Source organism: Lethenteron reissneri, chromosome 23 (assembly GCF_015708825.2).
Source record: "Lethenteron reissneri isolate LAM-NWPU_2019-01 chromosome 23, ASM1570882v1, whole genome shotgun sequence".
NCBI lineage: Eukaryota > Metazoa > Chordata > Hyperoartia > Petromyzontiformes > Petromyzontidae > Lethenteron > Lethenteron reissneri.
In genome coordinates, this window is record NC_083801.1 from 7138015 (window position 1) to 7210103 (window position 72089).

At 45.5% G+C, this 72089-nt stretch overlaps 1 protein-coding gene across 1 annotated transcript; it reads left to right on the forward strand.

Moving 5' to 3' along the window:
* The first annotated feature begins 280 nt into the window (after positions 1–280).
* Positions 281–46090, forward strand: ITGA4 (integrin subunit alpha 4). Its single transcript, XM_061557768.1, has 28 exons — positions 281–471; positions 1337–1446; positions 2846–2955; positions 4090–4210; positions 5172–5248; positions 5491–5617; positions 5827–5912; positions 6606–6668; positions 7386–7523; positions 8162–8270; positions 8364–8458; positions 11061–11151; positions 12152–12197; positions 12374–12528; positions 13532–13689; positions 21499–21645; positions 23309–23385; positions 23926–24076; positions 26599–26682; positions 26833–26912; positions 36421–36510; positions 37117–37210; positions 37665–37772; positions 40082–40210; positions 40712–40828; positions 42223–42309; positions 44793–44912; positions 46031–46090. Exons 1-28 carry the CDS (start codon positions 281–283, stop codon positions 46088–46090), a joined length of 3021 nt encoding a protein of 1006 aa, XP_061413752.1.
* Positions 46091–72089: the final 25999 nt, after the last annotated feature.

The window sequence follows — 72089 nt, forward strand, 5'->3', positions numbered from 1 at the left end:
GGTGCGAAAGAAGTTCAACATACGGTACATACATGTCTGCTTCCCTACCACGTAATTCGGATAATCATACATAACCTACGTTCATTAATTAGTATAATAATTAATTACATAGTCATAGCGTGTGCAAAGCACATGATTCACTCCTAAGTTATGATAATAATTAATTATTAAAGTAGTTCCCATTCATTATTTTATTATTATTATTGATTAAGTACAGTCATCGCCTGTGCAAAGCACATGTTTCATTCGCCACCACGAGCACGCAGGCAGCTGCTGTGCCATGCTCCGTGCCTCTGGCCTCTGTGCCTTCAGCCGTCTGCTGCTGCTGCTTCTGGCTCACGTCACCTGCACGGCCTTGCCCGGTGCGCTGGCGTACAACCTGGACGTGGCAGGCGCGGCACTCATCCGGGGAGCCAAGGGCACTTTCTTTGGATTCTCGGTGTTGCAGCATGCCTATGAGAATGACACTTGGTAGGTGCATGCTCTTTCTGAACTTGTGATGTGCGTGTATATACTAGATTTAAGTAATGCACTATTAACAGGAGATGTAGCGACTGAGTTGCGTGCGATGTATTGTCGGCTCAATAGTTGGATATATTCTAGATTTGAAGCTTTCGTGACTGCAAGGATTCATATTCTTTGGTTTTTTCGGTAAAGTCACGTAGGTGACGGGCTGTGACGGTTCCACCTGAAGACGGAAGCTTGTGTTGCCTCCGAAACGTCGTGATTTTCATTTTATTTTACATTTATTAATTTTAATTTTTTACCTACGTGACTTTACCTAAAAAACCTAAGAATATAGTTGGATAAATGTTTGTGTGTATGTGTGTGTGTAAACTGGAGTCGTGCACAATGAGTGAGTGTATTGTATATGCAAAGCATGTGTATATATATGTCACAAAATGGTAAGTGAAACGTGCATTGGTATTTGTATACGTGATTGAAAAATAAAGGGGTTAAGATGCGTACAACTGTCTTCTTAACATCACCGACAGATATTGTTTGTGTCACTCCTGTATGTGGCAATTTAAAGTGAGTAAACTACAAATGCAATTTAAATTCGTTTACCGATTACATAACCACGCTTGGCATGGGAAATAAACCACGTAGCGGACGAAATTGTCTCCAGATGGTGACCCATGCATCAACATATTCATAAATATGAGGATTCTATCATCGAAAAAGGAATAGAGAAAAACACAGCACTGCAATTCTATGCATTTCCACGACTGACTTATGCAGACGCTTATGCGCGTGCATGCACACACACACACGCGCATGTGTTGCGTTAGGTGCCAGCGGAGAAAATCTGTACGGCTTGCGTTGTTTGTGCCAGGGTGTTGATTGGGGCTCCTCAAGCGCAGTCAGGCGCTGAACGCTCTGGGGCCGTGTTTAAATGCCACGAGGACGGCGCAGGAGGGTACAGCTGCAGCGAATTACCCATAGGTATGCTCACTGCCTGGCTGGCTTGCGTGCGTCTCGTTAACAAGTCTTCACAGTACCTGCTCACGCATATTTATGTATGTATGGGGTAGGGTGAGGAGGGGGGGGGATCAGTCAATAATCTTTTTACCACTCAGATAATAAAACGACCCGCATTGTTTTTTGGGTGTTTTTAATATCCACACCATGTTTTCACCAGATAAAACAAGCGAGATTCAGAGCAGGGGTTGATGGAGGTTTTTTGATGTACAAATTCGCTCAAGATCCACGATCTTGGATATTGGTAAATAAGCAAAATCTCTTTTGCAGAATGGAGCTAAGTACGAGGCGGGATTATGGGTCTGGTGACACTTGCCTTTACTCCATAATTTTGAAAGCATGAAGTTTTGGTGGATCACATTTATACGCTAAATTAAATTTTATGATGCCTAAATGGTAAAATAGATTTTTCCACAATAATTACCATCAGACTAAGTTTGTTAATTATCACATCAGTGACGGGAAGCCATTTAAATCATAGTCAAAGTTGTAAAGAGCAGATAAGCAATGTAATTTGTCACGACATCACACTGACACAGAATGGAAATAGGTTTGAATGCCCTGAAAAACACATCTATTGAGTCTAAGATGTGCTACAATTCAAGACATGCGTAATTATCAGAGACCAAAAATAGGCACCCTTGCAGAGTATAGCGATAGTAATCGTGCAATGATCACGGCGAATGTGGCACTTTAACTGAGACGAACTTTTAAAAGAAGCCTTAACACGTAGACTTTCGTGACCAATATCATCCATAATAGAGGTTTTTTGGGATTAGATCGTGTAAATGTGTCGTTAAACCCACCACCACCCGACACAGCTAATTAGTAAGGTTTGTCACGTAAATAAAACAGTGCCAATTCGCGACGAGTTCAGTGTGTTGGAGAGTAAACCCACAATATTTAAAGGTGCAGCCCCGACAATTGCTTGCTCACCCCACTGCCGGCAGAAGGGCCTCCACGAGAAAATGCTACAGACAACATCTCTCTAGGGTACATTGGCCTGCTCTTCCATGCTGACCAGACGTATTGGAAGAGGTGTGAACACCCACACTTTATCCCACCACACGCGACCTGTCGCTCGCCTAAGCGCGCCGTACCCATTTGTACTGCCGAGTTAAACAAAACAAATAGGCAGGTAGATGAGCAAAGCCAAAAACTCGCTCATTATTTCCACTGCCGCGCCAGGATATCAAACCAAACTGGCGACCCCCGGATTGCCAACCATTACCCTATGGCGGCATCTTTCCTATGTGTACTGTACATCAAATGTGCTTTTTAAATTCGTTGGAATTATCCACGTTAAGATGCAGCACAGTGTTTTTTTGTTTTGTTTGAAATAGCGCTTGCCGCATCTCCACAGATAAGCGGACTGGAAATGTGTGTGGGACCTTATGTCGGGAGACGCGTGCAGACCAGTGGCTGGGGGTGTCACTGGCGAGGGAGGCTGGTGGTGGCGACAGCAAGGTCATGGTGAGCGCTTTATGAACAGTGTGCACAAGCATTGAGGACCCCCAGACAAAGATCCCCCGTGTAGCCTTAACAGACTGTTGGGGCAAATGCTTTTAGCGAGCACTTATCAAGGCTGGCATGGCACACGAGGGGGTAGTTGGCCAGCACCACGCCCGGCCACCCTTTGTCTCCCTCGTGGCAATATTTACACACTGCATCAGGTACTAATTTGAGGCTGAGTCGACCTAGGGGAGGCCCAGGACCGGTTCGGATAACTGTCACTGGGTGTTGGCCGTAGCACTGCTGTTCCCCACCCTCCCCTCCACCCGCACAAGGGTTTTCATGAGAGTTGTAACCTCTAGAACCTAACCGTGAAAATAAGTCAAGTAAGCAATGGAAATGTTCTTCAAAGTTGGAAATCAAAAAATAGATTTATGAAGGAAAATCTTGGAAGAAAATCATATTTTATCAGACCGTGGTATCTGCATTAATCGATGATATATTTCTGGACCATTTTTATATATTTTTAGGACTACATTGTGAGAAATCCACGTGCCACACAAGATATATTGTTTAATGTTGCATTCTGAATGTATTGTTCTCAGATAACACATTGCATGGTGCAGAACTCACAATGATGGTTATAATGTAATCACAGCGTATATATTTCTGTGGCAGAGCTGTTATCTCACAAGCAGCAGATTATGAGTTAAAATTTCAGTCGGGGGCTGACTCAGCTTAAATCCATTATGGGTCAATAAAAGAAGTAATACTTTGTGAGAAGTCCACAGTGGTTGTCCTATAGAGAGACTTCCCTTGAATACAAGAATGTGGATTTCCTCTGCTGACTCAAGACTGCTAAAAGATGAATATTGCCCAGTGCTCTGTTGATATTGGTGACATTCTGACTTTAAAAAAATATCACATGATCACGTCGCACTCAATAAATAGCGGTACCATAATGCTTTGAGTTATGATAACTGTTTACACATAAAATCACAATGCATATAGAGGGACTGGGATCCTTTGAGCTCTGTTACCCGTTTTAAAATTAAAACACGTTTTGTTCAATGCATAGAGGCACCGTAATGCTCCGAGTTCTCTGAACTGTATTGTTAACCTTGATGCGTCATGCTTCGTTGTTTTGGTGCCCAGGCCTGTGCCCATCGCCGGGCCAACGTAAACCCAGACGACATCTTTCCTCACGGCATCTGTTTTCTCATTCCTCCTGACCTGAAGCCCGATGCAGTGACTCACACCAGCCCCTGCAGTATCGGTAACGGCCTGCATTGTTCAATATCCCTGCAATGCGAGTGACGGTTGGCAGGGCTCCATGGGTGTGTAGGCATGCACCATGCAGCACAATTAATGGAATAGCACAAGGGCATGCGAGGAAAATGGCTGTGGAGCAGTTTGGTTTATGAAATAATGAATCTACATTGGATATGTCCAGCACTGGGGATTGTTTCATTTGTACGGTCGCTCGTTACCTTCCCCACGGACATTTCAGAAAGTAACACAGCAATAATGTAACGGGGTCTTGCCACAAAGCTGCGCGTCTTTGGCTGTTCTGAACTCTAGTATATAGTAATTTATGATTTGTTATATATATGATGTTTATAATTTGAATTTTATTTGGAACGAATTCCGAGTTCATCAGCACGCAAGTGATAGTGAACGTGTATGAACTAACACTTGTTCAGTTCGAAGCAACATAATTTATCAGGTCGCCTTGGCTAGTGGCCTAAGCTGGTTGCTGTGGCATAATGTCTGTGGCCAGGCCCTGAAAATCACAAACTTGGGGGAAGAATGTGTTTTCCTTTGTCCCAGAAGGTATAACTGGACTGGACTTTTAGTTAATTTAAACACAAAATATATCCTTGGATTCCAATGTGGTCACAGCAATGTGTGCAAATTCGATGGTTGCGACTCAAAATCTGGATTTGACTCCTCTACTAAAAATAAAATCAGTATTACTTTGCGGGCAGCCACAGTGGTTGTCTTACACTGTGACTTGCCTCCGTCATAATGATGTAATTTGTTCATTATTGTAATGTGCACCTTCTTTCTAGCATTGGTTCAGGATATGAGCATTGCTCAGTACTAATTTAAGCTGAAAACCACTTTGAATTTTAAACGTGATATATAATTATCACCAGATTGGTTCTATAGCTTGAAAGAAACGTGGTCACGAGGGCCTTGGTGGTGTGAATGTGGTTGTTTCACCCTCCGTGCAGGTGCAGCCAACGCCCACGATGAGATGCGGCAACACGCCTCCTGCCAGGCTGGAATGGCTGCCTCCTCGGCCACACAGGTGGACATCTGTTGACAAAGCGCTTCATAGATCATCGAATTCCTCCAGTCTAAATACATGTTCTGATTCTGAGGTGGTACTACCCCCCCTTCCCCCCCAAATGAGATTAGGCAATTGTGTGTTTGTGGAGTTTGCAACAAATAAAAATATCTATTTTATGCGACGTAACAATTAGTTGACTTCACAGATGTATTCAATTGACATTCAGTTGCTGTAACGTTCGTTGGACGGTGTCGTCGTAGAACTTCATGGTGCTGGGTGGTCCTGGATCCTTTAACTGGGCAGGCACTGTGATGCTGCACAACGTGAGCTCCGGATTGACGCACTTCTCCACCCCTGACACCGTCGTCACGAAGGACAGTTACCTTGGTGAGCCTGAACGCATCGCAGTCACGCATCCACTGCGCATCTCTCCACACACGGCAACCAATTCATTCCCAACAAGGGAAAACAGTTTTACGTTGACGACAAATTGCCTAAACACCAAGCAATGTATATTGAAATACCGTGTTTGAAATCATGCTAAATTGTTCTGTTGACTTTTTGGTTTTTTTGTTGTGTTGACTTTTAACATGCAGGCTATTCGGTATCAGCTGGGATTTTTTATAATCGAACGAGCCTGGGTGTCGTAGCTGGAGCTCCGCGTCAAGACAACGTGGGAAAAGTAAGAACCAACATTCATGGCCCTGGGTTATTGAGTGAGAATAATGATCCCTGAAACTCTTTAATCAGCAGCTTTTCAACAGCCGCTGTGACAAAGAGGCAGTCGTGAGGAACAGTTGTAATTCTATGTTGAGACTGGGCTCTGCCATGGGAATGTGGAATTTCCACCACTAGCCCACGACTACTCCACGCTTGGTTGAGCGGTCAATGTATGGAATAAAAAAAACGTAATGTGCTTTACACATCCGTGGACAGTATTGTGCACGACAGGAAGAAAAATGGTGCGTAGAACCTCACTTGGAGGTTGGCAATACGTGAGCTGAGACCTCTTAGGAGACAAGATGGAGACCGGATGGCACGTGTGCTCTTCTGCGGCAGCATCACCGTGAGAAGTGTAGTTACGATGCGCAGAGGAATCTTACGATCAACCGCGAATGGTCGAACCACAGGGGCGCGATCGGCAAAGTGTACTAAATTTGAAGCGGATGGTCAAATCCGCGATGCTGTATACAAGTTGGAGTTTTGTGATTTGTTGGTCGTTGCTTTGTATTGCATATTTTCATTGTATTGATGATTATTGATGGTTGGTTTTACTTTTTGGGATTCATTGGGTTGTCCAAATGAGCGGGAAATAGCAATGTACGTTACGGCCATGCAATTTGGTAAGAAACGTTTGTGTTATATTGCACACCAGGTGTACCTGCTGACATTAGTGGAGGGTGAACTGCAAATAACATGGCAATCCTCGGGAAAGCAGGTATGTATGTGTGTGGATTTCACACCTGATGACGATTGCTTGTGTTGCACTCGAAACGTCGTGTGAATTTTTATTGTTTTATATTTTTATTATGTTATTTTTTCCCTTTGACGTGACTTTACCGAAAGAACCATAGTCATTTACTCGTTGTGAATACACCTTGGAGTATGCAGGATGTTGGAGAGCTATGTGATCGTCGGCACGCTGGCATTAAATCCGTTTGCATGGGGTTCGCAGTTCGAATTCCAAAGTGGCCAAATAATAATAATGCACAGGGTTAAGGAATTCTGTGATATTACTGACAACAGTTTGGCATTCATGGCGAGTGTCAAAGTCCAGCATCTAAAATGTAAAGTGGAATCACAATCACATAAACACATTCTGCCAGCTGTGTATTATTTATGCAGATGCGAGCATCCAATTGCTCGCTTCATTCAGTATGTATTGTGTCTACGTGGGCCCACACCTGCTTTGGCAAACGTCACTGAATGAAATGTATTACAAAAAAACAAAACCCGATGGAAAAGTCCGGTCGTTTTTTGTCGTTCCTCAACTTACCCGAGCATCCTTCGCATCGATGCATTTCATTCAGCCGCCCGCTAGCGATGAATGGTCCCAAAATAGAGAGTCGATAGAGTTAGCGGATCAGCGCCACTCGCCTCTGCGTCGGTCGCGCAGCCGGTGACCGTGGGGCATTCCCTGTGCTGTCGTCTGCAGCTCGGCTCGTATTTCGGCTCCGCCACATGCGCCGTGGACCTGGACGCTGACGGCCTGGCGGACCTGCTGGTTGGGGCGCCGCAGCACAGCGAGACGCGCGACGAGGGCAGGGTGCATGTGTTCATGAACGTCGGCCAGGTGTGCGAGGCTGGTCACGGGAGGGTGGCGGGGGGGGCAGCAGCTGTACCAAGCGAGGAAGAGAGAGGCAGCATGAGCCGCTGCAGTCTTCACGATTTGACCTTCGCTATGTTGATGCATGAATGTATGGCCACTGTTGCCCGTATGTCTGTGCAACTGGTGTTCGCTGATGTGTATGTGTGTGCAGTGTGTAAGTAATCTCTTTCGTATGGCTGATGTGGAAAAGAACAAAAACTGAAATTTCACACTCAGGTGGTTAAGGCAGATAAATGCGTCCGGAGCAGTTTGGCCCTTAAGAGGGCCGTTGGCGTGGCTTGTGTTGTTGCTCAAGAGACCGGGGAGATCGATGATCGATGTTCGGTACCCGCCCCGTCGATAAGTAATGCAAACTTTGGAATGTCCACCTGGTGCTCCAATGGTGCCATCAGCAATGAACACTGCTTATTGTTACGTTACTGCGACGCAGTGGGGATACGTTCTGTGCAGATGCAACGAAACCGTGATGCAGCATTCTGATTTTTACATTTCCATTGCTGTGTATGTGAGTAACGTTGCGTTAATCGATTCTAACAATGTATGACAGTCCGATTGCCTTCCTCCAGTCTAAATAAAGATACTGATTTTCTTATGCGTCACAGGGAAATTTGGTAGAACGGAAGTCTCTTCTCTCTGGAGCCAATGCATACAACGCTCACTTTGGACAAGTCATTGTGGCCCTGGGCGATATAAATGATGATAGATTTGAAGGTCAGTGACAAATCCGCCAGACGTCTCTACATCGGAACATCTCGTTGCTTGTAAAAAAAAAAAACTTATCCGCCTCTTTTCTTTGAGAACCAGATGTGGCAATTGGCGCTCCGCATGAAGATGATCTGCGTGGTGCTGTGTATATCTACAATGGGGGGCCGTCTGGAATGTCCCACTCTTTCTCACAGGTAGCAATGTGTTAACCACTTTGCCACCACACAACCTACTCAGTCAACCACACACAAAGACATTTATATTTCGATTTAAAGCTTTCGTGACTGCAGGGATTCATCTTCTTGGTTCTTTCGGTAAAGTCACGTAGAAGGGAAGTAATAAAATAATAAAAATAAAACATAATAAAATAAAATAATTATTTTATGTTCTTTTATGTTTTACTTTTATTATTTTATTACTTCCCTTCTACGTGACTTTACCGAAAGAACCAAGAAGATGAAAAAAGACATTTATCTCCAATTTAGTTGAAGGGACTTGGAAGCAAAGACTGATAGCGAGGACCTTTTAAGTCGCACACACACACAGGTGCCACGATAGCAATATGTCGAGTGCCTCGCCTGGGATACAGCTCGTGGGTTTGATACCGGCCCTGTCGCCTATATATTTGGAGTTTGCATGTTCTCACCGTGGTCGCGTGGATTTTTTTTCTACGGGTCCTCCGGTTTCCCCTCCACATTTATAAACATGCTTTTGCAGAGTATAGCCACTTCGTTGAGCTATAATTTGTGGCCAGGTCGCTTCTGAAAAGGAGCTATACAGCTCAGTGGGCCTTACCTGGTAAAATAAAAAAGTTTATAGTTGTAATAGTTGGTAGAAGACAAATGCAAAATAACTCTACTTTTGCTTTGGCTGCTATGGTACATGAGGATCAGGTGGTTTGGCCATCATTCTGCCAATCGACTTTTGTTTCCCCAATGCCGATGTTTACATATTCCTACTCCTTTAAAGCTGTGTTGACTCAGGGAAAATTCAATACCACTTGCCATTGATGTATGCATGTACGGAAATCTAAACCAGATCGCTCGAATATATTTTAGTTTAGTGTGTTAACCACTACACCGCCATGTCCATACAAATATCCTCCATATAGCCTTGAATATACTGTTAAAGCAAGTGCTGTTAGCGAGCACCTATGAAGGTACCCCAGAGGTCGCAACCGAGTTTTGATTCCTTACCCGTACCCGTACTCGGCCGCACCAGGGTCGCAAATGGGTACCTGTTCCCTACCCATACCCGTACCCTACCCGAAATGAGTGACAAACGGCTACTCACCAGTGACTCACGGCCTACCCGTACCCGTACCCGGCCGCACCAGGGTCGCAAACGGCTACCCGTACCCGGCCGGGTACGGGTAGCCGGGTATCGGGTAGGGTACAGGTATCGGGTACCCGGTTGCGACCTCTGAGGCACCCTAGGGGGTGGGTGGCCAGCGCCGCACCCGCCGCCTTTGTCTTCCCAGTGGCGATGTTAACATATCCCACTAGGCACTCCTTTGAGGCTGAGTCGACCTCGAAAAAGCCCATAACCGTTTTGGATAATTGAAACTTATAGGCAGTACACCGGGGTACCATAGTCTTCCTGTTCTCGCATAATGTCCGTGATGCAGTCATTTTTAGTCTGTTGATGGTCGGCGATGCGGCAATCGACTCATCTCGACGAGCTGTACACGATGCAGCACCACTACGGTGCGTACGAGCGTTCAGGATTGCAGCGCAATCGTCCTCGCTGCGTTTCGACATCGCGGAGGAGCACTGATTTCGGATTGATTGGTACCCCAGTCGCGGAGTTAAGTACACCCCTGGAAAAAATAGTGTCCCAGAAATAAAATATTTAATTGCCTCGGGCATTTTGTGTTATTTGGTACCGCCATGAGGATCAATTGTCACCCATCTTGGCCTTGAGCGGGAATTGATCTCGGGTCGGTGAGTTTGTAGCGCAGCACGCTAACCACACCCGCCACACACACATACACACGTGACGGCAAAGATAACCTGTTTAGCTTTCAATTCTTGGGGCGAGTCCTAATAAGTAAAAACAAAGTTTTTCACTATAAATCCTTTATATGCGTGGCGGCTAGAGTCCTCTCGTCCTCTGGCTTGAGATGGCTGCCGCCTATGGGTCAGATGATTGTCTGCCAGTATTAATCAATTGGTAATTAAATATTTAATTTGTTTTCCCTAAACAGTGTAAAATTTTGGAATTTTTTTCACGAATATTAATTGTCTCGCACAACGAGTCTGTGTGCAAAATATCAGCTCGATTGGATCACGGGAAGTGGGTTAAAAAACGAGCGAAAGATTTGCAAGGTCGTAAGCAAGCAAGCAATCACGCAAGCACGCAAGCAAGCAAGCGAACTTAATATAAATGATTTAAAAATGAGCACCCACATATCCACCAATAGTTTCGTTAAAGCAATTTGAGGTGTTTGTGAGCACCTATTAAGTCTGGCACAACTCACACGGAGGTGGAGTGGTAACCACCATGCCTGGATTCCTTTATCAGTCAAACACTGATGTTTACACACCGCATCAAGCACTCGTTTAATGACTGAATTGACCTTGCATAAGCTCTGGACAAGATAGGGGTGTACATGATGCTACGTGCATATTTCTTCCAATCGGTCTTGGAGATTATGGGATCAAGGTCTGTTAGTAACTGCCTATTAATAAGTATATTTACGCATGCATTATTTAATATCACTTACATGTAACTTTTTTCTCACTTATTTGTTTTTGTTATTTTATACCAATGTGCAATGACGTGGCTTTTGAGAAGAGGATCCTGGGTCGAAGAGTGAACGCAGAACTGAGCATGTTCGGACATTCCATATCAGGAGTCATCGACATGGACAGAAATGGCTACCCAGGTGAGAAATCGGACATGGACAGAAATGGTTACCCAGGTGAGGAGTCGGACAAGAACAGAAATGGTTACCCAGGTGAGTAGTCAACAAGAACAGAAATGGTTAACCAGGTGAGGAGTCGAACATGGAAATAAATGGTGACCCAGGTGAGGAGTCGGACAATAACAGAAATGGCTACCCAGATGAGGAGTCGGACAAGAACAGAAATGGTTACCCAGGTGAAGAGTCGGACAAGAACAGAAATGGTTACCCAGGTGAGGAGTCGGGCAAGAACAGAAATGGTTACCCAGGTGAGGAGTCGACAAGAACAGAAATGGTGACCCAGGTGAGGAGTTGGACATGGACAGAAATGGTTACCCAGGTGAGGAGTCGGACAAGAACAGAAATGGTTACCCAGGTGAGGAGTCGAACATGGACAGAAATGGTGACCCAGGTGAGGAGTCGGACATGGACAGAAATGGTTACCCAGGTGAGAAGTCAGACATGGACAGAAATGGTTACCCAGGTGAGGAGTCGGACATGGACAGAAATGGTTACCCAGGTGAGGAGTCGAACATGGACAGAAATGGTGACCCAGGTGAGGAGTCGGACATGGACAGAAATGGTTACCCAGGTGAGGAGTCGGACATGGACAGAAATTGTTACCCAGGTGATGCACGTTGTCCACAGTATGATTCAATATTTCGGATTCCAGGGCGCTTTACTGATGGGCGTTTCAGAACGAATTTATGATGATGATGATTTTGTAACCATTACACACTTAACAATTACAAACACAATGACACAACAAGTTGCTTAGCTGAGCTTATTGAGTAAATGTGTCTCGGTTTTGTGGTATCACAATAGTTGTCAACATCGAGTAAAACACATTGGTAACTTTGTATGGCGTGTGTACATTCATATGGTTCTCATCTCAAGGGTTCATACGTATATATATTTGAACGAGTAAATGCGTCATGAAAAAAACAACATTCAAACACGTGATGTTTTTTTGTCATTTCAGATGTGACAGTTGGTGCTTTTAACTCTGACGCTGCTGTGGTGTTCAGGTAGTCAAATAATAGTCACCCATTTCCAGGACACTAACATGCATACAATCGAATTGCTTGAGACACATTTTTGTTTCATTATGTGGCTGTATCGTGTGACGGCGGTTCAGTACTGGCAAGCACGTGTGCTAATTGCCCTGCGGTGACTCACATTTCACATCTCTCTGTGGCCGCAGAGCTAAGGCGGTGGTGACGGTGAGAGCCCGCGTGTCGCTCCCATCCACCGTTAACGCAAGCAGCTCGGTCTGTCCAGGCACTCATCAACAAGTGACTTGCATCATCATCAGGGTGTGCTTCACAGTCACCGGACGGAACCTACCCAGCGTAATAGGTGACTTGTTGGTGTATATGCCTGCGTATGCGTGTAAGGGGAGCGGTGGCGCAGCGAATAGCACCCCGCGCGACGAACGTGGCTACCCGAGTTCGATTCTCGCTCACGGCCAACACCAGTGATGATTATCTGAAGCGGTCCTGGGCCATTAGGGAGAAAAAGCCGGCCGGGCGTGGTGCTGGCCACCCACCCCCTCGTGTGCCGTGTCGACCTTCATAGATGCTCGCTAGTAGCACTTGCCCCAAATGTCCGTTTAAGCTATACGGGGAATCTTTGTCTTGTATTTGTCGTTGGTGGGAAAATGGGAGAAGGCAGAGTTGTCAAAAGTGTTTTGGTTTGTGTGAATATCGCTGCTATCCCGATGCACATGAGTGCCAAGGCCTGTATGTCCTGTCCTTAGCTTCTTTTAGGTCGATTCAGCATTAAATGAACACTTTGTTGCGATATGTAAACATCAACACTGGCCACACACCACCTAATGTGCCACAGCTGTCTTGATATGTACTAGCTAATGGCATTTGCCCCCGTGGTCTATGAAGATAAATGAGCAAGGGCTCTTATGACTCTGTGTGTGCGTACATTTACCAGCATGTGCTTAACTTCTGTTGATTACTCCCAATGATTAATTTCGCTCAATACAATCTTCCTTGAAAGCTAAAAGTCATCCCTTGATATTTCATGTAATGAAAGCCACGACAGCAGGGGGTGGCTACTCGTTGAAAACATAATAACAATCACAAAAAAAGTAAAAAAAAAGAAAAAAAAATCAACCTGGCGCCAATCCATTGCTGGATGAGGGTGTGCTCGTGCCCTTTCACGCACAGAGGTTGTTTGACCATACTTCACCACGCTGGTAGGTGTGTGTGTGGATGAAAGGGGGGTAACAAAAGACACGAGTTCATGGCTGGAATTTCACATTGGATCGCCAGGTTCACTTCAGGTGAGAAGACTGCAGTATCTCGCCACACACCTCCTGAGTTATTTGCGCGTGCTGGTCCACCAGGCTTGCAGTACAACCTCACTGCTGATATCAGAAGACGGGAGCTGGGGTTCCAGTCCCGAATGACAGTGGGATCGCTCAACAATTCTTCCAGCTTTGTATCCAGGCATATGGCTGTGCGACTTGGTGACAATTGCCAAGAGAGCCTAGGGATTATCAAGGTGAGCTAAAGATCACACTCCCTCATTTAGGCTGAGGTATAAATGTGGCAAATTAGATGCTGCATGTCATGATACATACCAAGAAGCTGCAATTGCGAGTATTTTTTTCGTAATTTTACTCGAAGGTTAGTGAATGCACTCCTTATAAACTATATAGACCAGTCCATACTAAAGTGTATACATAGAACAACTATTTACGTGTGTATGATTTTATAGATACAGTACATGCGTATGAAATAGCTTCATACACAATATAATTGTACGCATCTATTTTTAATGATGCACAGTATTCACAATGCCACTGTTATGTATCCATAAACACAAACATACTTGCATGCATGTGTAGTGGCGGTGCGCGCCGACAAGGTGGGGACGTGGGTGTGCGCGCGCCGGGCGTGGCTACATCGAGTGTGGGGCGTGTTGACGCACACTGACAGTGATGGATCACGGGGCGGCGCTGGGTGCGTGGTTGTGCACGCAGACACGATATGGGAAACAGGATCGTAGAGAGAGCGCTGGGTGATTGGTCAACTTGGGTGGGTGCTCTCAGCGACGTCCGCATGGAGGACTATAAAGGGGGACGCGCGAGAGCACTCGGGGAGTTATTACCAGCTGAAGATCGAAGACGGAGTTGAAGAGATAGGGCCCTGAGACCCCTAGCCCCGCTGTCCTTGTAAGGGCCGGGACCCTGTGCGGCTCAGAGGCTGTGGGACCCGGGGCCTGGGGTCCGTGTGGAACCAGGTTGTGGGCCCAGAGTCGAGACTAATAACCCAGCCGGGTGGGTTCCAAGAAGCTACGGGGCGTGAGAGCCCGTGTGGGTATAGCTCATGGGGAACCTCGTGGGTTATGTGGCAGTTGCCACCCGTGTAACAGTTTGGTGTTAATAAAAAGGTGTGCTACCCGTCAAGGTCGTCTCCCGCCAAGTGACTACTTTACACATGCATAGAGTTAGGCAAATGACAACACAATAGCTGCAAAAAAACCTTTCTATCAATGGCTTAATCTGACGCGGTCTTTGGAGTGTCTCTGCCCAAAACATTGCTGCCTCTCATATTCCTCAGCTTAACGTCTTCATTAGGTATGCCTCCTTGAACTTGGTAAGCTTAATTTCCAAGCATGGACTTAAATCATCTTCATGTACTGCACACAATTCGCTTGATGTTAATGAGGCACCAGGTTCCAGGTACTAAATTTCAGCTGCATCCTAAGAGAAGCCCACTTCTTTTAGGCCCAGTCAACTAAAGAGAGGCCCAGGCCTGATACTGAATATACATTACCACTGCAAATGGCTCAAGGATTAAACTTAGCTCACTGGGATGGAAGTGTAGAATATGAGCCATTACATCATTCCAGCTCAGAGGTCAAATCAAGACTCACACACAAATCTGTGTAAAGCCACAGGATTGATGAATAAATCAGAAACATTTCCATCACCCCTTAGATTCCATTAATGTAGATTTTGCAAAAACATGCGTGGACTGCAAGTCAGAGGTGCACAATTGAAATATTAGTTAATTCCTTAATTAATTTCATTCCCATCCTTGTACGCTCACCGAGGTAAAAAAAAGCATCTGTGCTGCGTCAAGAAGGTCCCCCTTGGAGAAACTGTCACAAAGCCAGTAATTGGCATGCACAAGACGAATCAATGAATAATTAATGTGTGAACTGTTATTTATTTAATTTATTTAATGAATTATGGATTATTTTTATTTTTTGTAATTATTCTTTATGATTATTTCATGGTGATGGTGATCACAATCGTGAAGGAAACATCATCATCATTAGAGTAATGGTGATGGCCATGGTCGTTAAAATATTTACTATTTCAATACCAAATACTAATCACGCAATGTCAATAATTCTTAAAATAATATTCAGCTATACGAACGCATCCCACAATGTGTTGTTTATGGGTTGTTGTTTTACCATAATTTACCATGCTGGCCAGTGTGAGTTGGTGAAGGTTGGGTGCCAAGACCAATTCAGATTACTGTTGGTAGCGGTGTCGAGGAATTTAATTCATGTCACTGGATTTACTGTGCCGTGGACTCACCGTTGCACAAAGGCTCCCCCCATCACAATCATACCCAGTGCTCCAAACCAATCTGGAACATCTGTGCACTTTCACAAATAACGGATCATATATCCATGGGTATGTATTTATCCTCAGCTGTCCTCTTCAGGACCACGTGTTTAACCTACACTGGAATGTTGAGTTAAAAATACGATCTGCCAGGTAAAGAAATGCCACAATCTCGATCATCAACATTGTGAGAGGTTGATGTTTCTGCATGAGTACACTGCCAGCAAGAATGTCACTTTAGTTGTTTTTTTTATTATATTAATATAAATATATGCCAGGATTATTTTTATCATTTGCATAATTATTTCCCTTCATCCATGTGTCAATCTCATCCTTTTCCCTACTTTCCCCAATTGGTAATATAGGTCACATCTAAATAACCATTGCTTGTTGCTACAACTTTCAAGAACCCTACGCTTTAAACTTTGGCCGCCTTGCAAAAAACAGGACCCCGGGCTCTTTGTGGCAGTCTCTCTGATGAGCCCTTATGAGGGTGAGATGTGTTGACGTCTCGCATGTGGTGATGTCTGCAGACTGTCTAGCCCTAATGAATCTCTGGGAGGTACGTTGCCTGCGGGATTCACTACATTTGCCATGAGTAAATTGCATCATTTTCTTGAAAGATGCTTTCGTTTAGAACTCTCAATGAAGCACCATTCATGTAATTTATATACACGATTCTACGTGGGTGAAACTGTCTCTTCTTGTTTATTCTCAATGCAATGCCCTCCATCCCTTCAATTGCCTCCAGCAAACACTGCATCGTGCCCTGCTGTTCCAATTCATCCCTGTTGAGTCAAGGACCAGATTATACTTTAATAACAATGCTGCACCATTGGAACCTCATTTGCCAGTAAAACATATGATAATTGATCATTGTTTTTATACCCTTTTATCTGGCAAACAAAACTAACACCTTTTTTACAAGGAGTCATGTTTGCATAGAGCACAATACCTGCAGTCATAATGCAAACAAAAAACATAACTCTGATAATGTATGCACTGTCCTTGAAGTTGATTGGTCCACACCTGAGACAGCTTTCCTTAGAGCCTAGTCTCACATGGTGTTGGACCAGATGACGCCAAAAGCTGTCTCGGGTGTGGACCAATCAACTTCAAGGACAGTGCATACATTATCAAAGTTGTGTTTTTTTTGCATTATGACTGCAGGTATTGTGGTCTATGCAAACATGACTTTTTGTAAATAAAAAAGGTGTCAGTTTTGTTGCCAGATAAAAGGGTAAAAACCCAATTATCATATTTTTTACTGGCAAATGGGGTTCCAATGGTGTAAATGCTTACCCCGAGCTCTCATACTCTGATGGTGCATTGTCTTTGAGTTGTGCGCCTTTTGGCGTCATCTGGTCCAACACCATGTGAGACTAGGCTCTAAGGAAAGCTGTCTTGAGTATGGACCAATCAACTTCAAGGACAGTGCATACATTATCAGAGTTATGTTTTTTGTTTGCATTATGACTGCAGGTATTGTGGTCTATGCAAATACGACTCCTTGTAAAAAAGGTGTCAGTTTTGTTGCCAGATAAAGGGGTAAAAAAACAATGATCAACAATGCTGCAGTCTAGAGGTGTAGCGATCCACCTCCCTACCAGTTCAATGAATTGTCATAATTGAAGGCCGTTTTTTAAAATCAAGAAACGATTATTTTGTTAACATTGTAGTCATACATGGTAGGGCTTCTAGTGACTGCATGAGTGATGTGAACCCGTTACATACAAGATAAACATATACTAAAGATGTAGGATTCTAACACGTTAATTCGATGCATGTATTACGTGCTTAGGAATCCGCATTAATTGATCAATAACTGCCAATGCATCACTCCTGTTGACATCTCACCCAATATAACCGATTCCAACAAAACAAGACATTTTACGGCTTCCAATGTGGCACATTTAAGCAGGCATTTAAAAGAGCGGTCAATTTTTCGCACTGATATTCCACAAAATAGTGCTCATTAAATTGATATCGGTACCACCACGCCTGGACATTTACTTGAGGTTCCGTACGTGGGCTATTTAAATGATCCATATTGCAGATAGGGAACACTGGGAGTTCACTCCCCTAGTCATATCATATGTCGCACGTTATACTGTCTACTCGTACGATAGAGTGTATAATAACTGCTGCTCAGTGCTTTACCTCGAGCAGTACTGAACTGCGGTGCAGTGTAATGGTGTCGTGCTTACAGCTCCTGTGCAGCGCTGGAATGAGTCCAGCACGGAGAGAGGCAATGTGATGATTGCCCTTATCGATTTTGCCAATATCTTGCACCTCCGATTAACACGGTTGGCTACATACGGTGTGTATGGTGTGAAAGAAGTTCAACATACATACAAGAAAGGCCATTGCCCAAAACATCACCGATTACATTTTTTGTTTTTTCCCCTTTCAGGGCAGTGTAACAGACAAATGTTGTTCATTTTTCTGTGATGCGTGCTTGTGCGCCACTGCCAACGCACAATCACGAAAAAAGTGTTAATCTTTCAAAGATATCATCTGCTTTCTCTGAGCTGTATGATAAGGTTTTGGGGAAAAAAAGGTCCATGTGTAATATCTCGGCTGTGGGTTTCAAGGGAGAGGTCTCCTCGGGTCTGGCTTTTCGTTAGTGCTGCGTTGGCGAATGCCTGTGTTAAAGAGTAAATGTCGCGACATCCCAGAGAGCCAAGCAGAGACTGCAATAATAGAGTACAGTGCACAACAGCTAAGCTGACCATCTTCATCAGTGGTGGCTGGCCTGGCCCCACTAGCAAGAAAGGATATTTTAGAGGAAAGCTAAACAAAACTTCCAGATTTTAAAGTTAACAACTTGTACATTACTTAATGTTGTACACTGCATTGAACAGAGTGTGGCAAAAATGGTTTATCATAAAAGCCAGTGCAGTACTACCTAGGCCAGGGGTCGGCAACCAAAACAACAAGAAGAGCCATTGCTTTCCAATTCGGTACAAAATTCAGTATTTCAAGAGCCGCAATGCATCTGAGTACATACGTACTCATCGTCAAGAAGCAGCCCGTAAAGAGCCGCATGCGGCTCCGGAGCCGTAGGTTGCCGACCCCTGACCTAGGCACATGAGAGTGAGTACACAAGTTGCTTGCTTTTTGGGCATCCCGACGACTTGCTGTGAAGGACATTGCATGGCGACTTAAATTAATACAGCAGGTAGGGATTTTTCTCATGAATGCACTTCCAGTATTTGTTTTTATCTGGCCAATGCGGTGACACACGATAGCCTCTCTCCCTGGCCTGTTCTCAAACAAATTAATATTTGACAGTACTATTTATATATTACCGCCTCCTAATGGGCTTTCTGTGTCCTGCCAATATTCATACCCACCGGCCGCCACTGATAGTTTTAGCATACATTAAATTACCGCAGCCCTATAGTATTATTATAATCATTATACAATCGTAAAATTAAAGCTAAACGTTTTATTTCACAACGCTGTTTATTTTAATGTCCTCGCACAGAGCAAATGCGTCATTTGTCAAGGCAACATACAGGGACTCATCTACTTACAAACGTTCGAATTACGAACTTTCAGAGATACTAACCTGTCCCAGAGTTCAACTGCCGCGCAATAGATGGCGGTGGTGGCATCTACATCAGCAGACCACTAAGAACCAGTGGCATCTACATCTACAGGAGATTATACAACTTTTAAAACCATTCCCCGTGTTAAGTGTACATGCCGAACAACATGTTTGGAATCAACAGGAGTAAAGTAGGACTAACGGGCAAATCGACGTACGAACAGACCACTGGAACCAACCCCGTTCGTAAGTAGAGGAGTCCCTGTATGTGTTTCAGATTAAATATTAGTGTTTCCATTGGGCACATGATGCAATGATGCACACGTATAGTTATTAAAATTGTTTGACAGTAGCATTCGAAATATCCCCTTCGGTTATAACGAGTACGGGAATAAGAGTCAATCTGTAGTTGTGGCACAAAGTGGGCCTTCATGTCGAGTGCAAGGAACTGACGACGTTTTTTTTTTTCTGGCATTGCCAATGAGGCTGGAAATGTGTGGAGCCAGTCCCCTTTTATCTGATGCTCAGTATTTTCCAACTCACACGCGCTGACACAGTTGAGCGCGCGTGCTCGCGGTCAGTCCTTCACAACTCTGGGGTTTTGTGTTTCACGAAATAAAACACACGCCCCCCCCACACACACATCAGCCCACGATAACCGACATGCCACGCGTGGCTTTCTGCATGGCACGTGGCACCGCGGTGGGGGAATTGAAGATATCCATCTCGCAGCCACACCCAGACCAGTGCGAGAGCGTGGCTGCATTGTCACCCGCTCTCGTGCGACCGCACACATTTTGGGAAATGGGCATTGGCATTTAGTCTACGATGACACATGCAGGGCGGTGAGGCGGGCCCCTTGTCTTGTGTTTGCCATCAATAACATGTGAGCACAAAATGTGGACTGTTGCACGCGGGATTCGTAAGTCAACAACCGACATTCTACATGTACAGCCGTTTGTCATTCCACTGCTCCATGAGGATCATCCCTCATCCAGCTGCATAAATAGCATGACCCATACTCTTTGGTTCTTTCGGTAAAGTCACGTAGGTAGAAAATAATAGATCACGACGTTTTCGATCGCAACACAAGCGATCGGCATCAGGTGAGACAATGACAGCAGGGAGACTGCTGCTGTGGTTGTCTCACCTGATGAGACTGCTGCTGTGGTTGTCTCACCTGATGAGACTGCTGCTGTGATTGTCTCACCTGATGACGGTTCGCTTGCGTTGCGATCGAAACGTCGTGATCTATTATTTTCTACCGACGTGACTTTACCGGAAGAACCAAAGGGTGTGGGATTCCTGCAGTCACGAAAACTTCAAATCTAGCATGAACCAGTCTGGTAATGACGGCTAAGTATAATTCTGGCCCTTTTAAAAGAAGCATTGCATTCGTACACATTGATTAGCAAGCCCCTGTTTATGGACGAAAAACGACTCAGGACAGCAAAACCACAAGACACACAAGCCTTACTTGTACGTTCATGTGCCCTCTGTTATGACTCTTGACTTGGGTTCAATAAAAACAAGAAAAAAAGCATTGCATTCTAACTTTGACCCTGTTTGGATACCCAGTAATCCATTCTTGTTCGTATTGTGATGCTGTACATTTCTAAACATTCTTCGGGCCTATTTTGTTAACCTAACATTAAGTAGGATTCTAAATATAAACCGCATTCTTCTTAATCACATAAAAGGTATAACAGTATGGAAACACGTTGTTTGTACAACACATTTCACAGTCTTACTGGAGCAGGAAACAATCACGAATGGAATGAAGCATTGGCAAAGCCATGCCGGCTGGCTCGTGCTGCACACTTACTCCGGCTCGTAGGGTATCTTCCCCTTGAGAGCCGGGGGCCACAGTTCCAGCAATGCGCCTGCTTATAGTCAGTTCTTTAACGGTGGGGCTGGCGGGTCGCTCTGAGATCATGCGCGTGGAACACCCGCCTGAAGGGGCAGCGAGATGCCAGTGAGAGGAAGGAAATAATATGTTTTGGACCTGGGTATCATTTCAGAATTCTTATTTGGGAAAACATAAAGTTAGGTGATTAATTTGTTGTCCTTCCTTAGTCGGTTATCTTCCCCCACACCTCGGATTCGCACGGTTGGCGACGTACGGTGCGAAAGAAGTTCAACATACATATTAAAACATTTTTCTTCTTTCCAGCGGGAAGTCGTCGATGTGTTCCAACCGGTGGTGGTGGAGGTGACCTATGGCCTCCTTGCGGTGGCTGCCGGGCCCAGTGATGTCCACCCACCACCCCTCCAGCCCATGCTGCGGCCAAGAGCAGAGGGACACGTGGCTTGGAGCCAGGTCAGCCAGACAGCAGAGACACCACGCGCCTCCGAGAGTCCACACTCGTTAACGCCCCCCCCCCCCCACCGCTCCGTGTCATCCTGTATGTGAATGAGCCAAGTAACACTCTCAACTCACAGAAAAGTCCTCTCATGTGCCACATGCTCAGTGATCTACACTGCCTGGAGAACTTGGGAGGGCCTATTTCAAGCAGGCTTTAGTAATCTGCTAAGAGTTTCAGCAGTGCTTGTAATTGTATTAATTAGCATTAGTTCCATTTTTGGGTATGCCATCCTTAAACCATCTGGAATGTAAACAGTAGATTTACTGCAATGCGAGCCCTGAGGCATAAATATTGACTAAAACTTAGTTATAATTAGGCATTTCTATAAAAGCAGAGTGACGTGTAATACTGATTTTTTTTTTTACATGAAAGCTTGCTTCGCTATCAATAGTAGGGTTTGTGTTGAATATATATAAATACAATAATGTTTTTTTTTCAGAAAAAGTCCTGATTTAATTACATCAATTATCGATTTCAACAATATATATTCACACGCATTTGTCAACTTCACATTCTAACAGATAACCTTGAGATTTACACGAGCAGAGTATGCATACATAAAAGTATTTTATTTTTATAAAACATTACAACAAACCTAGTATTCCCTGCAAAAACAGATTTTATATATATAATACACCTATTTAAATGTATACGTAAAAACACTGGAGCCAAACATTCTAGAGTGGTGACCTATCTAGATATATTTGTTGCTTAAGCGCCAGTGGTAGAAAGTAATACTGTCACGATAGATGTGGTGGAGGATACCACATTACCAATTATCTATGACCAAATCACCATTAATGCACCTGATCTCGTTGGATCTTTTGAAGCTAAACAGGTTCGGGCCTGGTTCGGGCTTGGTTGGGTGACCACCAAGGCGTGCCACGTGTTGCAGACGTGGAGCTTTGAGGTAGCCAGGAGACGGCGGTGTTGTGTGGCATATTTTTTCTGGCCCTTGCGGTTTCCGCACCACACACTCAAGTTCAAGTTAATTTATTAGGTATAGCCCTGTGAGCCATTCGGCTCTTGAATCGGGTGCAACCGCAACAAACAAACAAAACATGAACAAGAAAACATTTTAAAGTGAATATGTGCAAACAGAAAATCCAAGAAAATAGACAGCAAATTATTGCAGAAAAAGCACCGTACACCAACACTGTGTGAAAAAAAAGTCAAACAACAACAACAACAATAACCACAAGATAACTTAGATTAAGGCCATCAGTCTAACTCTGTACTACAACAAACAAACATGGCCAAACCGAAAAACTTTTCGAAAATCACAAAAATAAAGCCATAAAAGCAATGAAACAGTGATCATAGGAACTGTGACCGAATTTTCACAATAAACGACATAAACAACATGTATTACCAAACTCTGCAGCCATAGCTGGCTGCATGAGTCACTCCACAACAGCAGGAGCATCAGTCGGAGTCAATTCTTCCAAGCAGCTGCACCCATCTGAAAGATAGTCTCAAAACTCTGTGAGACTTTTCTCGGCAAAATGAATAACTCCGGCACAATTGTTATTCAACAATGGCGCGATATCCACGTAGATTGATTTGTTTTATGCATGCTTTGTACTATTTGCTTTCTCCTTTGCGAATGTGTTCCAGACTTTGCTCCAGTGCCACTCTGTGAACACAAACTGTACACCTGACCTCTGGGTGGAGGTGGTGTTTATTCATTCTGGGTATGCAATTTCGTCCATTTGTGTATTGCTGCATTAAGTTCGATGTCTGCTCGAGTGTGATCTCTCCTTTGGCTGCCACTCTTGTCAGTATGCTCAGCCACCAGTCATAATCCCTTCCAGACGACGTGTCCTGCCCAAGGCCACGTTACTTAAGAAGATCTCGAATCCATGTGTTCCTCTTCCCGTCACTCGGTCGAATTCCAGGCGTGCACTACTCCACGCTTCCTGCGAAACATATGGGCTTTCATTTTATGTCTACGTGGCATTCGTGATCCATATGTCATAGCAGGTCATAGCAGGACATATGCAATAATTACCTTGATTAAATGCTTTACGGTGCCCGGCCGCCTTTGGGAGACAAATGCTGCCGGGTGCGGTGCAGGCCACCCACCTCCTCGTGTGCCGCTTCTAGTTGCTCATTAACAGCACTTGCCCCAACAGTCTGTTCAGGCTACACGGGGGATCTTTGTGTGTACGATATGTGTTGAACGCCTTTCGCACCGTACAGAATCTTCGTCTTTGTGCTGTCATTCTGTGTAGCTCCGAGCATCCTGGGAACAACGTGGTGGCTGGATACACACGCACACTGCTGATGCACGTTCGCGTACACAACCGCGGAGACACTGCACACGGCCCCTCCCTCTCTGTGGCTTTCCCACGGCCGCTGCACTACATCAAGGCTCTCGTACAGGTCTGCCCACACGTGTACGCTTTGTACGTATGTATGTTGAACTTCTTTCACACCGTAAATAGCGTTACGTGCAAAACCGGAGGTGTTTTCAATCTAAGCAGCCCTGTCAGGACAACGTGCATTGATTTACTGACAGCAATTAAATGTAATCTTTTTATTTGGAGACTAATTCTGGATAGATCCATTGAGATGAATATACCTCATTTACAGGGACATTAAGCTCCCACAGGGAACACATTGGTTTTTAACAAATTTGCAAGATTATTTTTTCACCCTCCAATTTGGATATTATGTGCAGTAACTAATTTGCAGTGTAGCAACGAGTTACATGTGTTCTTTAATGTCCACAGGTTTAAAACGGACCTCAGTCTGAAGTCGATTTCCATAGCCCTTCTCTGCAGTGCCCCCTAGCACCAGCATGAGCTCTGCTGCATTGGAGAGGGGGATGCATGATCTTCCCCAAGCATACAACACCATGTAGACTAATAACCTGATTTTTTTTGTAGAATGGGTAGTGATTTTTTTTATGTAGCATTTAAACCATTGGCCTGGTGCTTCTGGGCCAAAGTATCCTCGTACATTTACCTTATTAAAACACAAATGTTGGACGAATTTTGGCTCCACTGTGTTCTTGACAAGGCATGATACTTGATATTCCGATATCACGGATGAGAGAGTCATTCAAGAAAATGCACTCAGTATTGAGTTGCGGCAATATGCTGTATAGTAAATGCTCAAAACGATTTAAACTCGTAGCTCACAGTTCCTTTTGTAAATTCACTGCTGGATGAAAGTCTCATCATACGCACCATTGGCCATGGGGATTGTTTGACCATACTTTACCACTTTGATAAATTCAGATGTCATGCACCACTGATGTGAATCACTGTTGGGAATCAAACGCCTGCCACTGGGTCCATATAGTTCAGTGCATGATTTGATAGTCCCGGCGATATACCGTAGTTTAATGAGTCTTGCCTTTATAAATATAACATCAGCTATTGGTTTGTAAGCAGTGATTTCTCGTCGTACCGAAGTGCAGTTTATCTCGAGTTGTTTGCTGCTGGTGATGATGTTTCTGGTCTGCGTGTGAACGGTTGTGCAAATGCACAGCAGTTGTGCAAATGCATCGTGCTGAGGTGCAAGCAGCACTTGTCACCGCAGGCACGAGGTGCTCAGCTAATTAATCGACCGTCTTGCATCTTTCGGGGAGTATTGGAGAAATGTTAACACTGATGGGTCTTCATACTCCACTAATAACTGTATCATAGCACAGTATATCTCATAGAGTCTGACTTATACTCTGTTTCCCCTTTCACTATGATTGAGTAGTTTAAGCATCAAAGTCATTTGTCAGCACCAAAGTAAACCACTCCATGTCACAAGTTCATATCCTATTATACGTTCGATAAAGAATGCGACGTTATGAGGTCTAACTTCAGAAAATGGGGGTCACTTTTTCAGGATATGAGGGTTTTGCCTTGCTATCTTAGCAGGAAGAGAGGACACGTCCGGTTATACTGGTAGGAATCTCCTGGTTACACCAGCCCACAGGGGATTGTTGTGTCCGTCGTGCAGGGAGGGGCTGGGTGGGGAGGGAGGGGCTGGGTGGGGAGGTGAGGGTGGGGAGGGGAGGTTGGGGAGGGGAGGGGCTGGGTGGGGAGGTTGGGGAGGGGCTGGGTGGGGAGGGTGGGGAGGGGCTGGGTTGCGGAGGGTGGAGCTGGGTGGGGGGTAGAAGGCGTGGAGCTGGGTGGGGAGTGGCTGGTCACCCCGTGATGCCCTTATAAAACTCAACGTTTAACCTACTCACGCCGGCTTGTGCCCGCCCTCACAGTCGGGCATATTTGCGGAATACATCACGCCGCCGTTGACCCTGGCCATTGACCGAGCAACCCAACGTTCCTACCAGCTCCCTCCGCAGGAATGTGTTCCAGTGCCATCGTGAGGATAGTTTTTCTTTAGCTTCAACGATCATGGTGCCACCCACATTTAGCGGCATGGAGAACGGAGCGCCACGAGCAGAGCAAACACACGCAGGGTCCAACTCCGGTGCTTGTAAGATACACACTCATGCTGCTGATAGCTATCGACTGAAAATTGGTAATCAGAAATCAGTATATAAGGTCGTGTCTCTTAGAGGTCTCTTCACGTGATACAGTAATTTTGCTGTGACGGTTCCACCTGCAGACGGAGGCTTGTGTTGTCTCCGAAACGTCGTGATTTAATTTATTTGTTTTCTTTTTAACCTACGTGACTTTACCGAAAAAACCAAAGAGTATGTAATCAGAAATTATTTTGAAAATGTTAATTCTCATCGGGCACCTTTAGTGTCAAGTGCAATCTCCAACTCGTATTGTCCTGTGGCCCATTCATGTGTATCATGGAGAAGAGCCATTACCCAAAACGGTACCGATTGTATACGTTTCATTTTTAGGCCACGGTGTTATTAATGATTGCGTTGAGTGCTGTTTTTGTTCCATAAATATATAAGCTGAGAATTGTTTTGCTCCCATATTTCGCAGGGCGATGAGCCTCATAGTTGTGCACCTAAAGCTTCGTCGCTGGTGTGCACCTTAGGACCCCAGTTGATTGAACACAACTCAACGGTTCGTACAACCTTGTCTGCTTGCACGTCACCATTAAAGCACATCTGCATTCATCAGAATGGTTCGATTAGCACGTGTGGCTATGTACTGTGAAAAAGAAGTTCGCCCTATATACATTAACCATGCATTTGTGTGCATTTTCCTTTGCAGAGGAAAGTCGGCATTATGTTTGACACCAGCATGCTTACCGGGGATGAGGGAGAGTTGCCGTTTAATATAACTGTGAAAAGGTGAGAATAAAATCCCATGCTCTTCGTCATTTTCAAACTTTTACAACAATTATTTGTTGTTTTAAATATTGATGTACAATTAAAATGTCCTAGACACGATTATTTGCGTTGCTTCGAGTATTCCTTGAGAGACACCCACCTCTATTACATGGTACGATCACTGAGACTTACAAATGTAAGTGCTCCAACCACTTCAGAGGCAAGCCTGGCACTATCCACGGGATGTTGAATTGGTGACCTTGCTAATACAATTTGACGAAGATATTTTCGGCCGACAGGTGATGCAAGCCATACATGAGACACCCACCTGCTGGGATATGAGCTGGCCTGAAGGCAGGACAGCGATGAGGCCGTTTACCTACTAGTGTGCATTTTGACGATTGTCTCCTCTTCGGCACACATTTTCTCGTGGTGCTGTGGATTCCTCGATCTCTTTTAGAATGAGCAGAATTCAGTGGTGCATTGGATTAGATAGCATGAATGGTGTTGATGAATCCTGTATCAAAGTGGAAAATTTCCTTATGGAAAAATCTGGAAGACCTATCAAATGTGACGCTAGAATAATTTAGTATTGACATTAAAGTCACTGAGCTACAGGACCTTCTTTTGCCAGTATCAAAATGATGCCGTAGAAATAACGCAGGTGTTGAGATGTTCAAACACTAAATAGATACCGATTGCAAGGCATAAATTCTGCGTTAACCACACATGCTTGTGGCATAAAAAGCAAACAAATATGCTCTGATTATAATATATGCATCGTCTTTGAAACGGATTGGCTTACACCAGAGACAGTCTTCTGTGTGGCCTTGTCTCACCAGACCAGAGAACAACAAAAGGCGAAGAGTACAAAGGAAATGGAAATATCGAAGCATTAATAGCTCGGCTTGAACAGTTACATCTAAGAGACCTTTAAATTCAATTATCAGAGAATATTGGTCTCCATGTTTTGCCACAAGTCTGTGTGGTGAACGCAGACTTTGTGCCTTGCAATGGGCGTGTCTATTTGGTGTTTAAACATCTTAACACCGTCAGTGTTATTGCCAGAAACGGTAAATAAAGCCCGTTCTTCTTAAGTCGATGAGCGTGAATCGTCACAGTTGTGCAGGCAGGGATTTATTTCTCATTGAATATTTAGCAGCGGGGAACCGCATGCCATCGAATCTTCTCAACATCATGGGGGGGGTTTTGACTTTAAACTTTCGTGACTGCAGGAATTCATATGCTTGGTTCTTTCGGTAAAGTCACGTAGATAGAACATAGAATAAAAATAAAAGAGAATAAAATTAGAGATCGCAACACAAGCGGTCTTCATCAGGCGATCGAAACGTCGTGGTTTTTTGCTTTGATTATTTTCAATTTAATTTTTGAAAATGTTTTTTAATAACATTTTTTATCTTTTATTTTATTTCTGTCTACGTGACTTTACCGAAAGAACCAAGAATATAGCAGGGTCGGGGTGCGAGGGAGGATATTTTCTGGAGCTTAGCCCCAGGGAGCTGTAACTGAACTGAAGCAGACAAATCTCCCGATTTGCTCTTTTATATATTACACGGACTTACCCAGGTTTACTGAGCATTGTGAAAGTTATGCAAACAGTAATTGCACTGAATATTAGACCCCCTCCAACAACAACATCTATATAGTAGATAAATTGAACCAAACTTGAGCTGTTTACCAAACATACAATTGATACCTTGGTAATTGCATTGTGTCTAATTTTATTGTAAGCATGGATATTTATAATAGTGTTATATTCAGGTCCTCTCTATTATCAGGATCGGTAGAAGGGAGTTGATTTATGGACGATACTGTTAATGTAACTTAATGATTCTCTCTTCAAAATAAATTAGACATTAGTGTAGTAAGTATATATGGAGGCTTGACGACAGGATCGGAGGCACACTTATTTATTACACCAACACAGTTGTACAGGTCACTTGGCTACAGGGATTCTCGACAGCTAACCCCTCTAACCTATACCAATTCCTCCACTACGGGACTAGGGGAGGCTATCTGTCCCAGCTTGGTTAAGCTGGGATCCCGGCTCCCTGAGTCACCAGACCAGCTTCGTCTGGGCTCTCGGGGCCACGCCACCGGCTTGCCCTGATCGGCCCTTATAAGGACAGCGAGCCAGGGGAGCTCTGGGGCCTACACTAGCTGGTCTTCCGTCTTCTCTGGTTAAAGCTGAGTCCCGACCTCGAGCCCTCGAGCTCATCACCTTTTATAGGACTCGCCCCCGAGGGGGGGCCCGTGGGGGATACACATGCGGACGTCGGTGCTAGCGCCACCCTTGTGTACGGCCGTAACCCCGCCCCTTGTGTTTGTTGGCCATCCGTGGCCATGCATAATCACACCTCAACATTCGTAGCCATGCGCAATTACACCTCTACATCACCCCCCCCTGTACAGCTCGCAGCCGTCCCTGGCTGCAAAAAAAAAAAAATCAGAATAAAGGTGCATCCCTCACAAAAACCCCGTGTGTGTGCCTCGCGTAATTTTTAACAAGAACAAGAGAACCTTAACAAGAACAACAACAGGAAGAGAGAGAGAGAGAGAGGAAAAAAAATAACCCGACGCACCCCCCCCGAATAAATACCCCAAAACCAACATATATACACACACTCCGGACGCCACCCCTCCCATTGTCCGCAAGGCCCCCCAACGGCCGACCTCACAATAGTCTGCGCGTTTTGGCGCGCGTCCGCGCGGCGGGCCCGTCACAAGGGCCCGTCCTGGCACGCTCAGTGACGGTTGTTGACGGTCCGGGTGCAAGAGAGTCAGGCGTCGCTGCCGAGTGACCCCCGACCCCTCCGGGAGGGGTTGGTGGGTGTGGACCCGTCACTCCTGTTTCACCTGGGGACGGAACAGTTGGCGTCAGGTTAGGCGAGTGCAGCGACGACGGGGAGTCGGCGACACCCTCACACGTTTGGCCATGCGTGTGTGTGTGTGAACCACGGGGCGGCGCGACAAATGGTTTTAACCTTGAGGGGTGCACATACCACCGGCGCCTCCCCCATTTGACGCGAACACATTGCGGCCGCAAAACCTGCACGACCTCCACTGGCCCCCGCCACGGCCGTACCAATTTCGACGAGGTTGCCAGCGGCACCTGAGGACAGTGCAACCACGCCCTGTCCCCTGGTTCCCATTTGACCACCTGCACCCGCCCCAACCGAAGCCTCTCGTTCGCCTTCTGGCGGAGTTCAGAATTTTGCACGGCCGCTTCCCGCGCCTCAGACAATTTAGCGATGTTAAATTTAATGTGTTCGGACAAATTAGACTTCGCCGGGAGCGCCGAGAGCTTCAGCTGGGTCGCCACAGGGGGGTTAACTTCGCGCCCATACATTAAAAAGAAAGGGGAAAATCCGGTGGCCGCATGAGGAGCCATTCTGTAGGCCTGCAACACACCGGCTATGCGGAGGTCCCAATCCGTCTGGGATACCGACACCTGCTGGGACAGCATGGACGTGATGGTCCGATGCAGCCGTTCCACCATCCCGTCAGTTTGTGGGTGATACGGAGAGGTCCGAACCTTCTCCGTACCCAAGAGGTCGCACACCTCACGTAGGAGTTTACCAGAAAAATTCCTACCCTGGTCAGTAAGCAGCCGTTCCGGAGCACCTTTGTCGAGGACATAGCCCTGGACAAAGGCCTCCGCGATGGCTGCTGCCGACTGGTTCGCCAGGGGCCAGGCCATAGGCCATCTCGTGAAGTATTCAACCCCCGTTAGTAAATACCTATTGCCCCTGGGCGTAGCGGGAAATGGCCCAAGTATGTCCAGAGCGACGAGCTCGTTAACCCGGGAAACTTTTATGGACTGCAGCGGAGGGTTGGACCCCCTCGCAGGCGGCTTCCTCTGCGCGCATTGCGTGCATGACCCCAAGAGATCCCCCACGTCCTTTTCCATGCCCGGCCAGAAGAAATCCAGCTGGAGCATGGCAAATGTCTTGTGAACCCCCAAGTGCAGAAGCCGCTCATGAACAGCCCATACCACCTTACCCCTTAAAGCAGCAGGCACCACAAGCCGCTGGCGCCGGGTTTTTCCATCCCAGTGCATCAAAAGACCCTGGAACAACCCCCACGAGTCAACGTTTTCCACCCCCTGACCAGCCCCCCCGACGCGACGGCGCAAAGCGAGGAGGGAGGTGTCCTCCATTTGGAGGCGTCCCCATTCCGCGACCGGCAACCCCAGCAACGAATCCCTCCCTTCTTGCTCGATAGGACCCGAAGCCGAAGGTGCATCGGTAGCGGCCACGAGGACCGAATCGGTGGTGACGTTCGGGGGCCTACAACGCCCCGAACCCAACAGGCACGCGCACTCCGAAGTGGGTGGCAATCGTGACAGGGCGTCAGCGTTCGTGTGGCGGACACCCTTACGATATGTGGTGACAAAGTCATAGTCTTGGAGGATCTCCAACCATCGAGACAACTGGCCCGATGGTTGTTGAACCCGCAGGGCGTACTGTAGGGCCGCATGATCTGTACGGACGGTGAACCGCCGACCGTACAGATACGGGCGGTACTGCTGAATGAAATAAACAATGGCCAATAATTCCCGACGGGTAACGCAGTACCGCTGTTCGGCTGGAGACAGTACCCGACTACCGTAAGCCACCACATGCTCTACGCCCCCGATGAGCTGGGACAGCACACCCCCGATGCCCGTGTTACTTGCGTCAGTATCGAGCAAGAAGGGTTGTGAAAAATCCGGGTAATTCAACGGCGGAGCTCCCACCAAAGCATTTCTGAGGGCGCGAAAAGCAGCCTCCTCCTCCAGCCCCCAATGAAACCTGACTCCCTTGGACGTCAAGGCATGCAATGGTTTCGCAATCGTAGCGAAGTCAGCCACAAATCGCCGATAATACGACGCGAACCCAATGAAACTCCTGACCTCTCCCACAGAGGTGGGAGTCGGCCAGGAGCTGACGCATTCCGTTTTGGCGGGATCAGTGGATATCCCCGAGCGCCCAACAATGTGACCCAAATATCGCACCGATTCGCGGAGTAAATGGCACTTCTGTGGTTTAAATTTCAAATTGGCAGCCCGCATTTTGAGAAAAACAGCACGCAACCTCTGGAGGTGTTCCTCGAAGGATTTGCTAAAGACGATGACATCGTCTAAGTAAATCAAACACGAATCCCATTGCAAACCTGCCAAGACCAATTCCATTAACCGCTGAAAAGTTGCCGGCGCAGAATGTAAACCCATCGGCAAACGGTTAAATTGGAAGAGGCCCTGCGGTGTACGAAAAGCAGTCTTAGGTTTCGATTCGTCATCCAGAGGAAGCTGCCAGAATCCAGATAGCAAATCAAGGGTGGAAAAGAATCGCGCACCGGCCAAGGCGTCGAGCGACTCATCCATCCGAGGAAGCGGGTACGCATCTGCCACAGAGATTTTGTTGAGACGCCGAAAGTCAACACAAAATCTCAGTGAGCCGTCGTGTTTTTTCACCAAAACGATCGGCGCGCCCCACGGGCTGGTGGAAGGGGAAATGATATTGGCGGCTAGCATGTCATCAACAGCCGATTTGACATGATCCTTTTCGGCGGGACTCAACCGAAAGGGATTTTGGCGGATCGGCGCGCTGTCACCCGTGTCAATATGGTGTCGCAGCAATTTTGTACAACCAATATCAAATTTGTGTTGACTAAAAACGTCAGCAAATTCGCTCAGGAGAACTCGCAGCTGCGCGCGCTGCGAGTCAGACAGGTCCACTGAACCCGCGCAAAGCGCATCCAGCCATCCGTCATCAGAGTCCGAATGCGGTCGCGACGGAGGATCGGTGGATACCTGACCCACGAGTGGTTCCTCATAGGGCACCGGCGTTGCGTGTGCAAGCACGGTCCCTTGAGGAACCACGGCCGTTCGCGATTCCACATTAAGGACTGCAATGAAGGGGTCCCCATCCCCTCTCACCATAGTCTGAGCCGCGAGCAAATCGGGTCCATTGACCCCGGCCCGAGATGGACCCAACAAGACCCCCCGATCCGCAACCCCTGCATCAAACGACCGACGCAACCTAAGAGGGACGAGCATCTGAGCCCCCGGAGGCACGCGCACAGTTTTTGTGACGAGCGCCTGCACGGTGGCAAACGCCCGACGCTCCGTGGTGGGGGAAGACAGAAATGTAACGCGTCGGCCCGATGGGAGCTCAATGCACCCTTGGTCAATAAGGATACGGATGGGCATTTTGGCCAGAAAATCCGTCCCCAACAGGCACGGAACCGCGAGTGAGGAGGAAACCAAAACAGGGCCGGATAATTTAATGTCCCCAATGCAGATAGTGGCGCGGATTTGGCCAATAATGCCCAGAGAGCCTCCGTTAGCGGCATAGCACGGCACGTCAACAGGGAGCAAGGGACGACTTTGAACGGGAAGGATGTTATAAATTAAATCAGATATAATGGTCGCCGATGCCCCTGTGTCAATTAAAATCCGCACCTCTACCCCATCAATGTGACCGACCACGACTGATGATCCCGCCGACGCAGCAACGACACGATGGGCGAGCTCCGACCACTGACCCGGTTGGAGCGCTCGCCGCATTACCGAACAATCGCGCGCGACGGACGGGGAATTTGGAGCCCTGTTTAGTTGAGCGCGTGAGTGTGTGTCGGATGTGTGCGTGGGCCAAACGTGTGAGGTGCCGCGACTCGCCGTATTTCTCTGCTGGAGCTTGGGAGGAGACGGCGTGGCGTCCTGACGAGGTGTCGCCCCGCGCTGACGGGGAGCCCGGCATCCAGACGCAACGTGGCCTTGCAGGCCACAGTTGTAGCAGCGTGTGAGCGCCCCAGATGACCTGGGCTGCTCCTGGCGGCTCGGTCCATTCCGAGCCTGCGGTGCCGCCGATCTCCATTCCCCTCGCCGCTCCACCCCGCAGACCTCCTCCGATGGGAGGGCGGTGGTCGCCATGGCATGGCCGGCCGCCCCCTTTGCCGCCTTCCGACGCAGGGACCGCAAGCCCCCGTGAATGTGGCGCGCGACCAGCAGGGACGACATCTCCGCGTCGTCCTGAGCCAGGACGTTGACGTCCAGCTCGTCAGCGAGTAGCAGCAGCTTCTCAGCCACCATGGCATCCACTCCTTCCTCGTCCATCCTTGGGAAAGCAGCCTTTGCCAGAGCCAGGAGAGCCGTCCGGAAGGCCAGGGGTGACTCGTTGGCGCCCCGACTCCGATCGTGGAACAGCTGCCTGCAGTCCGAAGGCGGCCCATAGACGGCTGACAGCAGCTGCAACGCCAGGTGTAGAGTGGCGCGCTTTTCCCTCGGCGCCGAGGTGAGGGTAGCCAGGGCGTCGTTGTCCAGCATCGCTGGCAGCGCGCGTAGAGCCTCGGCGTCCGACCAGTTCGCCATCTCTTGATGAGCGATGAACCGCCTCTTGAAGCCGCCCCAGTCTCCGTCAGCGCCGACAAATTCTTTAAGAGGCGGCAGACGCTGTTGTAAGGCGGCGTCCGTGGCCGCAGAACGCTCTCCGTCGCTCCCCGCCGATGATACAGTGTGGGCGGGCCGTGCACATGGCATCGCCGGTCGCTCTGATGTTGACGCGCCGGCCGGCGTTGATGATGTCACGGCTTGTGCTTGGCGCTCAGCAGACACGTGACGCGGGCCGGCCCCGCCCTCCGCTCGTACTGTAGAGATGGCGGGAAATTTGACCGCGAGCCGCGTCGGGGTGGCGGGAAACGTCGCCCCGCGCCGGCTGCCGTCGTCGACCCGCGCTGCTCCTCCAGCCCCCAGCCGCGTGATCTCCTCCAACGCGGCGGCCGCGGCGTAGAGCAGGTCCGCCAGGCGGGAGTGGGCCAGCCGGAGTCCCTCGGCCGACGCATCCCCCTCCTCCTGTCGTAGCGGCGCGGGCGTACTCGGCCCCGGCTGCTCCGATTCGACCCCGGCCATCACTGGTGGAGAATCGGCCGCGGCGTCTTCCATCTCCGACTCCCTGGTACGTGTCGTCCCTCGTGTGTCCATCGTTGGACGTTTACTTCTGACCCCAGATGTAGTAAGTATATATGGAGGCTTGACGACAGGATCGGAGGCACACTTATTTATTACACCAACACAGTTGTACAGGTCACTTGGCTACAGGGATTCTCGACAGCTAACCCCTCTAACCTATACCAATTCCTCCACTACGGGACTAGGGGAGGCTATCTGTCCCAGCTTGGTTAAGCTGGGATCCCGGCTCCCTGAGTCACCAGACCAGCTTCGTCTGGGCTCTCGGGGCCACGCCACCGGCTTGCCCTGGTCGGCCCTTATAAGGACAGCGAGCCAGGGGAGCTCTGGGGCCTACACTAGCTGGTCTTCCGTCTTCTCTGGTTAAAGCTGAGTCCCGACCTCGAGCCCTCGAGCTCATCACCTTTTATAGGACTCGCCCCCGAGGGGGGGCCCGTGGGGGATACACATGCGGACGTCGGTGCTAGCGCCACCCTTGTGTACGGCCGTAACCCCGCCCCTTGTGTTTGTTGGCCATCCGTGGCCATGCATAATCACACCTCAACATTCGTAGCCATGCACAATTACACCTCTACATTAGCAAAAGTACGACGGTTAATGATCTGGCACAATAAATTGTTTTTGTCCTGCATCAGGGTGACACACAAACATACTTACCGCTCTCCTGCCTACGGGAATGAATAATGAGGGCATAAATAAACGTAATATATCATATTATATTTAAATACTAATATTTAACACATTATATCAATAGAATTTGGATTTATGGAGCATGTACATGCAAGTGCATGTTAAGACACTAGAAACAAAGCAGGATTTGTGTTTACGTTTTTGAAGTAATGTCCGGTTGTAGTCACTTTACAGATGTCATGCAGTCCGTTATAGGCAGAAGAAGGTCTGACTTGAACAGTAACAGGGAGCTGGTGGCACGGATGGTTGGGGGGTGAGAATACTAAACTTCGAGGGTAGCAGCAGGGAATTAGTGACTTCCCATTGAGCGTAGGATGGTTGAGAGCTGTTCCCAACAGCGCTTGTTTGCTGCTGCAGAGAGCACATTGAGGCGAGTAGAGTAAGGTGAGAGGGCAAACGTAGGGAGGGGACGAGTCCATGGAGTTCATCTTCTTGGTTCTTTCGGTAAAGTCACGTAGAAGGGAAATAATAAAATAATAAAAAGTAAAACATAATACAATAATTCTCACGACGTTTTATTTTATTATGTTTTATTTTTATTCGTTTTATTCTACGTGACTTTACCGAAAGAACCAAGAAGATGAATCCGTGCAGTCACGAAAGCTTTACATCGAAAAGAGTCCATGGAGGTTAATTGACCATACTTCGCCAGTGATCGGCTGGTGAGAAAAGGGCCCAGGGCCAATTCAGAAATCGCTCTTGACTCATGTGAGCTTTGGTCAGGTATGAAACTCAGGTCGATTATGACTTCTAACTATTACTGACCATGCTCAACTTGAGATCTAAGGGTTTTTTTTCGTCCTAGTCCTGTTTTATAAGAAACTGAGATGTGGCAATTAATGGGCTGTGGTTGTTCTGCTTTGAACGCAGTGAGACTCCTGAAGCAGAGTCCACCCTAGAGGACAACTACAAGAAGGCTGTGGTCCACGTCACCAATGCAGCTACAGCGATCATCAATGGGTAAGAATTATAACCTTTGAAGAAATGCCCTGCGACTAATCCACGTCACTTACCATTAGCACAGAACTCTAATGCCCTAAGAACTGAAAAATGAATGCAAAAAATTTGTACCATAAATTTTGGATATCAACAGTGGTTATGCTTTGGATAGACCATAGCAATGGGAATATTTAATTTTCAGCACTGCTGTATGGCTGCAATTAAACATGAGCTATGCCCAACAATAAGGATATTCCAAAATGTCTATTCTCTAAATTGTGGGAGATGTTAACTACCCCGACCCTGACACCTGTATATTAGGAGTTTACATGTTTTTTTCCCGTGGTCGCATGGAGTTTTCTCCAAGTCCTCCGGTTTGTCCTTCCATATTTAGAAGCAACGTGCGTTTAGAGTATTTGTCTACGATACATTGACCCATGATAAGCCACTTACTTGAGCTATCACTTGTGGCCAGGTCGCTGCAGAAAGATAACTATAGAGCTCAGTGGACCTTACCTGGTAAAACAAAGTTAAGTTCTAGATTTATTTTTAGCGAATGAAAATACTCGACATCATTTATTCCAAACACATTGTGGATCTCATGACTTTGTGTTTGTTTGTTTGTAGAACGGTGTCTCCAGCGTTATTTTACTTTGGCAAAGCTGCCAAAGGGGACCAAACCTCAGAGTGCTTGCAACAGACGGTCATCTTTTCAATAAAGGTGAGTTTCCTCTAAACCCTGATAGCAGGTATCCCAATCCACACGCCTGTCTGCTGACCGTCCATCAATGCGCGCATTCCTTCTTATTAGTGAATGTTATAATTCTGTCCGCTTCATGTTATCTTCCCAAGCCTTTACCCAAGTGTATTCAATTTTAAAGTGGCCATTGCTTGCGCAGGAAGACATCGACTTTTTATTTTGACTTTCATCAACGTCTCTTCTTCCCACCACTTCTCCTCTCTCCCTTGTTCCTCTTTGTCATCTCTCACACTTCAACCAAGTCAGCATCTCCCCCCTCCCCCAAAGCCTGTCGGATAGGGTGAAAAAAAAAAGTCTCACTGATTTTCGCGCATCCCTCGTTCATATTATCCTCATTATGTCCATGACCCTGGCTGCGTTTGCCCCAGCTGGTGTTTCACTATCGTCAACAAACTGATGTTTTCCCCCGTGTGAGGTGACGAATATGGGTCCCAGCAGAGTGCGTGCGGCCTGGGTGCAGCTCCTGATCCCTGGGCAAGTGTCGAGCAACACTCCCAAGCTGTTCTCTGTACTGGAGACCAAGGTGCACACGAAATACACCACTTCCCCTCACCTTCTCCTCTGCCCAATAATACACGTATATGAAATGCCTTGCCTCTCTAGATATGAAGAACACCTGTTGATTCGATCATTTGCCGATGAGTGCTAAAATCGCCGAGCCAGCATGGACGAATGGGCCAATATAGCCTCTTGGGTTACTCTCTAAAGTGCCCTATAGCAGAGGCCCTTTCTGGCAGCAGTGGCGTGAGGAATACATTGCGGGGTGGCATCTTTACTTTGGGCAATTCTCAGTCAGATAGCACGGATGACTGAGGTTTATTCTGGGATATTATTGTATAACGGCGGGTGAGATATCCTGGTGAATGCATAAAGAGTATCGCGATGATGTACTATACTATACAAAGCGACACTGTTGACATTATTACATTGGATTATGCATTGCTCGAATGAAGCATTGGATGCGACAAAAGTCACCATTGTCAAACATCCCATGCACAAGTATCCATTTGTATGTATTCATGTTGAACTGTTTTCGCATCATATGTAGCCAAGCGTGCGAATCGGAGGTGCAGGTAAATGAATGTACATTATACTTGGCTATTTCTACTCATTATTGTTGTCACCCGTTGTGATCTTAAGCTCGACTTCACAAAAAAATGTAGCAACAACACGTTATTATAACTTGTGCAATGCATGCCATCGTTGGCCCCGTTAATATTCTCACTGATTTACATTTACATTTACATGCACACTTGCGAAGGGTACCAGAGCCACTGGGATGTATAAGTGAATGAATAATGGAGAGGCAGCGTTCGCGTGATTGTGTTCCCTTTCTGGACGGGCCATACACGTGTCAGAGCTGCGGGTTAAAGGCATTGACTGCGCAAAATTAGCGCAAGTCATTCTCACAATTATTTAATAAATGTTTCATTTCTTGGGGATTAAAGGTGAAGGGATTAATATCACACTCATTTAATATTAAAATATGTGCTCTTGTAAAATCTTGCAGATAAGCTAATTTGATAAGGAGAAAGAATTATCGCTGGCGAATATGCTCTTGGGATAATATATAACCTGTTTAATTCGATGCAAATGAGAATGTTTATCTACTCTTAACATTCACTGATGGGTGTGCTGAACTGTCTCTTGACATTTATATATTATGGTAAAAATAGCTTCATTGTTGAAAAGAAGGGGAAATAGACAATTTTGTGGACTGAGAGCCGTCCATGGGAAGATTTCCCAAGACATTTGTTTCAACAAGGTAAACATGGAGGGTGGCATTTACTTATGTGAAATGCATTTGCATGGCATATCTATTTATAAAAATAATATCAGAGTACAGTGGAGTTATATATTACACTGCCACTTTAATACCGATATCTTCCTCCACGTGACACAATCGTTCATTAAAATCAACCAACATCACGTGTCAGTGAAGCTTGTTGTATAGTTGATGAGACCTGTTTTAAATGTCGTGTTTTTGTTGTGGAACTTTAAACTTTTTAAATAAACATTCCTAGAAACTTGTGTCATTACAATAATAACACTGTGTAACAAAAATAAATTATTCCTGGGTAGTAAGTGTTATTTCCTCATTGTTTATGCCTCAAAATTACAGAAAATGGCTATTATTATCCACAAACTTGGCTTTTGTGACCAGGACAGTGATATTTTTAAATGTACCTATTTTCAATGAGAAAACGTGTGCATTTGTGTCATTGCTTCATATAAAATCCTGGTCACAAAAGCACAGTTTGTGGGGAATAATAGCCATTTTTTTAACTTTTTAGGCATAACCAATGAAAAAAGAACACTTACTATCCAGGGAAAAAATCGTGTTACATAGTATAATTTACTAAGCAGAACAAAAAGTCTTGCTTAGAACTAGAAAGACATATCTGGGAGCGATCGCTAACGAGTAGTAAGTCATACTAATACTATCCAGTTTCCTCCTACAATACTAACCACTCGATAATCAATACTGCACAGTTCTAGTAAAAGAGGAGTAACACACACACAAACATACAATGGGGGTAACACACAAAGCTTCTAACAGAGAGATGCAAGGATCCATTTCTGTACTCCCATTATCTGTCCACCTCACAGCCCAAGCCGACAACACCTCTGTCATTCTCAGGCAGCCTCCCATCCAGTCGCTAACCAGGGTTAGCCATGCATAGCGTCTGAGCAACGATCCAATCGCGTGCATTCGTGGTGATTTGGTTGTCGGCTTGTGGAGTGGAAAACGACTGTTTCAGTGTTAAAAATAAAATACCTCGGATCCAAGTGTTTTATTCTAAGTAAACAACCTGTGCTTTCTCTTTGCAGGTAGGAGGCCAGGCAGCCGATTGTGTAATTGACGGTTCAGCTGAAAATTGTCACCGCCCGGATGTGAAAAGCAACCCTGGATTTTTTCAAAACTTGTTCAACATCATCAATTCAAAGCACCTGAAAGTGGTGAGTAAAATGACCATCAAATAGTGGTCCAGGGCAAACAAAACTCCTCTTTAAAAATAGTCCGAGTCTGCAGCCTGCTGTAATGGAATGCTAAAGATCATGTCACATTGTTTTGAAGGCGATGCTGTGGCAGAGCATGCAACTCACACGTGGAAACTTGAGAATGAAAATTTGTTGATTGACCCGTTATCCTTCCAGGGTTCATAAAACGAGTGCGGTCCCGTGTCAAGTTAAGAGTGGGTTTGCTTAGGAATGGCAGAATTTCTACCAATGGCTTATGGCCACCGTCATAGAGGAACATCGCCCCTTTGCTCTTTTGAACGTGGAGGCACATTGAATTGACTTTTCCTAATTTATGTTATCCTGGTTCTCCTTTGCAAATTTGAATATCAATGATAGATAGATAAAATATAATATGATTGATTGATGCGCAATAAATGGAAAAGGATTTTGAAATGTACGTGCTGTATAAAGTGTGCTCCTGCGTGACTTGTCTTGTAGACATGCGGTGGCATGGCCAGGTGTGTGAACATCACCTGCCCGCTCGGCAGCTTGCACAAGGGGAGCGTTCGTGATGTGGACATCAGGACCTTGCTGGACACACGCGTGCTGGAAATGGTGAGAAATGGACTCAATATAAACATGAATTTATTGTGGTTATCCAGGCTCATTTCAGCACTTTCAATGTCCATTATTTTGGTTGAGCTTAAGTGCCATTAATTTAAGGTTTTTTACGTGTTTTTAAAGCTTTCTTTATGAAACTAAAGCAACGTTTTTTTAGAAAGACCTAAGTGTGAGCTAATACGTTTATTTCTATATCAACACAAGTTGCTCAGCTTTGAAATTCCTTGTTTTAGATAGGAAACTGAACAGTGTTATACCTCAACATAATGCCAGATCCTCATCGAATGTTTCGTGTCATTAAATGAAGTTTTCGTGGAAGACCTTGATTTCCAGTTAGCCCTCCTTTTCCGTCCAAGAATGAACTCTAACCAGAACACCAACTAGACACAGGGAAGCACTCATCATCATTGATGGCCATCAATGCATTCAGGGTGATTTGGTTGTCGGCTTGTGGAGTGCAAAGATGCGTTTAGAAGATTTGGCTTCTGTACATTTACACACGATAAGCCACTTCGTGGAGCTATCAATTGCGGCCAGGTCGCTAATTAAAAATATAGCCCAGTGGGCTTTATCTAATTCTAGATTAGAAGCTTTCGTGACTGCAAGGATTCATACTCTTAGGTTATTTCGGTAAAGTCACGTAGGTAAAAAATAAAATTAAAAGTTAATAAAAGTAATAATGGAAATAAAATAATAAATCACGACGTTTCGGAGGCAACACAAGTCTCCGTCATCAGGTGGGACCGTCACAGCAAAAATTACTGCATCAAGTGATGCAGTAATTTAGTTGAGATGGAAATTCCACGCAGTGAATGATGAAGTTCAGCCTCTCCATAGAGAGACCACGGCTGTCTCCCTTTAATCGACCACGGGGGGGGGGGGGGGTGGTGGCCGCGTTGACCACGAACTGAGAATCAAATTCACTACCTCGTGGGCAGCGAGTGATATTTTTTTTTTACAACAGAACCTCCCCCTACTGTAATTTTAATCCCATCCTTAACTCTAACCGTAACCTAAATCTCACTCCAAACCCTCATCATAATTCTAACACCAAATCTATCGGTGTTTTTTTTCCACCCCCCCCGCCACCTTCATCATTAATGACCATCAATCGCAAACATTTACTTTGCAGCAAAACATTTATAATAAAAAAAAACATTCCCAGAGGGCCCGGCATTAGTTTCGATGTCCGGCAGTATTTTGTTTGTGACAACCCCTGGGTCCCGTCGTAGCCGGGGGGAACCTTTCTGCCGTTATTGAGCGCCTGTCCCTTGAGCCGCCGCTGCCTCTGCCACCGCCGCTGCCGCGGCTGCTACTGCTGCTCCTGCAGCTGCGGCTGCTGCTGCTGTGGCTGTCCGTGATGGCCCCCTGTGCGCGCGTGCTGTCAGGACCGTGCGGCGTGGGTGCAGCTCGACGCAGAGGCGAGCGTCACGCTGCACGGAGTCGTCCCAGACGGCGGGCCCGCACGCACCACGGTCAGCACGCGCGCGCTCCGCGCTGCTTAATTGGATTTGCTCCGTCAATCTCCGCACTAAATTACCCCGCGATGCAATAAAGTGCCGCGAAATGTCCTGGTGGCGCGGCGTTGCGTGTTTGCGCGTGATTGCATGTATGCACGGTGGTGGAGAGCACCTGTTAAAGCCAGCGTGACTCTTGGTCTAATAGTCTCCCCCTTGCATCCTACTGAAAAAGGGGGGAGGGCGGGCTGGGATATGTCTTGTGTTTCTGAGTGTGCGCACGTCTGGATGTCCGAACACCTACGCAGTTTTACCATTATTCCGAGGAGGGAAAATTGTGAATCGATTTCCTCTGATAGAGTCACACATCACAATTTGTCATGCTCATGAGAAGTGTTTTGAAACTATATTAATTTAAGATCATCATTTCAGAATTAAACATCATCGGCAGTTGTGACAGAATATACGGCTAAGCCCAGGCAGGTGCTGTCTCTACATTTTTGGAGCCAGGATACCGTCCCCCCCCGGAATAAAACTGCCTCATTCAAATGGTGCCCAGACAATGTATAACCTAATCACTCATGAGTGCTTCCACAGCACGAAGTAAATACAATTACATCTGCCCCATGGATAATTCAATTTCTGGCACAAATTTACATTTTGGTACAAAGGCCAGTTTTTTTCTGTAGAAAAGGCTGTAATTCTGTTAGTCATTGTGCATGTAAATGTAACGCACGGCTTGTATTTTTTGTATTAGAAAGTTCAGTACCCATTTTAAAAAAAGGTAAACATATTTTTCCTTTGCCAACTTTATGTTTACCATGTAGGCTTTCGCGACCAATATCATCCATAAGAGGTTTTTGGGTTAGATCGCGTAAATATATAAATGTGTCGTTAAAACCCGCCTCCACCCGACACAGCCAACTCTATGTTTTAGCGTTCATTACTCAACAATGACAATTGTTATGGCAAGTGTTGTATTGTCATAAACGAAACTCTATCTCCAAACATGTGTCGTCGATAGGTTTAATCTGGAAATTCATGCGGGTAATGTTCCTAATTTTCCTGTGATCAGCGCACGGCTCACCTCGCTGTCAATGCCGTGTGCTCCTTTGCTCCAAACAAATTGGAAAACGGTGTCAGTTTTCCACAAAATAAGAATATCACATTATCAGGAAATTATTATCAGGGGGCTAAGATAGTATTTGTGGAGCTGAGGTTGGTTTCAAACCCACAAGGCCTGAACCCAGAAGAAATCGTGCTAATCACTGTATCACACATCTACCCCCATGATAGTATAATTTATAATAGCAGTATATTTTAGGTTTTGCAATATATTACACTGATTAGCATAGAGAAACTTAAGAAAATCTAGCCTGATTGTTATAGAAAATCCAAAACACCTACTAGCAAAACATTTACAAAGTTATTTTAAGAAGTAGAGAAACTTTTAATAATGATATTATCTATGTATTTTTTATTTTCTTAGACCTGCAGTGAATGGGGCATGACCGTGGTACTCATGTGAACTATTGTTTATACAGTCCCATTTTTAGCTGGCGGGCAGGTGTTATTACTAACTACGGCAGCTGCGTACAATATGCCGTTCATTGACTCTTGCTACAATGTACGATTATTGCACACTCGTGATTATAGGAGTTGCGCGTTTATAAATGTACTTACATATATGTGGTGAATATGGTCGCAACCTTTCGCAACTCTACATGATAAAACAACGTATAATGTTCCCTGAGATCGCAAAGACAATTCAAATTGACCTAATAATGAACCCGCAGAACATTTAGAAACGAGTGGAACAGCTGCAATGAGGATGTGAGCACGCTTACGATGATGAGAGGAGGAGTGGTGGGCCATTTGATAATGCTTTAACTCAAGGCAACTCTACATACTCACCATCAGGGTATTGTGGGACAAGTTTGGATTTAATGTTCTGACACACCCAACGTAGATCCCAGAACTAACCACTTCAAGTTTCTATCTTTGCAAAACCGCCTAATGAAACTTAAGGTGGAAGATTGTTTGACGGTCTTGGTACAGTCTTGGGTTAAGGACCAACCAAAAGAATGAGGGTAACTTTTTCAGAAGAGGCAATGTTGTTTCATATGTCTCAATGGGTTTATGTCATTTACTGGTGAAAAAAAAAGGTTACACACATTCAATCTGCTTCTTAGCAGGAAAAAGTCATCTGTTTGTCCTGTTGGCACTCGCTGTTATCTAAAAATGGACTTTCATCTCTTTCTGTAGTTATTCAAACACCCCCATAATTAGTAATGTTTGCATTGTCTGTGTGCAACTCGATCATTAATTTACAGAAACAAAGATTTAACGATTTTGAAAAGGAAAATACTTTAAGGAGCATTCCTGCAATTGGAGTAAGTCAGTGCTTGAATGCTTAAGCAGAGCACTTGATGATGCGCACCACTTAGAGGTAAATGACCCTCCTTGGTTGGACATTCGCGTGGACTTGGTTGGTTCTGCAGGTCACCGCGGACGCCAAGTACGAGCTGCGAGAAGCGGTCGACGTTGTGACGTGGAGCGTTGTGCTCAGCTCTCTGGCAGGGGTGCTCGTGCTCAGCGCCATCACGTTCGTTCTCTGGAAGGTACGCTCGCAGCTCGCAGCACCACCTGTCACACGTCATACAGAGCGCAAGGTGCACGCCAGAGGTCGCAACCGGGTACCCGATACCCGTATCCTACCCTATACCCTGCTACCTGTACTCGGCCGGGTACGGGTACGGGTAGCCGTTTGCGACCCTGGTGCGGCCGGGTACGGGTACGGGTAGGCCGTGAGTCACTGGTGAGTAACCGTTTGTCACTCATTTCGGGTAGGGTACGGGTACGGGTAGGGAACAGGTACCCGTACCCGGCCGGGTACGGGTACTCATTTGCGACCCTGGTGCGGCCGGGTACGGGTACGGGTAAGGAATCAAAACCCGTTTGCGACCTCTGATGCACGCCCACGCTGAACCCACAAAGGTGCCAACCTCGCGTCCGCTCGCAGACTCATCGGAGCCAGCAAAGTTACGACGCACCGGCTGCAAAATCACCCGCTTTGAATCGTCTCCATAATTCTAACATACTATTGTCCCGAGCGAAGAAGGTGTTCAACCAGTGCACATTACAGAAGCATGGGAAGGTACATGATGGGATATATACTGAGAAACTGAAAGAAGAACATCTGGACCAGGGAACGAATAAGAATTATATTGTTTGCTAAGAAAAGTAAGTGGACCTAGGCAGGCCTTGTCGCAGGTTGGAATAATGACAGTGATCACGAATAATGACAGAATGGGAGTGAAGTGAAGGATCACATCGGAAGAGGATAACCACGGCAGATATGGAGTAAGTAATGAGATCAGCTCATGTGCAGGAAAGATATGGATTGTGGGACTTTGAGACCATGACAGATGGTGATGGTATGGTTATCCTTTATCCAGCAGTTGATAGAACATGTTTAATGATTATGCCTTGGTCCACAGATTTGATGGTATTACAAGTGACATTGAAATTTAAATACTGTATTTGTGTTCAGTTTTCATGTTCGAAGAATGTTTCTGCTTCTGCACTCATCCAGTCATGAATGCATCTTTGATAAATCCATAGATACTGTCACTTTCGGCACTTATGAAGAAGACTCGTACATATTTGCACAGTGTACGGTGTAAGAAATATTGCTCACTTGGTAGAGTTGCTGACTCTCCTGTGTCTGTCCCTGTAGGTTGGCTTCTGCAAACGAACGATTCCAGTGGGAAAGCCTCGCCGGAGAAACGCCTACTGAGTGGGAGAATTGTGAATCCATCACACTGCAGGAGACGCCGAAGGCGAGGTGTTAACTACCTCGCCTGGTATGCAGGATGGTCGTGGGTTCGATCCCGACCGTCACACCCGTATATTTGGAGTTTGCATGTCTCTCTCCCTGTGGTCGCGTGGATTTCTTCTCTGGGTCCTCCGGTTTTTCCCTCCACATTTCGAATCAATATGAGTTTAGAGTATTTGGCTGCTATAAATGTCCATGTAATAAGTCACTTTGTTGCGCTGTCATTTGTGGCCAGGTCGCTTTTGAAAGAGAGCTAGAAAACTCAGTGGGCCTTACCTGGTAAAGAAAAAAAAGTTTAGTTTATAGTTTATACACCAGAGCTGTCAAGTATGGAGATGGTCAATGCATGACATTGGCAAGCGGGGGGTGGAGGGAGAGCATTAGATTTACCAGCCTTACAGACGGCTGGGTAGCATAGAGGTGACCGAGCAAAATCTGGCACCGCTGGAATCCTGGGCGTTAAAATTTGACCAGATGCCCGTGATTAAACCCGGTTTTGAAGTGCAGCGAGTTGATGGGCTCTGTCCAGTCTCCAATGGCTGTGCAAAAAAAAATCATAAATCCATTAACTTTATACCTACGTGCCTTTACCGAAAGAACCAAAGAGTATGGATTCCTGCAGTCACGAAAGCTTCAAATCAAGATTTATACACGAGTTGAGACTTAATTTGGTTAGATTTCAGTCGTAATAATAAAACAAATATCAACCTCACCGTCATACGACGAACATTTGTCTCTGTCGAAAGGCGGGTGGAAAAGTGTTGCCTGCTTGTGCGGATACGAGGTCACTTTAATACATTTCAGAAGCAGTTCTGTGGTCCGTCCTTCCGCTGACTGTTCTCTCACGTGGTGTGACTCCCTGCCCTGCCATGCGAAATTTCTGAATGCATTCTTATTTATCTCGTGACGTTGATAGGACAATCTGGATCAAACAGTGGGAAGAGACAAAAAAGATTGGCTTGTCTCCACGTGACTGCCAGTTTAAATGACACAAACAACGAGGAGGAAGAGTGATGCCATCATAGTTTCGCAAACTTAATTGGTCAGTTGTTGCCACCAGCTTAGGGGTAGGGGTCGAGAGAGGATGCTGTCACAGCATTGCAAGCAAACATAAAATTCGGTCGTTCCTTCTGCAATTTCATCTCAGGAATGTGCGAGCTATGGTGTCAGCGTGAGAATGTGAGGAAGCCTCCCAATATTGTACACGAGTGTCATACCAAGGCACGATATTTGAGTGCTCTGATGCATACACACACACATGTACATACATCAAGCAAGTATTGATTCGCCCCTCTCCGCCGAGACCCAATTAATTTTCACTAACTAATCCGGCCCAAAATTCTATTAAAGAATAGATTTATGTTTGTCTCCTTTTTTGCAATTCCATTTTGTATTGATTTAGTTCTTTCTACCTGGTGTATACAGTTGTATCCTCTTCATTAGTCTCAGTAGTGTTGACATATACTTTGCATGCGTTGTAAATAGTCGATTTTCACATGCATGATTCGATACGTGTATAATGAACAGATGAATCGATTTCAATTAAAGAAGAACTGATTAATCAATTCATCATTACATGCCTAGCATACACACTCTAAACATCTACACACACGTATTTCATACATATTAATTACAAATGCATATATCAGTTTAAACCAAGAATTCCATACTCGGGTTATCATTACAACCAATGGACCTACCACCACATTTGTATTTGCAAAAATCTGATGGAAATGCGAAATGTTGTTGGTTTAGTCTCAAAACGTATTACAAAACACGTTTTACAAGGGATCTGCTCGTACAAATAACTAGCGGCATATTTTTCCATGAGATAATATTTACGCTACACCTTCATTGTTATTTCACGTGCCTTCTTCTCTGACATTCCAGCTGGGGAAACACTTTTAATAAATGATATTACAGTGATTTTTTATATTACAAAAAAAGTGTAGACGTCCATTTTGGAATCCTGCCGTGATGTAATACAATGCTGTTGTTAGTTATTGTTACTGGTTACATGCTGAATATACGTCATTTGAAGGCTGGTATGAAAATGTTTGTATCTGTCTAGCACGTTCATCGTTGTAAATCATACCGGGTGGGTGGGTGGGTGTGTTCCAGAGTCCTCCGCACGCAATTAATTGGAAGGCTGCAATTTCAATTCCAGTTCAGGGGTTTGTCCAGCCCATCATTGTTGCGGGGTTGATAACAAAAATCAGTACCACTTTGTATGGTGTCAAAAGTGTCTGCCCCGTGCAGAAGCTGGCCACTGTAGTGGGAAATTTGAATCTACATCGGATAACTCGGGGCAAAAAAACGAGGAGATAAGCACTATCCTTACTTTTTATTTGTTGTATCTATGGATAAACTCTGTGATTGTGAATATTAAACCTGTGTCGCTTCTGAATAGTGTTTTATGAACAGACACTGTCAGTGGTAATAAAACAACAACAGTCGTTGGCCATTACCGTAGAATGTCTTGCTCACCCTTCAGAAAGACGCAAGGTGGCTTGTTGTTTTCTGTATAAATACATATATATGAATTTTTCAGTAACACTTTATTCACTAGTTATTTTATGGTTCAACATTTCAATGCAGCAAACAAACGAAACAAACATATTTTATCATGTGCGCAGTAACATGCATTAACCACGCATGTATGTATTACTTCAGTACGTATAAAAACCAGCTCCAGGTGCTGTTAATTACTTGAGAAAGTATGTTAGGCTGCATATCAACCAGGTAATTGTTTGGGTTGTTTGTTCAGACATGCAGGGAGGTGTTGGCGATACTCTGAATGGCTTGGTGAGGTGGGAGTTATTTACGTGTTTATACTTAATTCAGTCTGATTACATGAGGGTTAATACGTGAAACGTGTAGTATTTGTCGTTGCATAATATTTTGCTTGGATTGCACGTGGCAGAGGCTGCAAGCAGATAGTAAAAATTGTGTTCTCAGTGTCGGGAATACGAAGCGATTGTGTAAGAGGAAGCAGTTTTTTTTAATCCAGCAAAACAAAATGAATGTATAATTTCCCACAATACAGCCTTACATGTAGCTAGTATTACAAACAACGGATGGTTCGTATTTAGTGCCGACTGGGCTATATATATCTGGGTTGACAAAGCTTCTGGCTTGAAAGCTTCTTTCATGAGATTAGCCCATCCGAAACAAATCTTCGTGTCCAGCCTGAGTAAGTGCATGATTGCAGGTTAAGCTTTTTTGTTGTTGCAAACAGTCGATTGTGCTTCTTAGCGGATTTACGCAGCAAAGCGCGTGCCATGGCCTCGGGGAACGGTGAGACGACAACAGCAGTGGCAGCAGCTGTGTTTGTTGATGTTGTGCAACGCAGTAGGGCGTCTCTGAGAGATCCACGGAGTTCTTATTTCGCAATGCCTCTCAGCGCACGCATTCGATGTGTCCCCCTATGTGTTATAGTCCGAGTAGCTATTCACTCTCAGAACACACGTGCGTACGTGCACACCTTAAGCTGCATAAAAACACATTAATTTGATTACATTGTCAAGGCGGGGTTTGTTTGTATCACATACTATCCAGTAGAGGTCATACACAATTCGCAGACTCGGCTTGCTATATTGTTGAGTTGAGATTGGCTGTACGTGCAATGTGTGCATTTTGAACTTCTTTCGCACCGTACGTGGCCAACCAAGCGAATCGGAGGTGCGAAAATATGATTCGATGGGCTACACTCGTGGTACTGTACATCAGTTACTCTACGTGAGATAGAAAATAACGCTCTAGTAAAATTGCTACAGCAGGTCATCGATTATCCGGCGGCTTCGGGAGGAGGTGTTGTTATGTGATTTTTTTTGTCTTTTAAATTTGTCTACCATATGAAGTTGCCATAAATGAACACACAAATAGATAAAAATAAATATCCTGTAATAAAAAGTTACTGCAATTACTGTACCGTATTTACCACTCCAATTTCGACGACTCTGCATGGGGTGATGTGTATAGTGCAGTATTTTCATTGTTTACGTTGTATGTAGTGTATAATGTGCTGTATACATGTGTAGAGACAGTGCATGTGTGATGTGTAGACAGTGCGGGTGCAGGGACAGTGCGTGGCCTAGCGGTCACGAGTAGTAATTACAGGGGTTGATGTTAATAGAGGGCGAGTTGTGACAAGGGGGGAACCATCTGGGAAGTTCGGGAACGGGCCAGATAGTTTGAGAAAGGGGGCGTGGCCCGGGGGCGGAGTGAGGGCCACGCCGGGGATAAAAGGAAGCGAGAGGCAAGGTTCGGGGCTGTCGTGCGATCGGGGTCGACTGCGGGCCGTTGCTGTCTTTGCGTTGTCGTTGTCATTGCTGTCTTCCTGTCGTCGCTGCCTTCGCATCATCGCCACTTGCGTGCCATCCCTGGCCAAGTTATCTGCATGAACCGCGCTAAATAATAAATAAAGCAACCGTCTACAGTTCGTGTTCTCCGAGAGACATTATACATGTAATACTGAAATCAAGCATAGCTACTTTTTTTTGTCACGCACATGGTGCCAAACGCTGGACTGGTTACAGCATTTGGAGCGGTTTTACCGCTGGATAATGTTGGAAGCCGGATTATTGATGATCAACTGTAGTTAAGCAACTGCAAAAACAAAAATTGCTCCATGGAGGTGGCCAGGTGGCTCAATTCAGGGTTTAGCACGCTGAGCTGGCACTGCTGAAATCTTGGGATCTAATTGCTAAATTCGGTTGTGAGAATTCAACTTACTGGTGAGCAAAAATAAAAATTGTGGCATCAAATGCTTGTGCACGTGACAATGTAATTTGTTTAGCTATGTTGGGTGGTGGAGGGTCTTTATGACACTAATTTGTCCAGACCATTACGTGGCCTCACCCAAAATCAAGTGTGAATTGTGATTTAACCGGGTTCTAAAATGTAATGAGTTGATGGTCTCTATAAGGTCGCCAATGACTACAGAAAAAAAAACATCAAATAAATTTTGGTTCTGTACTTAAATTGACTACATTGCAGCTTTGAGAATTTAAAATATAATTTTACTGTCACGTGTATGGGAAAAGTGCTGCCTCCTACTGCGTGGATCAGAGGTCACTTGAAGTGATCTCAGAAGTAGTTCTATGATATCTGCTTCCACGGGCCGCGGACCGGTACCGGTCCGTGGCCTGTTAGGAACCGGGCCGCACAGCAGGAGGTGAGTGGTGAGTCCGCGCATGGCCAGCCCATTATTTTATTATTTAGCACTTCCGTCCATACCTCTTTCGCGCACTGCGCACTTGTCTCAGTCACAGTTTTTGTAAGCCCACAAGCTAACCCGAGCCAAAATGAGTAAAAAACAAACGTCGCTGGAGAGCTTCTTTGAAAAGGGAAAAAGACCCAATGATGACCCCCACCGGACCGTGAAAAAATTGTGTTCCACGAAAACGGTCCCTGGTGCCAAAAAGTTTGGGGACCGCAGTATTTGGCTGCTATAACTTTCCATATTTCGTTGAGCTATAATTTTTGGCCAGGTAATTTCTCAAAAAAAGCTATATAGCTCAGTGGGCCTTACCTGGGAAAAATGGTTTAGTTTTAGTTTCCCAACACAAAGGGTTTCACTTATCTGCAAGAGTTCTGCATCAAGTTTCCCTTTTTGCGCGATGACACCGCCGGATAATATGTATGTGTAGTGAGTCCAATTGAGTCGCAGACGTTGTTTCTTTTAGAGGCAACACATTTATTGTAACACCGTAACACAAAGGGGTAACTGCCCCTTTACCAGATACAACCTAGGGTGGTCACCACCCAGCTAACTACACCTTACAGAGGAGTTACTGCTACCAAGGGACCACGTGGTTGCCTCATAAGACCAAGAGCTTCCAGCTTGAGATCCCGAGCTTCCAGCTTTTCAAATGAAGAGACCCCGGTCCCTCTCGGGGACCCACCTTATATCCCTCTACGTACGGTCGGGGCCACTCCGCCCTCGGCCCCGCCCGCCTTCTCGAGCATTCTCGTTCCCTCTCGATCCTTCTCAAGGGCTCTCCCCGGACACGTGATCACCCACTAGCCCCCCCACCTGGGGCCCCCTGTGTGGACACTCCGGATCACGTGTCTACAGGGTCAACCAGAGTGCCATGGCCTGGGGCAACCCTGCCCCTGGGCTGACGCTCACCCACTCCCCCTCGTGGGAGCCCCCACCACACGCTGTGCGTGGTGCCTGCACTATCCCAGTGCTCACCAAGCCCTGCTAGGGCTGGTATTACACACAGCCACCCACACGGTGCTGTTCACGCTAGGGCTGTGTCACACACAGCCACCCACACGGTGCTGTCCACGCTAGGGCTGTGTCACACACAGCCACCCACACGGTGCTGTCCACGCTAGGGCTGGTGTTACACACAGCCACCCACACGGTGCTGTCCACGCTATGGCTGGTGTTACACACAGCCACCCACACGGTGCTGTCCACGATGTAGGAGCATCGAACAGCACCGTCCTTCCGGGCCGGCACCATTCAGTGACATCCCCGATGTCACTACAGATGGATAGAGACAACAATTCCCCGAAATAGCTCCATAATTTATATCATGATTTCCTCTTTTCAACAATTAAACAACAACATTTCTATGGGGTTGGCAGTAATGCGTACAGATAGTATGAGTAGTGTGTTAAAACAGACTACAATATTGTGACATACAATACTGTAATCTATATATATAAAATCGCAAATCTGTCTGTCTGTCGCTCTGTCTGTCTGTCTGTGTGTGTGTGTGTCGCCGGACCATACGCAGTTTCATTGGACGAAATGTGAGGGATTTGCGAGACACGATTGGTCCGTTTGGTTTTCCACGGCGGTTGCCCCTGGCAACGGGTAGCGACGCATTCGCTGCGGGGTGGACGCCATTTTTAAATCCCATTAAAAATATGCGCATGCATTAACACGCGACTCTGAGGTAAATTCATCAAAGTTTCACGTCCTCTTCACTCCCCCCCCCCCCACCACAATGTGTGCAATTACTATTATAGGGTCGGTAGATAATAAAATTATAGCGATTAGACAGTATTATTGTAGCGCGGGGGGGGGGGGGGGGGGGGGTAACGGCCCTGGTACCCAGCCTCAGCCGGGTGGGCAATCTAGGCGAGGCCGGAGGCTCTGCACGGTACTAGGCCTCGACACCCCACCACACTATAGGCCGTACATATTACTGCACAGCGGCCGAGGAGATCGTGGCTGGGGGGGGAGGGGGGGGGCAGGGGTAGCAGCCCATCTGTGTATATATGTAAGGTTATTAAGAAATATATTTTTCACCCGGGCAACGCCGGGTACTTCTGCTAGTCTATATATATAAAATCGCAAATCTGTCTGTCTGTTTGTCTGTCTGTCTGTCTGTGTGTGTGTGTGTCGCCGGACCATATGCAGTTTCATTGGACGAAATGTGAGGGATTTGCGAGAGACGATTGGTCCGTTTGGTTTTCCACGGCGGTTGCCCCTGGCAACGGGTAGCGACGCATTCGCTGCGGGGTGGACGCCATTTTTAATTCCCGTTCAAAATATGCGCACGCATTAACACGCGACTCTGAGGTAAATTCATCAAAGTTTCACGTCCTCTTCACTCCCCCCCCACCACAATGTGTGCAATTACTATTATAGGGTCGGTAGATTATAAAATTATAGCGATTAGACAGTATTATTGTAGCGCGGGGGGGGGGGGGGGGGGGGTAACGGCCCCGGTACCCAGCCTCAGCCGGGTGGGCAATCTAGGTGAGGCCGGAGGCTCTGCACGGTACTAGGCCTCAACACCCCACCACACTATAGGCCGTACATATTACTGCACAGCGGCCGAGGAGATCGTGGCTGGGGGGGGGGCAGGGGTAGCAGCCCATCTGTGTATATATGTAAGGTAATTAAGAAATATATTTTTCACCCGGGCAACGCCGGGTACTTCTGCTAGTTTACATATATAGTAGTACTGCATATTTGACATAGGGAACTCTCAAGAATATTAGACTGGAATCACAATTCCATTTTAGGAATCAAATAAGATTCCTGAAACAGAATTGTGGGATTGGCAGAATTGTCGAATTGGGAGTTTGGAAAGAAGATAGGGCCTGTGTGGCATCAGGGTTGATCCCAGCCAACCAGTATCTCCGCAATCATCATTCAAACATATAGCCGATGCCTAGTGCACAGAATTGACCTGATTCTGGTGTTTATATTCTAGCATATTCATAGGGCAACTAAGTCTCTGTATAACCTTGTCAATACAGTACATTTACCTACTCCAGGCAGTTCAACTGCACATGGGTGCAGGATAGGCAGTCCAGAATCACTGTTCTAGACAGTTGTAATTTGTAATGCTTAGCTCAGCGAAGCATGTATGAAGCTTATCTAAACTAGATTCACAATATTATTTGGGTCTTTCGGGTAAAGCCCCGTAGATTGGTTCAAAATTAATAAAAAAAAATAAACAAGAAAAACCATTACGTTTCGATCACAACACAAGCAATCGTCTTCAGGTGGAACTTTTTTTGGGGGGAAGGCTCCCACAGGCAAGTTTTTTAAAAGGCTTAAGATGGGCGTAGCCCAAGTGTCAACTTTATTAATTTTTGTTAACTTTATTAATTTTGAACCTATCTACGTGACTTTACCGAAAGACCCAGAGAATATGAATTCCTGCAGTTACGAAAGCTTTAAGTCAAACTTTAGATTCAGAATAGAATCATAGTATTACCCCCATCCTATTGCACGAATCTTCCATGGCACAATCGCTGTTCGAATAACACTGGAATCACCGAGAGCAGTGGTTGTCTTGTAAAGTACAGTATAATTCCCATTTCCTAACTTTTGATAATGTATTTTTCTCACCATTTAATGTTGAGTACATTGAATGAGTATTATATACTTTTGCTATAACAATAATACGAAAAAAATAGTGTGGTTAAAAGTGTAAAAATAATTGAATCACAACACGTTCCAGGTTTAAAACTCATTCTGTAACAAGATGACGTGCCACGCCTTGAACTGCACTGGCATATTTTGTTTTACCTTAATCTAATTGCATCGTGCGTGCATCGTCATCATTGTTATGAATCAACGAAATCAACAGAAATTGTAAATTTAATTCCCTGCATTCTGAAATCTTTCTCATGGGAACAAGAAGTGGATGGACGCATGCCATCTATCATCAAGGACCATCTCGCTTGGACATCAGTGATTGTTTTTCACACGTAATACCAAGGATAATACCATGGCACGTTTTCAAGTAGCGGTGCCATTATCAGCGTTGTATGCCGCCTGCTCTATGCCACCTCCAAATGCGAAAAAGCTCGTTTCGTGTCTCCGAATGATCATAATCGTTACAATTATCATCATTACATTCGCTGCTTCAAGCTGCTTGTGCTTATGGCACTGTGCAGGGGTTCATGCCCGTTTAGCACATGGGGGCGTGGGAGGGGGCAATTAGGCGGCCCTGGCCAGGGCAAATAGGATGTCGAGATGGAATGTGCTTTACCGGCAGGCTGGCTGCAGTTTGGATGTGACACTGGAAATTGTGAATACAATACCAAATTGAAACATCTCACTTTCTATCTTGAAAACTAATTTTTTTAGAACCGCATTTGTGTTTAGTTTGTTGTTCTTTACCCCCCCCCCCCCCGCACATCCGATGAGTAGGGTTTGGTTACGCACAGGGCGCGAAAGATTTTCAACATACGTACCGTACATGCACATCTACTAACGCATCCAAGTGGTGTTTCTCTGGAACTTACATTTTTCTCTGTTGATTTTGTCGCAAGTGTAAATCTAGGCGAGGTGTGTTTAAGCATGGCGAGTGCATTGGTTGCTTGCTCCACCAGTTTTACTCCCCTGTGTCACAGGCACTCCCGCCAATACTTAACATTTTTCGACTCGGGCACACTACTGGGGCAGACCTCACAAAACATGTTTTTTTTCTTCTTCAAAAGCTTAAGCTATAAAAAAATAATAATTATATACATTGATAAAGTATAAAAATACAAAGGCATCTCTTAGCAGCCATACAATATGAAAAGCTAAATATACACAGGTAAATAAGAATAATAAATCAAAATACAAAGTAAGACCTAGGCAGAATAAGCAGAGGTCCAACACTGCACTCGACGCCGGTCTCAATCGCTGTGACCCCATGCTCATTGTGATTTATACAATCACACGCACACATCGCCATCTGAGCAGTGCAGTGAGTGAATGAAGTACAGTCTAATTTGGTTGTCGACGAAGATGCATTCACCCGAGTTAAGTTCAGCTTACTCACCAGAAGCCCTCTTCTGTTTCTGTGTGACTTTGAACCGTGAATCCAGATTAATTTTTCTGTAACAAAAGATGTATTCCGACTTGTTCACCTTAGAGGACTCTAACGAAAATACGTAACGAAATAAAGAGAAGGGTTTCGAAGACGGAAGGAAAACAAAAGTAAACAACGTTTTTTGAGGGGTCCAAGTGACGGACGGAAAATCCTCGTGTTGCCACACGCCCTCGACGGAATGGCAAGTGAGGCAGTGGCTGTTGGCTTGCAAATCCACCCCAGTAAACATGCAACGTTGGCCCCACTTGCAAGGTGAAAGTTGATTTTGTTTTATTACAATTCCCGCATGCATGGGGTTCAGCTGTTGGGATTCGTAACACCGGTGATTCGAGGAAGGAAAATTAGGTTTACTCGCACTTGCATTAAAATCAGTTTTCGTGTCACTGACACTCAGATATCTCCCGCGACCCGCCTGTTTTGAAATTCTCATGTACACAAACTTCTCTGGCAGACATTGAGATAGGCCCTTCAGGAAGTGCTGCGCGCACCCCTCAAGAGATCTAATCAGGACCGCCCTCATCCGAGACAGCGTGGTGATATGTAACTGCAGGTGGCTTTTCGAAATTGCACTTAACTCGGCCAATTCCATTTTCGACCAACCGTGAGGGTGTTACCAAAGCTGAGGGTGTGACTTCCAAGTGAGACTGCACCAAAACAAGATGGTCATTCTACTGTCGGCTGAGTATATACCAAAAGTGAAGAGGATGTTCATCTTTTCTGAAATTATTCTTAACATTTATTCCACGAGATCTGGCTGGTATTGAGATTATAGAGTTTTTCAATTGGGGTTAATGATAATGATTATAAAAAACAACAAAATTCTGCCGGATAGTGCCTAGTTTTCTTCTCGAGTTAATTACCTGAGTGCAATGTCGTAGGAAGGTACGTGGCACTTTTCCCCACCGTCAGAATGTGGAATTTGCGCCGTGAAAATGTTCAGGTAGATGCTCTTTCATGGAAACAATTTTAAGTGACTTTAATTGAGACAATAGACGTGCCTTTACCGATAGACGTGACTTTCGGTAAAGTCATCTACGTGACTTTACCGAAAGATCCAAAGAACATTATTTTACTTTTATTTTCCTCCAATTATCAGCAAAACTGACGCCATAAACCCACAGCAGACTTTTGTGTAACATTTGTATAATTAAAATACTTGGAAAATATGGTATTTTGAGTTCTAAGATAAACAATCTCTGAAACATTGCTAAACGCGATATTATTTCGTACTTTTTATACATTTTCAGGCATATCCCATCTCTTTCTCACGGTTCTTGGAGAAACGGTGCCATTTTAATTCCGTGCGAAATATACTGGTAATGTTTTTTTCTTGCATTCTTACACCCCTCCCCTTCCACCTTCCCAAATAATGGAACAGCTTGGGGGAGGGCTGGGTTTGTGGGGGATGGGTTACAGGGTGGTGTGCAGGGAGGTACGAAAGCCCCTTGCGCGATTCAATTCCATCACTAACGACAGCAGCCGGTGCGATCGACAGCGAATTAATTAACACCAGACAATCAAGGCCGTTTGCCCGCATTGCAGTGACGTGAGGTCGCACGCACCTGTCAACGGCTCCGAGCAGGAGCAGTGATCCCCCATCCATCTTCGGCTCACCCCGCCTGCCACGCTAACCGCCACCGACACATGGGATGGATCCCCCGATCGTCACCGATCTCCGCCACCCAACAATTGCATGACAGCGCAGTGGAGCCCTGAGCAGGTGACGCCTCGCCGCATTTGCCCAAATAATGGATGTGCATGCAAACGAGAGTGTCTGCGCGCGGCACTCGCGCGCACATTTGTGGCCGTATCCGCACTGGCGCAATGCTCATCGCGAAATCACCCCTACGTCCATGCTGTCCTCCCAACACTTCTACCAAGTGCTCCCCTCCCTCAAAACTCACCCGAATTGCCCCCCCCCCCCCCCTATTCACCACCCACCCTGCAACCAAAACGCCTTTTCTCACTCACACGTTGCTCATTTCTGCAGTTCAATTAACATAATTAACGAAGCAACATGCATATTCATAAGTTTCTTCACTGCGCGCGCCCCCCCCCCCCCCACTGCTCTCCTCCACCCCCCCACTGCTCCCCTTCACCCTGCGATACCACCCCGCCAACCTCCCCACAGTCTGCCCTTAATGAAGTTGCACATTAGAGGAGAGGGAGGAGATGCTAGGCGAGTGGCGGGTAATGACTCGGCCGCAGCCAAGCGTGTGACTCCACTGCCATGCCCGCAATGAGCGGGTGCAGCTGGGGAAAGCGGCATTTTTGGCAGCTCACCCACTCGAGCTAACAGCGTGCTCGCTGTTCAAGGTAACCTTCCAGGACCAGACACTTTGCAAACTAAGTGTTCTAATGCTATTAAAGTAAGTATACGAGTACACGGATTGTGTGCGTGACACGGTGCAATAAAAATAATGATTTTGGAAGAAAAAAAATGTTCGGTTTCATTTAACGTTTCGAAAAATTTGTTTTACGGAAGCCCAAGCAGTAGTGTGAAATACGCAGGGGTATGATCCTCCAGTGCACATTACTGTTGAGATATGTGAGAGTGATTGTTGAACTCAGTGTGGTACAGTGAGCTGCAAGTAAAAGCCACCCAACGTACTGACGCTCATCTGAACCAAACTCTTATTTGGGTGATTAATATAAATTACGAATATATAGAAAATATAGAAAAGATGCCTCAAACTTATTTGGGAGTCTAAGATTCTGCCATGTCGTGGGAAGGGAACAGTAGTCGTCCTGTGGAAAGACTGACCCCCGACGTTATGATTTACAATTGCCACCACTGGTTTGCAGCTGCCGATTGCTGCATGCTGTCTCGGTGTGCATTTGAGCACAAATTTACACCTACGGTTCAAAGTTTCTGATAGACAGCCCTTGGTTCTCTTATTTGTATTTGGCACAGATGTATTAGAAAATGGCACTACATTTACCGTTTCAAGATGGAATTGAGGAATCTTCATGGGTGGTAAGAGTCACATGAAATACTTTCAGCTTGATATAAAGTACAGAACTTTACACAAAGGTTGTTGGCATTTGCAAAAACCATGCGCGCATCTAACCGAACATTTTTAATAGCAAAGCATGCTGACAAAACGTAATCCTTTATTGCATATCACAGGCATAACGGTAAATACTAATTATGGAGATTCCTGAGCACAATGTGACCTAAATCTGGCACAAGAACTCCTGACAGATGAAAATTAACTGGTTGTTCAAAATGTGATATTCACTGAACCCCCGTTCAGTGGCTCATCAAAGGGACCACTTTGCATTATTTTTTTTATGATTAAAACTCCCACAATAATAAAACGTTAATGTCAGATAAGATCTTCCCACAGTAGTTATCGTTGCAAATGTTGACTTTAAATGGAAATTTGAAATGCAGGTCTGTTAAACTCTACACCTAACTAACCTCTCTAGATCTGCGGACCAATGTCAACTCTCAGAAAATAATTTGCAGACCACCATGCAAATGATTGTTTTGTGATAAAAACCTCGTTTATTTGCAACACTTCACAGCTGTTAGCACCTAAGAAGGCCAACACAGCGCACGAGAGGGTGGATGGCCAAAACTACATGAATCCGCCTTTGTCTCCCCCGTGCTGTTGTTTACAAACCGTACGAGTTACTCATTTGTGGCTGATTCTACCGAGTAGAGAGGCCCCAGGACAGGTTCAGTCATTCGTCATTGACGTTGGCCGTGAGCGGGAATGGAACTGGGTTGGTAGGTTTCGTAACTCTGCGGCAAGTACCACTCTACAAAAACAAAGATCCCCCGTATAGCCTTAACAGACTGTTGGGGCAAGTGTGGTTAGCGAGCACAGATGAAGGCCAGCACGGCACACGAGCGGGTGGGTGGCCATTACCAAGCCCTTGGCCGCCTTTGTCTTCCCGGTGGCGATGTTTACACACCACCGCCCTAGGTGCGAGGCCGAGTCGACCTAGGGGAGGCCCGGGACCGGTTCAGATGATCGTCGCCGGTGTTGGCCGCGTGCGGGAATCGAGTTCGGGTCGCCGGGCTCGTGGTGCAGCGCGCTGACCGCTCCGCTGCCGCTCGACAAAGACGCGCGCGCGATGCAAATGCACCACACGAAACGTGCACGCACACCACATGCAGCGAAGCGTGGGCTCACTCTCCGTGTGCTGACTCGTGAGGCGTGGAGTCAAAAAAGCCCCATTGTAATTTGTAAATGAGATGAAGCTGCCAAGTCTCGCGCCGCTTTGGCTGCGGGCGTGGAGGCGCGGGGTGCTAATGATCGCTCGGTGGGCACGCGCGCCGGCAGCGGCTGGCTGGCAAAGCGAGGCCCTCTGTGCGTTGACTCCGGGTCACCGCTGGGCTCCCTCACCACCCCATCCCGCATCCCCTCCCCCCCCGATGCCCTTGCGGTGTCGAGATGCAAAGGGGCGCCGCGGTGGTGAGATGTTATCCCCGTCGCCTGGTATGCAGGAGTTTCGTGGGTTCGATCTTGACCCTGACGCCCGTCTATTATGGAGTGTTCACGTCTTTCTCTCCCCGTGTGGATTTTTTTTCTCTGGGTCCTCCGGGATTTCCCTGCCACATTTCGAATCGACATGCGAGTATTTGACTGCTACTATACATTTCCACAACATAAGCCATCTCGTTGAGCTATCAAGCCTGGCCAGCTTGCTTTTGAATAATATCTGTCTGGCCTTACCTGGTGAAAGTAAACAAAAATATTGTTCAGTTTTATTATAATAGTTTATAGGAATGCTCGCCGGCTCTGTGCTCCTATGATCGTTATGTGCTCTCGGACGGCCGAGTGAGTAGTTACCATCGAGTTTAACACGCAGTAGGTTTTCGCGACCAATATTATTCATAATAGAGGTTTTTGGGTTCGATCGCGTAAATATAAATGCGTCGTTAAAACCCGCCACCACCCGACACAGCCAATTAGTTAAGGTTTGTCAGGTAAGCGGAACATGCCAATTCGTTACAAATGGCATATGCATACATTACCCCCCCTCCCCTCTGACCCTTGCATCTGATTGGCTCACAAGTGACGACACCACATTGATCCCTCTGTTTAAGACCGAAACAGGAGGATTTATTCACAAATACGGCTGGTTGCAATAACTTGGCGAAACGTCGTGCTCCAATTGTGAATGTTGTGGGTTTACTCTCCAACACACCGGCGTGCTGTACTAGTAACGAACTGGCATGTTTTGTTTACGTGGAAAACCTTACTACTGTAATTGGCTGTGTCGGGTGGTGGCGGGTTTAACGACACATTCATAATTACGGGATCTGACCCAAAAACCTTTATGTTACCATCGAGTTCTCGTAAGAGACGGCTGGGTTGTTTTTTTTTTTACTTAAACCCGATGTGCGTACTGATGCTATTGGTTGCAGGTTGTGTGCGTTCGTGGCAATAAGTAAATCAATTAATCAAGATGTATTATTTAATATAGCGTCCTTCAATATAAAATCATCACAGAGCGCTTCACGTGTAATCATAACATTACATACATACAAATTGAGACAGCTAAAGAGTAAAAAGTATCGACAGTTCAAAATGTATCAAAGAGATTATAAAATATATATTTAGCCTGTTTTTTTTTTTAAACTGCAACACCTTCCTTATCAGATGGTGTTTCTAGTGTACTCCACATGAACACAACGTCGACCGGCATGCTGCACCATGAACACCAAACATGCTGCACATCAACATCCTACACACTGCACTATGAACACCCTACACACTGCACCATGAGCACCCTACACACTGCACTATGAACACCCTACACACTGCACCATAAACACCCTACACACTGCACCATGAACACCCTACACACTGCACCATGAACACCCTACACACTGCACCATGAACACCCTACACACTGCACCATGAACACCCTACACACTGCACCATGAACACCCTACACACTGCACCATGAACACCCTACACACTGCACCATGAACACCCTACACACTGCACTATGAACACCCTACACACTGCACCATGAACACACTACACACTGCACCATGAACACCCTACACGCTGCACCATGAACACCCTACACACTGCACCATGAACACCCTACACACTGCACCATGAACACCCTACACACTGCACCATGAACATACTACACACTGCACCATGAACACCCTACACACTGCACCATGAACACCCTACACACTGCACCATGAACACCCTACACACTGCACCATGAACACACTACACACTGCACCATGAACACCCTACACGCTGCACCATGAACACCCTACACACTGCACCATGAACACCCTACACACTGCACCATGAACACACTGCACACTGCACCATGAACACCCTACACACTGCACCATGAACACCCTACACACTGCACCATGAACACCCTACACACTGCACCATGAACACCCTACACACTGCACCATGAACACCCTACACACTGCACCATGAACACCCTACACACTGCACCATGAACACCCTACACACTACACCATGAACACCCTACACACTACACCATGAACACCCTACACACTGCACCATGAACACCCTACACACTGCACCATGAACACCCTACACACTGCACTATGAACACCCTACACACTGCACCATGAACACCCTACACACTGCACCATGAATACCCTACACACTGCACCATGAACACCCTACACACTGCACCATGAACACACTACACACTGCACCATGAACACCCTACACACTGCACCATGAACACACTACACACTGCACCATGAACACCCTACACACTGCACCATGAACATACTACACACAGCAACTGAACTGAGAATCCTGAAACTCGGACTGCAGCACAGGGCGAGAAGCATTGACAGGAACAAGTAAACCCGTAAAAACTAAGTTTTTCACTATAAATCCTTTATATGCGTGGCATCGGGGCGGCTAGAGTCCTCTCGTCCTCTGGCTTGAGATGGCTGCCACCTATGGGTCAGATGATTGTCTGGCAGCATTAAACAATTGGTAATGAAATATTTTAAAAAAATTCCCTAAACAGTGTAAAATTTTGGAATTTTTTTTTTTCCACGAAAATGCATTGTCACGCACAACGAGTCTGTGTGGAAAATGTCAGCTCGATTGGATCACGGGAAGTGGGTTAAAAAACGACCGAAAAATTTGCACGGTCGTAAGCAAGCAAGCGAACTTAATATAAAGCAGCGGTCGGGAACCTATGGCTCGCGAGCCATATATGGCTCTTCCGGTGACGGCATATGGCTCCCAGACAATTTTGAGTTGAAAAAAATAATTTAAAAAAATCAGTTTGGAACTGATTTTAAAATACTTGTGATATTGCTTAATAATACTGTGTCATTTTAAAGTAAACAGAAATTAGTTTTGAAGATAAAATTTATCGGGTCACGGGTCCCGTGACCAGAAGTCACATTAAAAGTAAGACATATTTAATTTATTATACGTTAAAAATACTATATGGCTCTCAATGAAATATATTTAGAAATATTTGGCTGTTATGGCTCTCCCAGTCAAAAAGGTTCCCGACCCCTGATATAAAGGATTTAAAAATACTCCTCGACGTAATCTTCCCTTTCTCGCCTCTGCGTACAGTTGACTGTCTAAAATTAAAACGAAATATGCCCACTTTCCTGTACAGTGCATTGAGATGCGGTCACATTTAAATGTCATATAATACTCGTTGAATTATATCGTACATTTTGATTAATAAAGCTTTTAATCCTATTAGCGTCCCTAGATGGGGTTTCACAATAGATATGTAAGTCATTTGTCGGTTGTGGAAAATTAGAAAATCTTAGGCTGGACTTAAATATGGGATTAGACGCAGCGGTGAAGATGTCAAGGTAGAGAGAGAGAGAGAGAGGATCAGACAGTGGGAACAGCATGGGAGAAGGAGTGATGGGCCATCGTGTGGAGGTAAACAGGAGAGACGTGACTTCAGCCGTCTGCCGAGATGGTGGGCTTCATAATTACAGTCTTATAAAAACTACTTTATTATTTTGTTCGAGAAAAAACTAAAGTCTGATTATAACAACATAGCTGTGTGTGGGGTGTATTTGTCAACAATAAAAGAAAAACATCCACAGGATTTTACTTCTAAATGCCTTGAGGAACAGAGATCAGAAATGCGCTTTTACTACTACTGTAGGTTTCCGCACCTTATTACGACTCTGAGTGAAATATTCATCGCCCCTTTGTAAATTAAGCGTCTTCGCCTTCGGTCACAAACATGTACAGAGAGGCAACGTCATTGTCATTGGAAAAGACGGGAGCATAATCTCTCATGCAGCTCAACAGCGCCATCCAGAGGGGATGATTTCAACAACCAATAGAATAGCAGATTTGGCCAGGCTTAATTGTACGATTCAGGAGTTGTTTACTGTTTAGTAGATTGTTTTTTTTTATCTGTCGCCAATAGGTGAATTTTTACCTATAGAATTAGAGTTGCTTAATTGTGGATATAACGGGCGCGTGTAGAATACAGAATTAGCCGTACAAATTGTGATGTTTTTTTTTGTCTTTCACCCAGTCCAACAGCTCAGAAAATGACCTTTAATGTCCGTGCGCGTGTTGAACTTCGTTTGCACCGTACGTAGCCAACCATACCAATAGGAGGCGCGGGAGGAAGGTCAACAAACCGGAAACAAAAAGCAGTTCTAAAGAAATGAGTTTCCCCAGGCATGTGCATACATTAGAGGTCCATCTGTCAGTAAGATGGAGAAGCATTTGGACTCGTACGTATCAAGAGATAAAAGTATTGAATCAAATCCAGCCTTCTTTCAAACATAATATAAGCTTATAAGACATCGCACAGAATGCGCTAGCTCGAGTAGAGAGAGAACGACCCAGAGGTGTGAGAAACCAGACAAGCGGGAAGGCAGCCACTCAGTGAACAGGCACAAACAACTGCCAAAGCTTTGCGGTTCTATATATATAAAGGTGGCATCGGCCAATTCATGAGTGTTTTAAATCATTACAACTATGGCAGTTCTGTATTATGAGTTGCTTTGTCACAAACTACAACACTGCTTGATGCACTTTCATGTATTTTACTTAGACAACCTATCTCTTGACTAACGTATACATATCAACATCAGTTCGCTGGCTCAAGAGGACTCCAAAGGGTGGCAATTATTAATAGGCGGTTTTGTGGAAGCACATGCCGTGCGTGGTAGTGCATTCTCTGATTATACATTTCCAAATTTGGCCTTGGTGAAAAATTAGTTGTTAATACAAGGCGCTAATTTGCCTGACTGATAATTAGTGCAGCGCACGCGCGCCCGGTTAATTGTCAAGAGTGTCTGGATGTTGATTTTTTTGCAGGCTGCTGTTAAAATTCAAGTATTTTGCAATTCTCCACTTTTGGGCCAAGCCACTTATAGAACGAGTCACAGTTGACAATGCAATGCCGATTCTGCTCCGCTACATTTTCATTTGCACTTAAAACAAATATCACGGTGAAATGTGAACGAGCAGACTGCAATGGATGGTGTACGCGACAATCTAATGCCCATTTTTTGGGCGATCAATCCGTATAAAGATTATTCCATGAATTTCATGAAACATATGTACACATTTAGGTGTGCGCAAAACCACTATATTGTTTTGAGTCTGGAGTTATGGCATAGTAATTTGGGCAACGTGATAACATTTCAGCTACCTACGTTTATTAGAAGTCGTACACACCACTGGCAATCAATGTGTATATGACTTGTGTATAGACCTCCCGCAAATGATCTCACCCTAAAATTAGAATATGAAAACCTAAGATTAGTGTTCAGCGCACAGTCTCTATGTATCCTTGGCATGAATAATGCGAGTTGGCCTGTGAGGTGGCCAGAAGATGTCAGTGCAGCGATAGATTCTGACATGCGCAGTGCTTTGTGTGCCGACCCCCTCATGTACAGGGCGTTCTCCATGCACTCTGGCTTACTCTCATGTGTCAAACAATCATGAATGGAATGGGCTAAAAACATCCCAAGTCCGGAGACTTCCCTAGCTCAACGGCATTCGCATTACAATACCGTGCTGTTCGTGGCGGTCCAGATGTCTTGTGACGCCGATTTCATTCTCAAAATTTCGGATTTTTTAAAATTAAGATTTGTTTACAACGGAAGTGAATATGCCCGGGAAAAACATGTTAGGGGTTAGTTAAATGAGGGTCACAAGACATCTGGACCGCCCTCTATAGTGAAGTTAGAAGGAAAGGTGTTGTCCCCACAGTACGTCACGTGACATGCGCGGTTTTAAAAGCGTTTAATAATAGAACTAGTCACGAACATGTATACCTGGTAAATAAGACAAATCTTCGTGTAGTTCATTGTCAACGGTCTTCATAAACTGATCTTATTTTGAGGATGTCCTCCATTAACGTTAAAGTTATTTAATGCCTCGTCATCCGCTGACTAAAATTATTGATCATAAAATCACAGACTATGACAAGTTAACATGGACATTCGGTGCAAATCAACCACAATATGGTATAGTACCTTAATCGTAGTGATCTAGAGCATTCATTGTAACCTTTCTGAATATCCTTATGCTCGTCAGATATAAAGAGGAAGTCTGCTTAATACACGATTTAAAAGTGTTAATTGCAGGTTTTTGCAGTTTACAGAGAGCGAGTCCGTATACTTGACACTTTATTAGTCTCTGGGGATGTTTAATTAGAGCCTTTTGAACTGCCAGAATGAAGCGTGCAATCATATACAACATACATAAAATAAACTGCCCAGCTTAAGACCTTCCTCGAACCATTCATATGAGTACGTGCGCATTTATAGTCTGTGACCCCATCGAAGTGTCCCCAAAGTGAACTTCATCAAAACGAGCTACAGCAGAGGAGCATCGTTTTGATATTGCTCATCGAGCACAATAATAATAGTACAATTTGTAACGCGCGCAAATTTGCAGACGTAGTGGCCGCAACTCAGAGGCGCGGAGCCAAGCTCAGAGTCGTTCAAAAGCACGTGATTGTAGAGGTGAGTTTTTAAGTGTCTCTTGATGGAGGCGATTGAGGTGATGCTGCGACTTGACACCCATTTAGGTCTCGGGGCAATTGCACGATGGCACACGAAACATGAATCGGACCAAAATGTTTCCCCCCCTTAACAAATGTGAATAGGAGCGGTGTAACAAAATGAACGGACATTGTGCTGCACAGCACATTCAGTGTAGGCAGTTACCCTTGTTCCCTTCTGCTGGTCCTTCGCATTCGCACCTGCAGGTGACTGCCGTGACATTAATCAATTATGTAAATCAGCTTAATGTTCTCACACACGTTTCACTTTTTGGGGGTTTATTGCTTTGGCAATAATCTGTACTCTCTCCAAACAGCCGCTCTCGCCTCCAGCAGATGTTGCTGGCACATCAGAGGGTTTTCGGAGCATTTAACTTCGTTTTTTCTTCTCAGATTGTACATTTAACACTCGTCGCAATTGTGAAGACTCTCACTGTTCGAAAGAAATAGTTAAGTAGGAAAAATGTAATATGAATTAAGTGCTATTTTTTTAAGGAAGAAATTATTGCGTTGTATCAGTGGTATAAATTCTACATACGGGAGGGACTACTCTCTGTGCTTAAAACAATCAATGCTGACTTCCCACATACTTGTACAGCATGACTTGGGGGCGCTCATTAGAATAACAATTGAGAGACAATGATGATGGTGATGAGACTCAGTATATCCTATTTAAGATTTAACATTTTGGCGTGCAATTAATCATGTATTTTTTTGGTCGTTATATGAAGCCCTCTCTTTTGGCAGGATGCTGGTGATTTTTACAGAACCTAAGAATGGTTCTGAGATTTGAAAATCATTGAGGCACGTTTGTGCCATCTGCAGAGTCCATTTTACTTGCCTCATTCCACACACCTGATTGGGCCAACGTAATCAGGGATAAGGGTGCCGTGAGGGAAAGACCAAAACAATATTAGGAATTTTCCTGAAATTCATGGAATAAACATTTTGCATGGATAATCAGATCACTTCGCACCAAAGGGTATAGCAATTCAAAAGAGAAGGTGGAGTGGCTTGGTGACCCACTCAATGCAATTCATAATCGTGTTTGAACACACGAATTATGTAAAAACAAGTCATAAATTTAAGCACTTAACCTCACCTACTTTCATGTCCTAAAATTGTGCCTGGTACAATAGTGAGATGTACAATGGAACAACCAATATGATGTGAGTGATAATGCTTTGGTTATGGTGCTTAGCCCTCCAGTGAAAGGTTGCCAGAACAATTTCAGTGCGAGGTCAATCCAGCACATTACTGTATTATAATCCCTCCTCACTTGATAAGATGAATAGGTATCACTCCGCGTGAAGCCAGCCACGATTGTCCTGTGGAAGAAAAGGTTGTGATGCATGGAGGATGGCTGGCTACCAGGGCACGCATTGAGCCGGGCACCCAGAATCAATGATCAATGGGTCAACATTGATTCTAGATTTGAAGCTTTTGTGACTGCAAGGATTCATACTCTTAGGTTTTTTCGGTAAAGTCACGTAGGTAAAAAATTTAATTAATAAAAGTAAAATAAAATAAAAATCACGACGTTTCGGAGGCAACACAAGCTTCCGTCTTCAGCTGTGACGGTTCCACCTGAAGATGGAAGCTTGTGTTGCCTACGAAACGTCGTGATTTTTATTTTATTTTACTTTTATTAACTTAATTTTTTTACCTACCGGTCAACATTGAGCCAGATGTTGGCAGCAATGGGGGACAGCTGCTGGCTGGTGTGGCAAACATTGGTGTTAGTGTACTGGCTGTGTGAAGACGTTGGGCTATTGTACTGGCTATGTTAAGACATTGGATCTCTTGTACTGGCTGTGTTAAGACATTGGAGCTCGTGTTCATGATTCTGTCATGATGCCTTCATGTACTCACAGTTCTACGTGAGTGTGAACAATGACAGAAGTAGAGCTCCACTCCTCCCTTGTGACTTTTAACTACCCTCCCACCCACCCCACATAATTTCCAGCGGGAATTCACTAAAGTGTGGAGTCATCAATCTGTCAACTGGGAAATTTATTTACAGCCCTTTATCAATCCACTGCTGGATGAAGGCCATACTCCAGGACACTCGGAGGGAGCTGGTGGTTAGATATTTTCTCCTTATAACTCTTATATAGCTGGGAGTGGAGATGGTAAAATGAAACTACGTCTTTTAAATTGCTTAATTCTAGAATTGCGTTGGTTAAGGGTATTTCAAATGTACGATTCATGTAAACGCTTGCCTTTTTACTTTGCAATAACATGACTGGGAGGTTTAACATCATCACGCCGCCTACTCCGCGTGTGTCCTGTTTTGACGTTGACTTCGTAGACATCACGACTGGTTTTGGGCCCGTCGTGACTGAAAGTTAGGAAGCGTTGCACTTGAGCCCCACTCTGTATTGGGTTGGCCCGGTCGAAGTGCTGTGAAATTGTTGAACTGGTTGGTGTGAACCACGTTGGACGGGCGCTGCGGTGGTGAGATGTTAACTCCCTCGCCTGGTATGCAGGAGGTTGTGGGTTCGATCCCGTCCCCGACGCCTGTAATTTTGGAGTTTTGCATGTCTCTCTCCCCATGGTGGGGTGGATTTTTCTCCGGATCCTCGAGTTCCCCCCCCCCCCACACCACATTTATAAAGATGCGTTTAGAGCATTTTGCTGTTATAAATGTCCACGTGATAAGCCACTTCATTGAGCTATCATGTGTCGAAGGTAGCTTCTGAAAAATAGCTATATAGCTCAGTGGGCCTTACCTGGTAAAATAAAATAAAAAATTAGTTTAAAAGTTTCGTTTAGAACACTGAGGCAGCATGGTTGCCAAAATGGTCGTAAACGTGCAGCAGAAGCGCTTGCTTGCATGCTCGTTGGTTTCATACGTGTATGCTGCAGTGACTAACGAAATAGTCGAGATTGAACCCTGCTTTGTCTTGCCTTCCAACTCTCTCTTGCCTCCCGTTGCTGGATGAACGACCGTGCAAGTGGTGCATATGCGAGAGCTAATGGCTGACCGGACGGCCTATACTTTAATAGGGTGACTAGAGCAAGGCACAGGCGTGTGCTATGGCCACACAGGATGCTCCAAATGAAACTTGTTGTACGTTGGGATTTATGTGCATTTCGTGAAGGAGCTCCTATAACCATTTTTTTACATTCTCTGGTCAAGCCCCTCCCTGAGGGGTCCTCACACTCTGTTGCGAACCAAGGTCCTGTAATGCCTTAATTTGGCACTGTCCCCCACGTAAAAAAATTAGCTTAAAAGACAAGATGGAGCCTAGGTAGCATGAGGACTACCTTTTGGGGACTCCAAAATAAAGTGTGATTTTTGACGCTTGCAAATGCAGTTCCTCTGCAACAGGAACTGCATCATTACCTACTTGGATGCTTGCTAATTCTAATCAATGGCCTTTCCTTGCAGTTGAGGGCACGTTTCTTCACCTCACTAATAATGACTGATTAAATGCTCGTTTAGCATTTCTTCACGCCCACCATACACTCTAACAAGCCCTCTCTGGCTGGTGGGACCGCAATTCCATTTTGCTCAATGCAACAGTTTTAGAGTATGTGCCGATGCCGAGATCACATGCAAGTAAGATTTTTGTTCCCTCAGTGGATGTTCACAAAAATATTATGAGAAAATTATGAAAATATGTTTTAAAATACGAAGTTAATGTTTGTTTTGATGAGGGCTACTGACTAAGATGTGCATTTAAATAGTTTTGGTTTTCGGTGTAAATTTCTCTTGCATATTTGTAAATGCACAATGTTTGAGACGGATAAGTTAAATGTTATTAGTTTATCCAGCTATTAACCTGAAATGTGTAACCAACTATTGTCCATTCTACTCAATCACAGCTCATGTGTATGGGAAAATAGAGGCTGGGAGGCACGAACCTCACCCTACCCTCTCACCAGGGTGACCCAACCCACAAGATGTCTTCAACAAAAATCTCAAATAATGTTCCCAAAAATTATCCATGTTTTCACATACATAAATATCGGCATTGTTATGCTGACGATGTGACCCTGCCCGGCAAATCGGAGTACATTTCAAATTAGTTTTGGACATTGCTCGAGTTTCAGACCTGCACGGGAACTTTCTTTCTCCAATGCTGCGGCCTAAAAATAACAACGTGGAAATGACTTTATTTCATGCAATACTGCATGGAAATGGAACAGTTTAATTTCAGCTTCGAGTGTCTAATCGTCCATTTTTATTTTTGATTCGTACTGCACGGACTTGGATGGCGAACATCAGTGATGAGTGGTATCTAAACTGGTTCTGGCACATCCTTTACCAACTTGCACCGACCAGCGTGGTAAGGTGTGCCCAAACGAAAAGCGTGAGATACCTTCACCCAGCAGTAGGTTGACGAAGTGCTATACATTAATAAACACCTGCAAATCAGAATGTGTGTTTAGCTTTTGCAATTCAAGGCTACGACCTATGGCTGGGTGGCGGTGTGATAGCACAGTTGTCTCACAATTAGGAGGGTTGTGAGTTCGAGTCTGATTCAGAGATCAACCAAAAACCTGTCATCCATCAGAAGCTGGCCAAATACAAATCTGAATATGTATTTATACTGGAGGAATCCGATGAGCTATAAAGATATTTTCGAAGATGTCCAGGAGGGGTGGGTAAGAAAGTTACCACAACAAATAATACAATGACAGGATAG

Bases quoted from the DNA above. Each gene is read 5' to 3' on its own strand.
- ITGA4 (XM_061557768.1), top strand. From the start codon at position 281: ATGCTCCGTGCCTCTGGCCTCTGTGCCTTCAGCCGTCTGCTGCTGCTG. The intron at 2,956-4,089 runs GTGAGCGCTTTA...TTTGGTGCCCAG, and splicing joins GTGGCGACAGCAAGGTCATG to GCCTGTGCCCATCGCCGGGC. The intron at 5,618-5,826 runs GTGAGCCTGAAC...TTTAACATGCAG, and splicing joins CACGAAGGACAGTTACCTTG to GCTATTCGGTATCAGCTGGG.